This window comes from Oryctolagus cuniculus, chromosome 12 (genome assembly GCF_964237555.1).
Source record: "Oryctolagus cuniculus chromosome 12, mOryCun1.1, whole genome shotgun sequence".
Taxonomy (NCBI): Eukaryota; Metazoa; Chordata; class Mammalia; order Lagomorpha; family Leporidae; genus Oryctolagus; species Oryctolagus cuniculus.
In genome coordinates this window covers 5,839,944-5,912,032 of record NC_091443.1, presented here as the reverse complement: position 1 = coordinate 5,912,032, position 72,089 = coordinate 5,839,944, and the positions used below count along the sequence as shown (strand labels likewise).

The following is a 72,089-nucleotide window of genomic DNA, read 5'->3' as shown; positions in this document are numbered from 1 at the left end:
CCTTAAAAACATTTAATTCATTTTTTGACTAGCATCCAAAGAAGTTCTGTATCTAAATTCTACAGAAAAATATAAGCAAATAATAAACCTAACAAATTGTATTCATTTTAACTGATTAATAAGCAATTGTATTAAGCATTTCTATGCATGCATGTGCACACATGCATAATGTTTATGTCATCTTTGTCTTTGATGGGGGCTTTGAGAAACACCATTTCTTTTTTTTTTTTTTTTTTTTTTTTTTTTTTGACAGGCAGAGTGGACAGTGAGAGAGACAGAGAAAAAGACCCTCCAATGGCCGCCGCGGCCGGCGCACCGTGCTGATCCGAAGGCAAGAGCCAGGTGCTTCTCCTGGTCTCCCATGGGGTGCAGGGCCCAAACACTTGGGCCATCCTCCTCTGCACTCCCGGGCCACAGCAGAGAGCTGGCCTGGAAGAGGGGCAACCGGGACAGAATCCTGCGCCCCGACCGGGACTAGAACCTGGTGTGCCGGCGCCGCAAGGCAGAGGATTAGCCTAGTGAGCCTCAGTGCCAGCCAAGAGAATCACCATTTCTTCACTGCCATGCTATGAAGTTATGGTAGGAAAACCTTCCACATACACAGTTCGTCCAGTTTCCATGTACTAAAGTGAGGGACTTGTGCCTGTGACTCCAGTCAGGTGAATGAGTGCCAAATTTCTTATCATCTCAATTCTGTCTCCTACATAGTCAGTGCCCAGTACCACAGTCCCTTAAATGTTTATAATGGTATTTAGAAGGATATTTTAGAAGTGTTGCATAGAATTCTAAATGATGCAAGAAAACCCAATTATGATCATAAGCAGCTCACTGTAATATACAAAACATGCCCATACATTTAAGGAAAATTTTTTCAATAATAAGTTGAAACAAAAAGGCTTTTCTGTTTAAAAAATGTAATTAACTGGAATCTCAATCCCCTGAGGATCTTAATTAATTTAGGTTTGATTGCAGAAATATTCAAGCATTTTGCTTGAAAACAAAATTAATAAAATTTGTCTAATGAAATGTATCCAATGAAAGAAGTCACAAAATAGTATTCTAAAAATATACTGTTAGCCTTCAAATGATAGCTAAGTAGAAGATATAGGGTCTTTCAACTTTTATTTTATTTTTTTTTTTCAACTTTTAAATTTTATACTGCTAATAAATAAATAAATTAAACAACCATCTTTAAAACGGCTTTTCATGGTTGGCACTGTGGTTTAGTGGGTAGGGCCCCCGCCTGCAGTGCTGGCATCCCATAAGGATGCTGGTGCGAGTCCTGGCTACTTTACTTCAGATTCAGCTCTCTGCTATGGCCTGGGAAAGCAGTGGAAGATGGCCCAAATGCTTTTGCCCCTCCACCAATGTGGGAGACCTGGAGGAAGCTCCTGGCTCCTGGCTCCATATCAGCCCAGCTCTGGCCATTGTGGCCATTTGGGGAGTGAAGCAGCAGATGGAAGAACTCTCTCTCTCTCTACCTCTGCTTCTCTGTAACTCTACTTTTCAAATAAATAAATAAATAAAGCTTAAAAAATCCTTGCTTTTCTCTAAAAGTTATTCTCATTGCATTTTTAGGCTAAACCTTTATTTTTTATGATAGTGCTTTCTAATGTAAAAAAGTAGATTACATGCTCAGATGATTTTAAAGTAGGTGCCATTATATAAACAGTTTTTGCTGCAGAACTTCTCAGGGCCTTTAATATGTGAATATGCAGACAAATAATAAACACCATAATTTGTACTGTGTGAAAAGTTTTCTAAATCTACTTGGTTTTGACCTATAATTTATAAAGCACATTTCTCAAGATTGATATTCTAAGAAAAATATTTCAGAAACCTTTGCTGTATGTCCAGCTTAGTCTAAAAATTAAAAGGGGCTTTGACCTTTTCCCTGTGCCTTGTAAATATCTGTTATGCTTTATGCAAAAAACCATATTTAAACCAAATGATTAAACCAATTGGTTATCCTTACCACAAACATGAATTGATAATATTCATTTTTGTGCAACTCACGCTACTGTGATTGGAGGAGTTTCATAACCCCAGTTTAACTCAAAGCTTAGAGATCAATGGCCTCTCTTTCCTTTCCAAGCATTGGTACAAGATATTGGCACCTCAAAACGATGATGAACCCTTAAGGACAAGGAAAATAACTAAGAAAACACTTTATTAATAACTAGTACCCTGAAAAATATAATGAGCTGCATGTATCTATATTTATTATTATTTTTTAAAAAGCTCAAGGATCTGAGAGAAAAAATGCACACTACAGCCAAAAGCATTGTAGGAGCTGTTAGGACTCCTGTTCTGACTTCTGCTTTTGATGGAAATTGCATGCCAACTCATGTGAGTGAGGCCTGGCAGGGGGGCTGCATGTCATATAATGCATCATAATGTGATCATTTCAGCATTCAAACTTCAGATTAGGAATTTGACATTTTAAAAATTCCACTGAAATTGGACTACAAAATATAATAGGTTTAGGCACCTGCTCTAATAAGATTGCATAAAAATATCCCAACAGTCTTACCATAAACATATTTTACAATATCAGAGTCAAATTTTATGACATCATTATAAGAATGTTCCACCAGGCCACATGATTGGCTGTTCAACCGAAGCAGGAGGCTGATACTGTAGCACAAACATATCATGGCACTTCCCTCATAAAAGTTTTATCGTATCCCCATGCACATTAAAAACAACACTAACTGCATTAATATGTTGTAATTTACTTTTTTGTTATAGAACAAATAATAAACCTGGTGCTAATGAGCTCATATTTTCCATTATTCCAAAGCAACCTGTTAGTATATCCATTCCTCTGAGATTTTTGGCTAAAAAGTGAAGCTCCCCTTACTGTGCAACGGTGTGCACTTGTCTAGAATGTGCTTATTCCCCACCCTACTCATGCTTATCACATCACGTTCTAAACACCTGTGTTTTTCTGAATGATACAGTTATAAGGCATATTATTTGATTTTCATGGTACTATCCTTTTCAAAAGGGAATACATAAGATTCTTTTGTTAAAATTGTCTCTTTCTGTGATAGCTTTTTTATGTTCCAATAAACAAAGGTGTATTTGTAGCTAAACTACAGACACAATGCCTTGCTTTCCCTTTGGCTGTCCTCTGAGTAGTTGTAAGTTTTTCAGTAGATATTTTCACACTGGAATGTATGAAGTACCAGAAAAGAATCAATTTTCCTTTAAGACATGGATGATTGTTTTCATAACATCTTCCGGTGTTGTCTCAATGAAGCTGTTAGATGATTAAGCTTTTTCACTTTTATAAATTAAATCACTAAGAAGGGACTTTGCGCCTTTTTTGGTTTCATTCAGCTTAGCAGAAGTTGACTTACAGTCCAGCCTCTCACCCTTGCAGTCATTGTCTTATCCAAGCTTCTGGTGTTTGTTCAGAACAGGGTGGCAGTGAGGTGGGAGGGAAGAGCTGATGTCCATTACGCTGGAGGGGAATCAGAAGAAACATAGGAGTTACCCACAGATCCTGCTTTTATCCAGAGATAGGACATTTCTCTATTGTAAACTTCAGGTTGTAGTTATCTTGGGCTGTTTTTGTTTGGGTGGGTATCTCTTTTGCCCTCTGACAGTACCGGCTGACCCCTCTGCATAGTGGGCAGTAGAGGCTCCAGGGGATAAGATAGGGAGGACCTTTCTGAATGTATGGTCTCAGTGATTCTCTAAATAAAGTCCCTTGCTGCTTGGACAAGTGGCTATCTATCACATTGCCTCTGCTGTCACTGTCTGCTCTTCCAACAGGAGGCAATTTAAGATTGTGTCTACACTGCACACACACACACATGCACATAACCCACTGACCCCTGCTAGACACTTGATTCAGAGGCTTATAATGATGTTTCATGATCAGTTTCTCAAGTTTTTACTTTCCAACAAGATGTAGACACTGTCCAAGTCTATTCAGATGGGCTCATTATAAAACTGTTCTCTTATTCAAAGTGGGACAATCCTTAGGAAGAAGTCTTGACAAGCATAAAAATCTTGACTTTTATTTGTGAACTACAGTGTGAACAGTTATTTTAGGGAATTTAAATATAACTTATATAACATTAGAATAATTTTTTGTCACCAAGATTAAGGCTAATCATAGTCCCTTTGGGAATTTCTATGTGCTTATACTTTTTCTAGGCATGCAAAGACTCACACAATGAACCAGGAAAATCCCTGGGTTTAAAAATCACATGTCTTTTTTGTAGAAGAAAATTATAAGACTATTTAATAACATCTATTGGCACTTATTGCATGTTGGGCTTTGTTGGAGGTGTTTGCACTTATTACTTAAACTGCAAAGAAAAAGCTCTCTGGGACTTTATTTTTATTCCCATTTTACAAATGATGAAACCGAGGAACAGAGAGCTTCAGTAATTTGTCCAATGCCACCTAGCGAGGAAGTTGAGATGCAAAATTAGGTCATCACATCTTGAGCCCTTGCTTTTTATCCTCTCAAAGCATCCAGTTAGAGTGCTGGCTAATGGGTTGACTTTGTTTTCATTTCATTGCATTTTATTTTTACTTATTTGAAAGGCAGAATTACAGAAAGGCAGGGAGAGAGAGAGAGAGAGAGAGAGAGAGAGAGAGAGAGAGAGAGAGAGATATTGGTTTCCCATCCACTGGTTCATTCCCCAGATGGTTGCATCGGCCAGAGCTGTACCGATCTGAAGCCAGGAGCCAGGAGCCTCTTCCAGGTCTCCCACATGGGTGCAGGGGCCAAAGGACTTGGGCCATCTTCCACTGCTTTCCCAGGCCATAGCAGAGAGCTTAATCAGAAGCAGAGCAGCCGGGACTCAAACTGGCTCCCATATGGGATGCCAGCACTGCAGGCAGTGGCATTACCTGCTACCCCACAGCACCAGACCCTGGATCGACTTTGGCATGAATGGATGGATTGTTGGTCTCAAAAATTACAGAATACCTCATCCATGCCACTTTTACTCTCCTAAGTTTGGCCAGAATGACATAGCTCATCAGGAGGGGAAAGGATTATGAAATGACTATAGCCTAAACCCGACTGATGGTCTACTAAGCAGAGAAAGACAGTTTGTCAAGCTGATAAATTGTTTTTTTAGACTATTAATTCATCCAACCTTCTGCCCATTGATCCATTTAGACAGTCTTCCAGCTTATCTTGAACTCATGCATCCCCTCACACTTCTGCCTGCCACTTCCCAGTGATGAAGACACTGGGCTATTTCATGACGTCAAGCCCCATGCCCTTCTTACTTTGATGTAAACAATCACACATGAATTTGCCCCCTTATTCAGCTTCTCAGTGTTTCTTGGGCTCCGAGTAGGTCCAGGTCTTCATCCATGAAGAGATGTTAACAGTGACCCTACTGGGCTTCCTTAAGGGGACAGAGCAGAAGTAAAAGAGATAGATAAGTTACATACATTCCAAGAACACAGCATTAGGTTCTAGGTCAGTGTTTTCCTTCAAAGGGAAGCTAAACTCAATTAGCAGTAACTACTGAAGCAAAATTGTGAAACAATTAGGAGAAAACACAGATGAATATATTCTAGCGCTTTTCTGAATGGTGAAAATGCAAAGTAAGAAAGTATAAAATAGATGCATTTAAATACATTAACATTAAAATTTCCATATGCTATGCATATATAATTAAGGAGCAATTAAAAAATCATAAAATTCCTAAAAATCAAGTAGATAAACCAACGGAATGCAGAAAAATACATAAATTGGTAGCTCCAAAAATTCACAGAACTAGCTAATGGAAATTATCAACTATACTGGCAATGAAAGAAATTTTTTTTGTTTGGAAAAGAAACTGAAGTATGAGTGAGGTTTTTTTACATATTACATATTATTGTCAGGTTTTTTATTAGCCAAAGAATGAAATTACTTCTCACTTTCTTATTAAAGTGTAAATTTGCATTTCTTTAAGAAGAGTATTTGGATATATTTACAGAAAGCTTCAGAAGTAAGCATACATTTTAGTAGTGGATATTTATAAATATTTATAAATATTTTAATATTGTTAAATATTAATATAAATATTTATAAAACATCCACTAATATTATATATTTCTGAGAAATAAAAGAAAAATAAAGAAGATGATCACTGATTCATGTGGGAGTGTTCCACTGATGCGTTACTCGAAATATCAAAATTTTGAAATTAATCGGGGGTGCAATAACAGAGTAGTTAAACTGAGTTAATTAGGGCCTGCTCAGTGGGTTAAACCACCTGTGACGTTGCCAGCATTTCATACAGGTGCTTGCTTGAGTCCTAGCTGCTCCACTTCCAGTCTAGCTCCCTTCTCCATGTGCTGGGAAAGCAGCTGAAGATGGTTCAAGTGCGTAGGCCCCTGCCACCCATGTGAGAGACCTGGATGGAGTTCAGGCTCCAGGCTTCATCCTTGCCTGTTGTGGCTATTTAGGGAGTACACCAGAGGAGGAAAATCTCTCTCTCTCTCTCTCAGTCTTCCTCCCTTTCTCTCTGCAATTCTGCCTTTCAAATAAATAAATAAATCTTTTTAAAAATTGAATTGATCATGGCAAAACTGTCAGTAAGAAAGATATACTGCTACTAAAAGAATCATAAGATACACTGGTAAGTTTTAAATGGTGTACTTTGGAATGAATGCTATTAGAGTGTCATTCAGCCATTGTAATGCATGTTTTTGTATAAGTAGCATGTGTGTATGTGTGTGATTAGTGCTCACATGCTACTGTTATGTTGTTATACTAAATTGTTTCTATACTTTTTGGGTATTAAGTGTCTTATTTTTAAATTTTAATTAAATTTTAATAGATTCAATATATTTCATAGATACAATTCTAAGAATACAATGATATTCCCTTCCTCCATCTTTCTCTCTCTCTCTCCTTCCCTCCCTCCCATCCTCCCTCCCTTCCTCTCTCCCTTCCTTCCTTTCTTCCTTCCTTCCTTCCTTCCTTCCTTCCTTCCTTCCTTCCTTCCTTCCTTCCCTTTCTTCTTTTTGCTTTGAGATAACATATCTTACATTTACATTACTATTAAAGGCTTGCTGCTTCACCAAATAAGTTTAACAAGGAAAAACCAAAGACCCTAGTTTAGTGGGAATATAGACAATGGCTATAAAGAATAATTGAAAGGAACCATTACAGGTAAAGAAAAAAAGGACAAGAGGGTAAGTTCTTATCCTAGCAAAGGATGTGATGAAACCGGAATTATGCATTTACATGTTTGATATAAAAGTTACTGGCAATACAACTTAGGGCACTAGTCTATTCTCCAATGTACTGCACATTAGAAAGAGATCCACCCCACAACACAGCCAAGAACTAACAGAGGTGACTACCACAGTTAATGTGCCATATAGGGACAAAAGCCACACCCCTGAGAGACAGATCCACATTCAAGCCTTGACTCTGTCACTTTATAATTCCATGGTCCTGGGTAAGTTACTCACACCACAGAGCTGTTGTGAAGATGTGGCATGTGCCTGCAAGGCATTAAGTTTTATAGGGGTCTTGCAAATAATAAGTGTTCAATAAATAGTCGGAAATACATGTGTATCTTTTGCCAATTTTCTTAATGAACATATTACTCATATTCAGAAGTACAATAAATATTATTGTCGAAGAATGAAGTAAACCAATGACCTGATGTAAACCTCCAAAAATTGTTAAAAAAAAAAAAAAAAGAAAGAAAAAGAAGCAATGCAGTCTTTGTGTGCAGTCATATCCCAGTCCAGGCTGCTAACCACAGGTGGGTATCGAAGCCCGGAGGGAAACCAATTACGTGCAAATCCTTTGACTTAATGAAAAATAAAATTAAGCAGACTAATACCCAGCAGGTACTTAAACACACCTAATGTTACAAAAGTGTTTCTTAAAGAGGAAAAACCTCTGGAGTAAGAAGCTCTGACCCCGGAAGAAATCCATGGGTGCAGGAAGATTTTACAGTGCACAACTGACAGACCATCAGGCAGTTCCTCCTACAACCACTCACCTGTGTCCTGGGATGAGCGTGTTTACTCTGACCTCTGTAGGAGGGTCTGATGTGTCCAGTAGGGGTGAATTAAAACTTATCAAAAACCGTTATTCTATTGCTTCTTAATGTGCTCAAAACTCTCCTCCATATTGTACCCCGTTACCTCATCTAATATTTGCAGCATCCCAGGAAGAAGATGCTACTATTTTTCCCCATTTACAGGTCACACATTGGCACCAGAGTCCATGACCCTTTCACTCAAAAATGCTGGCAGGAGGAAATTCCTGTTGGCTTCCGAAAATGGTCTGGACCAGGGAGCTTCAGAGCTGTACTCTCTACCTTGAGTCACTCCTTTGGGAACCACTCATTGAACAGAAAACCCTTCAAATGTCATCGTCCTGATTTTAAATCTAGTTAGCCAAGGACTGGGGACGCCCAGGATGGGATTCCCACTGGGAAATGGGAGAAGGGGAGAGTGCTCTGGGAATGTGGAGTGGGTGGGCTCTGCAGAGTCTGGGCAAGTCCTGGAAGAGCATCTTCTGGCCTCCGCATGGCAAGCCTGGCACCAGCAGCCCGTTCTCTCTGAATCAGTCTTAAGGGTCCAGGACCTCCTACGCAAGTCTCCATGCTGATGTCAAAACAAACACAGAGTGCAGCTCATCTGGGGCTCTGAGCTGCGGTTCACTGGTGGCCCACTTGTGACTGCTTCTTGTTCTCAGGGTAGGGTCATGTTTCCATAATTTCCGCTTCACAGCGAGAAAGGTCATTCTCAAATGCAAAGTCATACAATGATCCTCTGGAAGGGCTGGGAAAAGTGCTATCTCTCCGTGTACAGTATTGTCCCATCAGCAAAGGGTCAGCCAGTTTTCCTAACACTCTCCTGGCCCTCACTCTTCCTACTTCCTTGCCTACCTCTTTGCTCCTTTTGGGACTTTTCCTGTCTGTGGGTGTCTCTCCGGCTCTGAACGTCTCTGTTCTGTGCTGCCTCTTTGTGCCTGCAGTGGTGGTCTCCTTTCTGTAAGGGTCCCCCTCCCTGCTGGTGGCTCAAGTCCTTCTAAAAGCAGGCATTCCTCACCCAGGCCACTGACTTGCATAGTTGGGACTCTCGCAACACAACACACACTGCCTTCAAAGGTTTCTGTGGGGGCCTTCCCTGTAAGATGTGGTTATTAATTCCCCTTCAGGGTTTAAAGACCCAGCTAGCAGCAGCAAGACATGGCCTATGGCGGCCAGCTGAAGAGATGATGAAATCTTGGCTTGATCTGTTATCTCCCGGTGCTTTAAGGGTCTCGGACCAGGAGATTAGAGAACAAGGTTACAGTGACAATTTGTTTACACGCAGGGAGCAGGGAGAGATTAAGATCCTGTTGAAAAGGAATAAAAATCACGTCATCTTGAGCTGTCACAGCATGAGTCCCATTGTAATCAACACTGCTCCGATTTCAGGGATAATTTAAGACCAATTTATTATCTTAATTAAAAAAAGAGGGGGCGAATTTGATGTTTCAGATGCCAGTTAGATTGTTGGACAGAGTTGTCTCACAAAACAGCAATCCAGACAGGAATCTCCAGCTGGAGATAAACATAACTTTTTTCTTTCTCTCTTTAGTTATTTTTTAAGCACTGCATCAGTAACAGAATAAAAGGCAAAAAAAAATATGCTTGTGTGTGTTGTGGTTTTAAAAAAAAGTAAAATGGGGATGAAACTGATTCCCATCCATGTTTTCGTTGAGTCTTTGGTATTGTAAGTAAAAGTCTCCTAACATTTTTCCTTCTTGCCTGAAGGAAATCAGCTGAATGTCTTTGCTTTGGGCAGGCTCACTTTCTCATTTTCCAACTTAACAAATTCACTCTTAGTGCAGAGAAACTAAGAGCAGCCCAACCCCAAGCTAGAGTAAGGGTGGCAAGCTGAGCATAGTGTGATTTGTGATCAACACCCCATTCTGGGCTCCCCCTTTCCAAGTTCTGGAGTTCTGTGGAAGCCTCACTTCTGACTTTGTCTACAATAGTGACCAGGCGCGCCCAATGCACAGCTTGAATGGAGCTTTGAGAGTGAGGAGGAAGTGCCCCACTGGGAAACCAGGTGCAGGGACAGGGCCACCCCAGGGCACTCCCTACTCCATGGGAAAGCCAAGCCCACCAGCCCACTCATTTGAAAAGCAACCATGTTTCCTTCTGCCTCCCCCCTCCCTGTTTACAAACATGCTTACAAGTGTTTGATAGGTGACCTTATTTACTTAGGAACCTGTGGATTCATTTATCTTGAAATTAGTAGGTAATGAAGTGGAAAACCTCAGCAGCCCTCCCACTAATTAACATGATAATAAGATTGTTTTGCTACAGAGGTACAATTAGCATGTATGAGCAAAAGGGAGAGAAAGATCAATACCGTGCCTCAGGTCTCCAGAAGAGAAGAAAGGAAGAGAACCTCAGATTTTCAGGCTCTTCTGTGTGAAGGGATCCAGCTCTGAGGATAATTCGATGCCTCCTGGAGAAAGCGGTGTCCGGGTGACAGAAAGGAATTAATCACAAAGTCCGTGTTTTGGTGCAGCTGCTGTGTTTTGAGAAGAAAAGGGAGAATTGGGGAGTCAGGTGCAGATCTTTAGGGTGTGCTGATGGGAGTGGGGGTGAGGTAGCTGGGGTGAAGCACTAGGGCAGGTAATTGCTCCTATAAAGGGGCTCCATTGGCCCTTTTCTCTAACTCCAAAGTCCAGTGGCTCAGATGTAAAACAGCAGGGCGATTCCTCTTGCACATCCAGTGTCACCATACATTTTCATGAGGTGCCTTAACACACAGAGTGCACAGCTCAAATATTTATTTATTCCATGGACCGAGGTGTGTAGGGTAAATAAATATGGCTTTAAAAATTGCCTCAACATGTATTTATGTAGTAGACTCATTTCTTGGGTAAATTACATGGATTTTGGTAACCTTCCATGACATTTTCCCTTGATTTTAAACATACATAAACAAAGAATTTAAATGTCCAAAGTGTCTAAATAACCTAATTGAACTTGTGACACAAGCCAGGAAGAGCCCGGAGACTTCATTGTAGAGGGAATGGGTTTCTGGACAGATAATCCAGAGGGAGGCTCAGAAGATGGATAACAACCCACATGCAGTGAGCAGCCCCAGGACTTTGTAGGGGCTCAGGCTGCAAGTGTTCTTCACAAGCATGGGAAATATTATCGCATTTCACCATCTATCGTCCCTTGTCCTCTGCTGGAAGATCTTCCTGTGGAAGTCCACAATGATCACCCCCTAAAGCCAATGCTTTCAATTGTGGAAAGCATCTGTTTTTGCATTTGATTTTGAAATAATAATTTTAAAGCCCCCATGTTGTCTACAACTGTTAAAACTGGGTCATCTGAGTGCAACAAAAAGGATTTTCTATCTCTGACAAAGGAACATTCTTAACATCTTTCCAAATAGAAAATCTGCCCAGATCTTACTAGTCTGAAAACTCCATGGCAGGTTATTCTGCTGATCAAGTTCACAACGTTTTCACATTGAAAATAATGGAATTGTTGATTTGCTTATGACATTAAAAAGGACCTCGGAGAAAAGTTATATTCATTTTGTTTTTTGTTTTACATTTTTCAGAAACTACAGGTTTTAAAAAAGTGACCAACACCTCTCTATGTTTTACACTGGCTTTAATTTTACATAGATTATCATTGCTAAAGTTCCCATCTTTGGAATGAGGAGGTGAACACATCCTTATTTCTGGGAAGCATTTGCCTGACTTTTCTCAGTTGTCCTGGATCTCACTGGGAATATGGATGTGTTTGTGGTACTTAGGGGCAGTAAGCAGATGACGGAAAGACGACTTAAGCCTCCCTGAAAGGAGTTTGGTGATGCCGCCTGCACAGTCAGCCAATGAGATTTTAGGCAACCACTGGTACACAGGACTCAAACCCATGCACGTAGGTAGAGACCAGGAAGAGCTGTGAACCAAGGCCCCCCGGGGAAGCAGGAAAAAGGAATGAGCAATGCACACTCCCTACCGTTTGCAATGCGACAGCTGATTTAGTGAGGAGCCGAGTTAGGGCTCACTATAGGGATCATCTACCACCTGAGTGAAGACAGAGCTCCAGCTTTTAGACCGACACAGCCACAGGAGTCTCTGGCCTTTTCTGATGCTTTTTGCCCCATCATATAACTCACTGGTTGATAGGATGTGGGGAATTTTAGAACAAGAAACAGAGCCACGTGTGAAAAGGGTTCATAACCTCCTGGGATTCCGATTCCCTATTTCTGTTTTTTTAGCATTCCATAGCATTGTCACCCAACTAAATATTCAGGTCCCTACAGGGCACATACTAATTCTAAAACCCAAGTGATGTACTTAAGAGGAATTTTTTCTTGAGAATTTTCCCACATCTCTGGAGACCATTTGAGACACCCTAGGGTGTCATACAATCTCGCCTGGGTAAAGCTGCCCCAGGAAAAAAAAAACTATTTTTAATAACTAGAGCCAATTCCTCCTAGGAAGAATTCCCTTTGGGTTCCATGGCTTAGCTTTAAATCCAAATTCCTCATCTGTGAACAATTAGAAAATATGATGTAGCCCAGGAGAGTCAGAACTTGAATTCAATTCAGAGAAAAGAAACAGCACTGTGCTCGGACGGGAAATCTTCAAGGCATAAAACAACAGTCACTTGTTCAATGCCACCTACGCCTTCTAGTCTTCACAACGCTGCAAGGTGGGGGATTAATGTCCCCCTTTTGCAGATGGCAAAACTGAGATGTAGAAAGCCAGGTAACCAGCTCAAACTCCAGCAGCTAGAAAGAGAACTGAGATCCAAACCTAGATTCTTGTGGATCCAGCAAAAGCTTTGACCAGTATTTCCTCTTCTCTCTGGCGAAGGGGCACCTACAAAGCCAGTGTTGGAACTGCTTGAAAGTCTTCGTGACCTCTGTCTCCGGAAGGCACTTATTCTTTGGGGGTACATAAGATGTCAAGAAACTAGTGTGAATAATTTTTAAAAGCACGACCTGCTGTGACGTGCTTGGCAGTGCTTCTGGCTAGGGCTTCCCACAGTACACGTGAATGTTCTCACAAGTTCGCAGCAAGCCTCCTTCCCTTGAATTTAATGACTTTGTAAAATAAATACCCAAGGTTGTTACAAAAAAATAAAGTGTTTCGGTGGGAGAACACACTGGTTGGAAATTTAGCTTCACAGAATTCCCTGCCTCCTTGTTAAGGTTGAGCATGTGACGGGAAATTGTGAGAGGGGCTTGGATGAGCTGATGGTAATGAGTAGCCTTTCTGGCCTAGATTTGTATCTTCCTTGAGAATAGTAGCAATTTTCAAGTTTCATGCCAGAGTTTTTTTCTTACTTGAATATCCACTGTGCAACTGGGAGCTAGTCTCAAGGTGCAAAGCTCCTGCAAGCTGATAAAATCGTGTCCTCTTGTCTTGTGTTCTTGGGAAGAACCCGGCACGAATGAGATGGAATCTGCAGGCAGCTTTGAAGATCCCAAGTGCCTCTCGCCTCCAGGTTGTGTGAGTGGGACCATGGCTTGAAATGTGTAGAGGCCAGCAACTCTTGTGAGTCTCGTAGGCTGTGGAGGGAGGTTGGGCCCTAGAATCTGCTCACCATTGTCATCTGGGCATGGAAACATTAGACCCTGGCTGACATCTGTTCTCCAGGGCCAGCTGACTGGGCGGGAGGGTGGGGTGACAGTCCAACTTTAAGGGAGTGGGTCAGCATGAGACTCCCTTGTCTTAGAAGAGGGCAGATTCAGGCCGGCGGCACTGCAGCTCACTAGGTTAATCCTCCGCCTGCAGCGCCGGCACACTGGGTTCTAGTCTTGGTCGGGGCGCCGGATTCTGTCCCTGTTGCCCCTCTTCCTGTCCAGCTCTGCTGTGGCCCGGGAAGGCAGTGGAGGATGGCCCAGGTCCTTGGGCCCTGCACCTGCATGGGAGACTGGGAGAAGCACCTGGCTCCTGTCTTCGGATCCGCAGCAGCCACTGGGGGGTGAACCAATGGAAAAAGGAAGACCTTTCTCTCTGTCTCTCTCTCTCACTGTCCACTCTGCCTGTCAAAAAACAAAAACAAACAAACAAACAAACAAAACACAGGGCAGATTCAAAGAGGTGACTTCCAGAGGCCTCTGTGAGACAAGTTTCTTGTGAACCCGTGCTGCTCAGCCTGGTGGTCCTAGTCCTGGTGCCCCAGCTGCACATCCCCAAGCTGAGCAAGGGCCCATGGGATGTGTAAGGAAAAGGATGCTTTCTACAAATCCATTAGCATCTTACACTGGGCACCATGGGACAGGGATGACATGATTTTTGGCTATCAGTCAGCCTTTTGAAAGGAAAAATCTAAGTTCATATTTAGTTGAGTGAATGGTGAAAGTCATTGAACACATGACCGAGTCATTTATTTATGCCCAGTGTTCATAGGTTGCTTAGCAGTGTTGGTCTGCTTGTTCCATGGCAAAAGCTGTAGGAGACTGTTAAGTTGGGAGTGAGGCTGCTTCTTGCTCATCTTCATTGTGCCTCTGCTTTCTCATTTAAAGAGTGGGGATGAGCAATGTCTTCAAGGCTGGTGAGAGGCCCTGAGAAGCCTCTGTACCAATCCTGGCACATCAGGAATTAGGTCTTCCTCCTTAAGATCTTCCCCTCAGCAGGCCCTGTATCCATGGATTCGACCAACTGTAAATCAAAAAAATTTTTTTTAAAAAATTATCCCTGTACCTGAATAGATACAGCTTTTTTCTTGTTATTAAGCAATGAAGCAAAAACACTGAAATATCACTTAGATCCTATTAGGTATTCAAAGCAATCTAGAGATGTTTTAGTGTATATGGATGGATGTGTGTAGGTTCTATGCAAACACTACTCCATTTTATTTAAGAGAGTTCCACATCTGTGGATTTTGAAATTGGTGTTGGGTGGGTCCTTATCCCAATCCTCTGTGGATCCCAAAGGGCAGTTATCCTCTTGCAGCAGATTTGAATTCTCAGGATGCACCTGCCAGAACTCTTGAGTGGAGTAAATGTAACAACAGACACAACATCCTTGTAGATCTGTTTGGAGAAGAGAATGAGGTTCCCTTAATCTTGTGCAGAGCACAAATTCCAGGACTGAAGTCCTTTATGGCTTCACTAAAGGAGGTGATTTTTGTCTTCTTCCTGCTGGAGAGTGAGGCACAGAAATCTCTCAAGATGTAGTTGTTTCTTTTCCAACACCTCCATGAGCAACTGAAAAAAGATTTAGTACCCCCAAACTCCACTTGGGTCAATATGTTGCCTGAAGCCATCCCTTCTTTCCTGTTTTTACTCAGGGTGGTGCTAGGCAGTGGAAATCCAAGGGTTAGCAAGACAGACAAGAGCCCTGCACTCAGTGTGGGAGAGGGAAGACGTAAGATGTTGAAATGTTGATAGAAGGAATGCACTTTGGATTATGATGAACGCTGTAAATGAAGCCTAATGAGGTGATTGTGCTGAAGCTGGGAGAGAGAGGAACTGATGACTTTGGACAGGGGGCCTGAGAAGGATTTTCTGAAGGCACATGACATTGAGACCTGAAGGAAGCAGAGGCAGCCTCAGAGCCACATCGGATGGGGAAAAGCATTCCAGGTCCAGCGAACAGGGAGGGCAAGGTCCCTAGAGAGGAGAGAAAGTTTGACATTTAGGAACAATAGAAGGCTGGTGGTGCATGAAGCTGGAGTGTAGAAGGGGTTTTAAGGGTTTCTGGCCCCAGCTGAGCAAATAACTGCCCAGGGAGCAGTGGGAAGAAATTTCCCCTTTCTTATTTTGAGTGGTGAGTTGTACTTAAAGAATGAACGGGGAGTTTCTGGCTCATTCTGGCTTATGATTCATCTCTATACAAACTTGTTTTTTTGAAGGTTGCTTTTTGTAAAACATCTTAAGGATAGACACCACAGATGTTGCAAATTATGAAAGGAGCTCCACAGGGTGGACATGGGTTAGTCTGAAGACTAATTTACCCAGATCCTAATTCCTACCCAGCTACCTACAAGGTGAGTGCTCTTGGCTAAGACACTTAATCCACCTAAACCTCTACTTTCTCATCTTTAAAGTGGATTCAAGGCTTAAGTAACACGGCGAGGATTCCAGGGCCTCCAATCAGCTATCTGTTGGGAAGAATTAAATAGTGCATAGCTGAAGTTGCCCTGTCTACCATCTGAGTGACGATTGCTCACACTGAAGACCCTCGTGGCAAGTCCCTGAGGAGCAGGCGTGAGAAGAATGTCAGATGGGATTGGATGGGAAGTGCTTATTAAAAGAAAGGGAAAGTAATAGAAATCAGAGTAAATGATGGAACAGAAGTTTCTTTGGCTCAGGGTTGAGGTCAGGAGCTCCAGGGATATGACCTCTGAGGATCAGTTTCCAAGGTGGCCCTGGTGAAATGGTGCTGGTTCTCCACTAGAATTTACTTCTGCAATGGGTCACCTCTTCTTTGAAATATGTCATACATTGGATGCCCCCCAAACACAGATGATGGCTGGGCACCTGGCCTAGACGTTAAAATGTCCACATCCCACATCAGAGGACCTGGGTTCAATTCTCAGTCCAGGCTCCCACATCTGGTTTGTGCTAATGTACATCCCGGGAGGCAGCAGGTGATGGGGTCGTGGTTAGGCCCTTGCCACCCATGGGAGTCTGGATTGAGTTGCTAGGTGGTGGTGGTGTCAAACCCAGCCCCAGTGAGAACTCAATTTATTCCTTTTTATTTTTAAGGGCTTATTTATGTATTTGAAAGTCAGAGTTGTACAGAGAGAAGGCGAGACAAAGAAAGAAAGATTTTCTATCTGATAGTTGGCTCCTCAGATAGCCACAATGGCCAGGGGGTGCACCAGCCTGAAGTCAGGAGCCAGGAACTTCATCTAGGCCTCTCATGCAGGTTGGCAGGGGCCCAAACACTTGGGTCATTTTGGGCTGCCTTTCCCAGGCCATTAGCAGGGAGCTGGATTGGAAGCGGAGCAGCAGGGACTTGAACTGTTGCCCATATGAGATGCTGGTGTCAGAGGTAGTATATTAACCCACTGTGCCGCAACAATGACCCGGGGGAGTTCACTTTCTGTCTGCCAATTTGTCATTCTCTATTTGCAAATAAACAAAACCCAGGTGATGATTTACTGTATCCTTCTTTGGTTTTTAATATCCTCAAACTCTGAAATAATAATATGAAAGATGAACCCCTAAGCACATTAATGTAGTCACAGTCTCAGCCAAAGGTAATATTTTGGGGCCTTGGAAACACCTTCAGGCGCTGGACAAGTAAGAAGTCACTGGCTTGAGACGTGCAGTTAAAGCTGTGTTTCTGCACGTGGATATCCAGGCATATCCCTCAGAGGGGCTTGAAGTGTCCAAGGACAGCTGCCTCCTGTGTGCATGTGCAAAACTACACTGTGGCTGCAGATTCAGTTCTTCAAGTCTTTCCTACCCTCTGCCTGTACCCTATAGACTCCTGGTGAAGCTGGAAAGACACCCCAGTTCATGTGCCTAAAAAACATCCACTTTGCTTCTCTTCTCGCAAGAAGGAAATGAGTGCCTACACAAATCTTTTTTCTTCCTCTTCAGTTTGATAAACTCTTGGCTCTTTTGGCAGATCTGACCCACTCGATTCGACGTGTGACTAAAAAAACCCTTACAAATGGATTTTCAGCCACTGCTCGACAGAGCTGGTTGACAGAATTCCACTGAATCCTGGAGGGAGGTAAGCTTTTAACTTGATGGATGAAATTATATCTAAATCCAGGAGATTTGGGACTTCAAAGGCATTTTTCCCTACTTAGGGCATCCCGGATGAAGGGCGTATGCTATTTGTACCAAACTCCCAGGCTCAAGTGGTTCGCAAATTGACCCCTTTGTAATAGGTTAAAGGTTTCTTGCTAGATAACGGTGGTTCATTTTGATTAATTATGTCAGGGAATTAATGTATGATTACTAACTTTTAGCAGACCCTGCTCCTTCTGACCCCAAGCTGCTTGTTTGCGTGGCTGGTTGTAATTTTCGACCGATGGGTTAGGGGAGGTCACTGTGTGGTCAGCATATTTTAAACAAAGGAGGGAAAAAGAGAAGCTGAGACCTCCAAATGGAGTGGACATCGCATGCAGTGCACAGCCTTGACAGAGAAGATCTGTTAAGCATTTAACAGTGGGCTTTTATATATTTACTCTTGCTAATAAAAGATGGCTCGCCGGCACTAAGAGTAACCTGGGAAGATGGGGAGAATAATTTAACAGTTAAACGTTAGCCCATAAATTTCACTTCATACTGGTTTCAATGGCCTAGGACCTTGTTAAAAATTAAATGGCAAAGTGTTGAGTTTTGGATTTTGAGAGGTCAAGAGAATTAAGACAGAAGAATCTTGTTCACAATGAAGCTTCCCAGTGCATGGTGTGTGGGTCAGAAAGCTGTTCTTAAATTAAATACTAGATGCTCAGAAGAGACGTCACAGAAGCTAGTGACACTCGCTCCAAATTGTTTTTATTCCTTTTGTTTATGTCACTTACGTAACAAAACTGCTCGGGCTGGAGCGAGACCTTTCTTCAGCTTGAATTCAGTCTCTCTGGCTCCCAGTCCACTGAAGGACCCCTTGCGAGCGCCCAAGTACCTCTGAAATCAGGCCAGTTCTCCTGGTACCAACAGAGTTAGGGTCTTCAGGCTTAGACAAAACTTGAAGAGTTTGCTCCCAAAAGGAAGTTTCCTTTCCTTTTGAATTCAACTTTGAAGGTTTCTGTATACAAAATTTGGATGTTACATTGCAGTTGTTTTATGGCTGTGACCACTTGAGACACAATTATGGGGCTCAAAGGGAGAAAGGCAGGTCACAGAGGAGGAGGAAACATTTGTAGGAAGAAGAGAAGTGTCTGGGGGACCATATCAGGGAAGCCCGGGAGGCATAGTTATGAGGAGAAGTTGGGCACGGCATTGGGTTAAGGAAGGAGGACCAGGCTGCTTGGTTGTGGAATAAATGCTGGATATTAAAGGATGTGAAAGCAGAGAATTTTAGAAATCAGAGAGACAAAGTATTGCAAAGGGAAGGAGTTACTTAGGTGCTGTATTAATCTTCCAAACATTATAAAGCATCTTTTTTAGGAGGTTATTCAGAATCAAATTGCGCTAAGGGAATATCATTATGTTCTTAGAACTGTATCTACAAATCACACTGAATCTGTTAAAAACTAATTGAAACTTAAAAAAATGAAAAAAAAAGAAATAAATTGTGCTTTAGCATTCAGATTTGGTTAGTTCTGTCCAGAAGATATTGGACAGGCAATGGGCACGCTGACAACTGCTCATCGCCCATGGCCTTTTATGGACAACATAATCACAATTACTGTATTTCAAACAAGCCCCTTTCAAAAATTAGAGGTGTTGATGACTTTAATGGGGACATAGACCATTTGTCTGTTCCATTATTGCAATTACTGTCTGGCTTGGTATCTTCTCCCTGACAGTGGCTAATGCTGTACACTTCAAAGGAAGATGTAAACCCTCAATAATGCACTTATGGTCCAATTCACATCTAGCTTTTCATCTACCCACTGTGTCCGCCCTGCCTCCTCCATGCCAGTGCACACATACGCACACACACACACCCAGTTGTGACTCTAGGGGTCTGCTGAGGGAATACATGCACGCTGCACTTGCACTGCATCTGCAGAGATAGAAAGCAGCAGAGGGGAAGAGAGACCAGGACACAGGGCTATAAGTTGTTGGGCTGATGAGGCATAGACTGGTTTCCTCACCCACTCCTCTGTTACAGCAAGGCTGCTCCAGTGTAATGGGCTTTTGTTTTTAAATTGTTATGGTACACCTGTGGCACTTTATAGGAGTTTGAAACACAAATCCACTTAAATATTATCTCCTGACTTGAAAAAAAAAAGGAGATTTACATGATATATACCTACAAACACACTTCAAAAAGTTTGTGGGAAAATGGAAATAAAAGATAAGTTTGTTTTGGTTTTAAAACTTTGATATCCATGTATAATTTTATCATAATATGCATTTTATGAACTTTATGAAAGTCTGAATATCTCTTGATGGTGCTCTAATATTTCTAAAACACACACACACACACACACACACACACATATATATATATATATATATATAAAACTCTTAAACGTTTCCAAGTGATATATTTTTCTTGGCTTCAGGATAACATGATTTGACCTAAATTAACTGCTTCCCTTTGCGTGTATGCTGGAGAAATGATAACATTTTCACCATACCACTATTTTGTAAAATAGACACATACAAGCAAGCCAGAGGAAAGAGTTGTGAGAGGCGAGGACTGCAGTGTGCTGTGGCCTGTCTGCTCTCCAGGTTTCTGGAGAATAACGGATGCTTCACTGGCTGGTCAGACGTCGAGCAGCTTTTTCTACTCAGGGCCCTCACTCTTCAGACACACATAGCAAGGCTCTCTGCTGCCTAGATTTCCATGGGAACTTAGTGATGTGTCTTCCCTTGCTCCAGGAACATGTGAAGGATCAAGAGCTGTAAAATCAAAAACACACTGACCAGCCTCAAGCATTTAAATTGCTTTTACGCAGGCTCACCAATGTCATGACGCATTTAAAGGAACTTCACGTTGATGTCTGCCTCAACAGGTGAACTCGCAGCTCCATTCATTTTCCTCCTGGTGAAAAGGCTGATGAATTTATTTGGATTTTGATTGTCTGTGTCCATTAGCTCTCCAAGGCAATGTATATGCTTAATTCGTACCTCAGATCAATCTGAAGAAAAGGGGCCAAAAACTCTCTGAAAATAAGGGAGCTGCAAGGTAACACATGTTCTGTTTGCCTGGGCTGAGGTTTCAGGACATGGGTTTTTCAATTTTAAAACCAAAAGTCTCTCAGGCATCCAGGATGAAAGAGGTTCACCTTAGATATGGGAGCTCCTGTCAAGCGCCAAACTGTTAATGCTATGGAAGTTGGGTTTTTACCCTAAAAGTATGTGGAATAATTGCCACGGATTAGATGAAGTCTATGTTCAAAGTGGCTCCCCCAGATATTAATGTTGATAGAGTGCTGAGCACATGAAGGGTGATTTTCACTTCACCTGCTCAGTTACATCCTATTTAGTGTGTGTGTTTGTGTGTGTGTGCTTTAAATGAGATTGCTACACAAGCTTCAAAATTCTCAATCAAAATTAAACTACCAAAAAGTTATTGGCTATTTGGAAACATATTTATCTTGGCTTTACGGGCTCACATGAATCTTTTAGAGCTTCCACAATAGAGCAGCATTCTAAAACGCCAAGCAGAGTAATGGTCATCAATGAAATTTAATGCAGAACAATATTTAGGGGGTTTTATTTTTTAAGTTCAGAGGTGACTTTCAACAGAACTTCAAAACCAAATTGGGGAACAATGAACATAGAACTGTTCTTTTTAATCACGAGCAAAATCTATCACATATGTTCTTTTAAGTAAAGTTTATTAGAAAGAAACTGCTACTAGGGAGCCACATGTTAACTCTGACTTGGCAAGGTCAGGCTAGGGCAATAAACCCTTGAACTTTACAAATATGCAAAGCTGACATAAATAACAAATTAAACCCAGCCAGGTATAACACTTTGGCCAGTTGGATGTGAGGCAGATAACAATTCCAAGGAACAAGAGCCTGTTGATTTGTAAGGAAAACCCGGTCTTACCCTCTTTGTTCGCTGCCCATTAGTTTTGCATCTGGGGGTCACTGTGTTTCTTCCTGCTGAGGTAAAACCTAATAAAATCAATTCTGCTGTGTTCTCTACCAGTGACTCCATGTTATGGCTCATGGGTTGTTGGTGTGGAACATTGGGCTAATAATGTAGCATGTTTTTATGAAGGAACATAAGGCCTTGGGTGGAATTGACATCAGGTGTCTGGGGATTTTCAAGCCGTTGCCGAGTGAGGGAGCCAAGGACATGGGAGCTGCAGGACCATCCTGTGGAGAGATACCTGACTCCATCCCACATAGGAGAAGATTAAGCAATTGTGAGAGAGAAAACAAAGGGAGAACACACACTCTGCATTTCATGTACAATATTTAACCTATTTTTTAATATTTAGGTTATTTAATTACAAGGAAAAAAGAAGATAGGGACCTGGAAGAAGTGAAGAGGAAAAAAAAATCTCAAGGACTGTCCAATATTCCTGGTGTGTGACATACAAGTGAAGAGTGAGATTTGCATCTTTCTTTGATGAATTTTTAGTTTTCCTTAGTGTGTAACATAAAAGTTTTCAGGCTCGTTATTGAGCTTTAATGTGAAACACTTGAGCTATTTCAAAAGTTTCGACAGATGGAATCTAGAATGTATTTTATCTAAGAACAGAGTCTATGAAGCTGAACAATTGGAGGCTGGATTCAGGGCTTGCAGATTATCTGGGAGAATTTTGTTGTGGAGTGTGACCCGATGTTTCTCTCTTCATGGTTGAAGAGACAGTGGGGCATCTGGAAGGAAGGTCCTTGTGAATATTATTGATGAAAGGGAAATGCTCTTTAATGGCCACTCTACAAGAGGCCAGTCGAGGAAAGGATTCTCTTTTTATTGATTTATTTTTAAAGATTTATTTATTTATTTGAAAGGCAGAGCTACAGAGAAGCAGAGGCAGAGAGAGAAAGGGGAGGAGGGAGTGAGAGAGAGAGAGAGAGAGATCTTCCATCTGCTGGTTCACTTCCCAAATGGCCGCAACGGCTAGAGCTGAGCTTATCCCAAGCCAGGAGCCAGGAACTTCTTTCAGGTCTCAAATGTGGATGCAGCGGCCCAAGGACTAGGGCCATCTTCTACTGCTTTCCCAGGCCATAGCAGAGATCTACATTGGAAGTGGAGCAGCCTGGACCCAAACTAGCTCCCATATTTACTCTCTACGCCACAGCTCCAGCCCCAAGATTCTCTTTTTAAATCAAGTTTGTCTGTGTTGGCAGGGAATAGTAAAGACTTCTGTCCAGGTCTTTCTTTGGGGGAAAAAAAACATGTGGTGACTTGACAGAGGGAGAAGAGATGATTCCCTTGAATGTGTCAATGTAATTTCAATATGTTGGATTTCGAATTGTGAAAATTACCTACAAAGCAGCTTATGAGCCTCTAAGCCAACCATGAAATTGAAAATATTTGTTTAAATATTTTTACAATTAACATTTGCTAGATTTTATATAACTTATAATCTCTTGAATTAGGAAAATAACACCTTCCTTTTTTGAATGCAAATTTTAAATGATATTTAACAGGTCCACCAAAGTGAAATCTGATCCAATGTTTCAGACAAATTTTGAAAACTATTACTGCCAAACACAGAGGACTGCAGAGATCCTTGTGGAAACACAGGTGATCGATGGATTGAGTACTTTCTCTGCTGTGCCAACTCAGGTCTAATGAGGTGGAACAGTCACTCTTTTAACTTCAAGAGAGAGAAGAAAGATGTGTTTTTTTGCAATTGGCCCAATTTAAGGGCAAGACGTTTGGCAAAGGCCTGTGGAGGAATAAAAACAGATTGTAACATTATAAAATTGAAACACCCAATAATGAGCAAACGGGATGGGATAAAACCTATGGAGATTTTCAGAAAACTGGATGTTGAAAAATGATATTTCACTGCCATTTTTTTCTGATTTGTACTTTTCCTTTTATGTTTAAAAGTGTGTGATGTGTCCTCTGGTGGTATCAGAAGTATGTTTTTTCAGTGGAAAAGCTGCCGTTAGAGGCAGCTCAACTTTTGAACCAGACAAAAACTATTTCTGGTCTTGGTTTATTCTACTTCTGTATGCATGGACTTCAATGTTTTCTGCACCAAAATAAACATTTTTAATTCCATTTTCCACAAATTTGTTGAAACATGCTCATATGAAGTAGTCTCTTCAAACTGCAGAAAAAACAGTGAATCCACTGTGTAGAATTAAAGTTCATGGTAACCTCTGAATAACTGAGTTTTACTGTCTATTGTGTTTCTTAATTAGGCTGGGTGGGTTGCATTTTATAATCTCTGACCTCTCTAATTCACATTTTTCTTGAAGATCAGGGTATCAGACTGGTAGACTCGATTCCATCTTCTATTTTTAAATTGGGTAGCAGTTATTTATTTTAAAGTTTGAAATCCAATTTGTCATTAACCCGTCCCTTCTCTATTATCTTACACCAGTGCAAATTTACAAGTAAATAATTCTACCCTAGCCTCAGTCACTTGAGGTCCTGAGGACTTGATGCAGGCTGCAGAGCCGCCCTCCTGTCCTCAGTCTGAAGTGGACTAATTAGCTAAGCCCTCCCTCCAACCTTGACCTAGGTAGGATTCTTGCTTTGGGGATACAGGATACCTGGCAAGTGTTCACGTTTAGTGTCAAGTTAACCTCAAGCTAGTTTGGCAAAAATAGATTAGCCTTGCTCCTTGCTTCTCTGTTGATAGTTGGTGAGAGACAACTAAAGAAAGAACAGCAATTCAGACACTCTTGTACAGGAAGTTGAATCATAAAATGTATCATACCTTATTTATTTTTGGATTCCTGTGGATCCAAGGCTGTTGCCTGTACGTCTCAAGGACTAAAAGATTAGGACGTGTGGAAATACGTCTACATTACTAAGAGGAAAGCTTGTTACTCTTGTCTGTTCATCTTGGCCTCAGGGCACGTACTCTTGAATTGTATTAAATACTATATGAAAATGTTTGTTTAAAGTCCTTTCAACTGACAGGTTATTAAATGCTAGATCAAATGACAAGAAAATTCAACATCAGACTTGTTAGTGGATGAGTTAAGGGTGGAATATGTTGATTCCCATGTAAACAAACAGACAGGGAAATAATTCTCAATTCCATTTAGCTGAACAGTGGTTCTAAAGAAGAATTGAGTGAAACAACTTTTTAAGCCATTCAAGGACAATCAAAACTGGCAGAAGTTCATGTATTTGAGTTTATTGAGAAGGTATAAACTTTTTTTTTTTTTTTTACGCCACATGCTTGGTAACTAATTAGGAATACCTACAATCACCGCAGACCTCGGCAACTTCTGACTCTTTTCCTGGACATATAAAACAAAAACGTAACAACACAAATAGGTAACAGTAAGTAGAAAGCGACCTTCTTGCTTCCTTCTTTCTGCAGTGTTGGTGGTCAAATTATTTGGCTTTTTGGAAAATGTCTTTCTTTAGCCCCATGGTAGGTCACTAGAAATATATTTATTCCCACAAAGCCGTCTCCTAGCAGAAGGTCAGTGGAGAAATGGAATCAGTTTAGGACTCGATGGTGTAACTTACTTGAATGAAAGACTTTTCTTAAGGTGACATTAAGATGAAATATTTAAGATAAACTGGAAGATTTGACTGGAAATTCACAATGGCTCTCTGAAATAGTCTTCCCTGATTTACAGATCCTCAATTTTCAATTTATGAGCTGAGACCAGAGTATACCACTAGAGGATGAGAATAGAGTAGTCATATTAGAGGCAGCTCATATATCCTAAAGACAGACTTTGGAAGAATTAGAAAGTATAATAAAGTGCCTGTCCCTTTAAGACAGGGCTTGGCTCGCTGCCAATTTCCAACCTAAAGCATTAGATATTTTTAAAGCCCTTAAAACTGTCACTTTTTCCCTAGACTTTTTGTCATCTCTAAATGAAAAAACAGTACCAGCGAGATTTGCCCGTATTGTTTCCAGTCTCCTCAGGATATTTCTGAAAAGTAAATATTTATGGCCCACAATAATTTTCGGCGAAGGTTAACGAGCGCTCCAAGAACAAACGCAGCCTCCGAGAGGCAGCCGGCTGCTGGGCCAGGTGGCCGCAGGTGCAGCTCGGCGCGGCGCCCTCGCCCTTGCGCGAGGCTGACCTGCGCTGGCTGCGGCCTGTGCAGCGCCGGGTGGGGCTCAGATCGCTTCCCTCTGGGCGAGCCCGTGCGCCTGCAGCACGGGACCCGCCACGCCGCCCTCGGCCCGCGCGGGCCCGTGCTCCACGTGGACCTGAGGACTGGTCACCTCCCCAGCGCGCTCCCGGCCGCCTCCGTGGAGAAGCTTCCAGAACACGCTGGCGCGGTGACCGCTCGCCGCGTGCTTTGCTACCAGACATGCAAAATCGGCTGAGCTTCCGCCCCAAACGATTTTGCTGCTGACTTGCTCCGAGGAATGTCTTTTTTTTTTTTTTTTTTAAGGATTTTGTAATCAAATCAGAACCAGGCACAGCTGAGCTAGTTTCTGTAGCGCAGTTTTCCTCACCTTCTGTGGACCTCTCAGGTCCTCGGGGACCCCTCTGGGTTCTGAGGGCTGGTAATCAGCAGATCATACATTGTTAAATGCTGCCTTAAAGGTATCCGCAGACTACAGCTCCGGTGATCCTTGCTGTTTTTGTTATTGAGTAATTAATTAGACACCGAGACACTGAGTGGCATTACCCGTGTGCCTGGAGAAGACCGCACAATGGTGACTTTACTAGAGATATGAAAGGTGTGAGGGAGAAAGACTTCATCTTACAGATTGTCCTTCTCTCTGTCTAAATACTTATGTGCACACAGATATACTTGCACATATGTTGGCGTTAGTACCATTAGAATTTATATTTGGCTCCAAGTAACAGTGCACTTAAATGACTTGATATTTTTTCCCTAATGAAGTGGTGATTTCATAAAATCAGAAAGGACTGGACTTTGCCTTTCTGCTCCAAATCTTTGGCTCAGATCACCTCTTGATTGCAAAATGACTGCAGCAGCAGCAGTCGTCACGTGTGTATTACAAAGCATGGAAAAGGAGCAATGGAAAAAGGCACATGCCCATTGAGTCCCACTTCACCAGGAAGCCCCATGGCTTATGTTAACATTTCCTTGGCCCCATGGCTACTTCTACTTGGAAGAAGGCCTGCGAAGTATGATTTCATTACCAGGAACACATTCAGAATTCTGTTAGGAGGAAAGACGAGGAGAATGAATATTGGGTGGACAGTTAGAAGTTGGTGATATGGTATGTCTTTAATTTGCCAGTGGTGGTACAGAAGGTAGTCTCAGATATAGGTTTGGATAAGCTTATTTATTTATTTTATATGTATTTATTTATATTTGTTTGAAAGCCAAAGCGACAGAGACAGAGTCAGACAGAGAAGTCTCCCAGTTTATGGCATAGTGTCTGTGGGAGCCAACTGGACCCAGTGCTCTTAAGTGAGAATTTTGAGGATCACAGAAGTAGTTCTACAGAGTTTTTTTTCCAGATTTCTACACATGGAGAAAGCTTTGGTGTCAACTGTTGAGAAAGCTTTCAGGGAATGGGCTGAAGAGTATATAATCTCAGCAATGCTTGATTAATGGTAAAACAAAACAAAACAATAAGGATGTCACAGAAGAAAATATTTTAAGGGGCCAGAGTTGTGGCATAGTGAGAAAAGATGCTGCCTGCAACACTGGCATCCCATATGGGTGCTGGTTCAAGTCCCAGCTGCTCCACTTCTAATCCTTCTTCCTACTAATGTGTCTGGGAATACAGGGAAAGATGGCCCAAATTCATGGGCTCTAGAACCCATGTGAGAGACCTGGAAGAAGTTCCTGACTCCTGGCTTCAGCCTGGCCCTGCACTGTCCCTTTTGGCCTTCTGGGTATTGAACCAATGGATGGAAAGCCTCTCTCTCTCTCCCCAGCACCCCCCCCCCCAATTCTGCCTTTCAAATGAATAAATGAATCTTAACAAAATGTAGGGAAAGACAGAAAAAGAGATCCCCCATCTGTTGATCCACTCTCCAAACAGCTGCAACAGCTGGAGCTGGGCCAGTTTGAAACCAAGAATCAGGAGTTTCCCCCTGGTCTGTCATGTGGATGCAGGGCCCCAAGCACATGGGCCATCCTCCACCGCCCTCCCAGGCAGACCAGAGGGAGCTGGATAGGAAGCAGGGCATCCAGGACTCACACTGGTACCCATGTGGGATGCCGGTGCTGCACACAGCTGTTCAACCTGCTTTGCCACAATGCTGACCCCTAAATAAATAAATCTTTTTTAAAAAACAAAAATACTTTGGCATCTTTCTTAAATGTCAGTAAAATATTAAAATAATATTAAAAAATCCAATTGGAATATGTTTTCATTTACTGTGTTTATTTTATAAAAACTTTAATACCCCTGGTCCTTATAGTCCATAATGTTTATCAACATTTATGCTAATGCTTCAAGAAATTAATTTTATTTACAAAAGCACTCTTGACTTACAAAAGATTTTTAAGGGAAGCATCATGATTCAGTCTATAAATATCTTTTGTGCAAGTCCGCTGATAACTATGGTGCCATCTACTGGTTAGTATCCTGATATGCAGACACAAGGTCCCTGGGGTGTGGAAACAGGGGGCAACAGGTGACAAAATCAATACTAAAATTAACCAGTATTGGGGCCATGGTTGTATTCCAGCTGATAAAGCTGCCACCTATGACACCAGCATCCTATATGGTCACTGGTTTATGTCCCAGATGCTCCGCTTCAGATCCACCTCCCTGCTAAAGGCCTGGAAAAGGCAGCAGGAAATGGCCCACATTTTTTGGCCCCTGGCCAAACACATGTGCTCCTGGCTTCAACCTGGCTTAGCCCTGGTCATTGCCATCTTTCGGGGAGTGAGCCTTTGGATGGAAGATATGTCTTTCTCTCTGCCTCTCCCTTTCTCTCTCTATAACTCTGACTTACAAATAAATGAATTAATCATTAATGAAAATTAAAAAAATTAAAAATCAGCCAATGTTGATTATCACCACCCCTAGCTCTCTTAGTTTTTCTTTCCCTCAGTTTCTTTTTTTCATTTAACTCCAAAATTATGAATTAAAAAAGATTAAGTCCTTTGCTCTTCTTTTTTTCTCAATGACTCTGTCCTCTTATATTTGACCTGTCTATAAATAAAGATGTCATCATACTATTTATGATTACATTAGAATTTAAAATCCCATGCTTTTGTTATTATTGATTCCAATTATATACATCTTGGCCTGTTATTGTTACTGAGCTCTGACTAAAAATCTCCAAATTCCTAATAAATATATCTGCTTTGGGGTTCTGCTGTCATATGTCAGTTCTGATAATGCACTCAACCCCAAGACTAATGGAAAACATCTATTTTCTATTAATGATGCTCATTTCTCTCTTTTTAATGGTTTAAAACCAATATTCTTTCAATTCTGATTCCTCTTTCATATTTTTTTCTTAATGATAAGTGGAAACAACATGGGATTTGCAACTGGCTGATAAATACTTGAAACCTGGATTTGCTAATTATGGGTGGGAAATGATGAGGGAAAGATACATTGGGAATGAAATTTTCTGAGAAGGCAAACATATGAGGAAGTACAGAATCTAGGATTCCACAAAACAAAGATGCATAGGCACACAAAGACACATATTGGTCACGCACCCACTTAGGTGGTTCCTCTTGCAACTTCAGTTTAGAAATGTAGCAAGTTTAGAAAAATGGCAGAGAAGGAAGACAGTATGTCAAATAAAGGATACTACTGTGCATGAAGTGCTGGAGGTAAGACCTTTCATAATACTTTCAAAATCAAGCGAGGAGACAGTTGTACTGGGAAAAGTACTTTTGAAATATGTTTAGAAATGTGAATTTTCTGAAGTTATAACAAGCCTTGAATCCTAGGCCTATGTATTCGCATCTTGAGATTAAGTGATTTGAGGATCGTAAGAAACAGAACAATATGATCAATGCCATGTAATAATACACAATGTTTTTGGCTTAGTAAAAAAAAAATTCTGTGTGACTTAAAAGATGAAAATTTAAAATAACAGTAAGAGAATGAGAGTGAATGCAAACGAATTTGGGAATAAGAGAATAATAGACATGAATAACCAATGAAGGTAGGAAGAATTGGTAAGAACTCTAAAAATATCACAGAAAGTTGCATTGGACCAAACTAATCTGGACTGGGAGTCGTTAACTTAACCCCTATGCACCCGTACTGTGCCTTTAGAAGGGTATTTTGACTAAGTGGCTCTCAGATGTCTGGGCTGGGGTAACAAGAGGGATGGGGAAGCTCACTAACTCTTGTTAAGCAAGTGAATGGGCACAATCCAATTCAATCAGCATGCTCCCAATAAAAAAGTAATTGAAAAGGTGAGTTATTAGCAAAATAAAATGATTATGCCTGCTGTGATAAGTGGAAAGCAGCAAAAGGACAACAAATATTTTATTGGTTTTGGAAAACCATCAAGACTGGGAAAGTTTGGAAGAATGCAACTTGACACTTCTGAGATTTAGGGGGCTTTCACTGCTCCACAAATGACCAGGGAACCATCTGTTTAAGGAATCCTTTAAAAGGTTGACATTGAATGTTTAGCACTACATGGTTCGATCTTGCTTTCCCCTGAAAATCAAGAAAGAACCGAGCAACACCCAGTGTAGCACCGTGCACAATGTGATTGCTCACTGGATACTTAAAACTGTGTTTCGTATGAAGTGGAAGAGTCTGAAGGTCAGCTAGTTGCCTCATCTTTAAAAGATGAGGAAGTGGAAGTGGACAACTTGTGAGACTCAGTGCTGATCCTTGTAAACTATATACACGGGGCTGCATCTGCTCTGAAAAGACTTGTTGGACATTCATATTATATTTGCATAACTTTGACCATTTGTTAAATCTAATTGTTTTCCGAAAATATCTTCAACAAAGTCTCAGTCCTCATGGTTGTGAAAACGTTGCATACGGGAATAATAAGAAAACTGTGCTTCCAACAAGTCACTGTTGAATGAATAGAGTCTCTACTTTCTAAACAGTCTACAAGGAAGCAATAGGGATCATCATTTATAGATTAGATCACATGATATTGGCAGTTTGACAAATATTGGCATATATGCTACAACCTCTTTCTTCTCAGTGGCAAATCGCCCTTGCAAGTGATTACTTAGTGTATTTTTGTAATGACTTGATTAAGATGATTAAATGAGTTATCTTTTATTATGGGGTGTACATTCCCCAGGAATGTCAGAAGCGATACTGGTATACTTGTGGATTTTTTGTTTTTTATATGAAAAGCATTCCTTTGCTTTGGAAGTTAAATTGATCATCTTCCTTTGGTACAATTAATTCAGTTTTTAATAACCCAAGAATGACTCATATTTAGGGTTACTATGTGCCTTGGCTTTGCAGGATTTTTAAACATTTCAGAGGAATTCCCATTCTTGCCCAAACATGGGAGGAAGGTGCACATTTTCTTCTCCAGGCAGAACCAGGATTAGACATGGCTGTTTGTGTTCTTTCAGGAAAGAGCCTTCCATTCTCCTCCCAGCCAGTCGAGCCTCTTCCTGTAGATTAGGAGACATTGCATCTGGACTAACGTGCGCTCATACAGGTTTGTGGTTTATCTGAAAATCAAACCCCAGTCATCTTGTAGTCCATCTGGTTGCTCAGACATTTGGGTAAAGTTTAAACATCAACTGCAACACAGGGCTAATGACTTCCAAAACAGGGAGGAAAGGAAAGTCCCACTTCAAGCTGGGGCTGGGGCTGCCTCTGTCTCTCAGCACCCAGAGAGGGCTGCTGGCAGAAGTCTCTTCAGTGTGCTTGTTCTTTCTGTGGCCCTAGGTGCTCATTAAGCTCTTGGAAGTGTGGACAGAATGCAGAGCTAGTCTTGCTGTGGCTGAAGCAAAAAGTTCAAAGGTGCGAAAACGTGAAGCTCAAGATGGAGATTAGTCTTCCCACATTGCTCGTGTCTGTCCTGGGTGATGAGTTGACTAGTGAACAGGTAGAAGGGTAGGACAGAGCAACATGTTTGGCTGTTTGGTATTTGATTAACAGTTGTCAGAGCAGGAGAGAAGGATGCAATTCAATACTAGCTAGAGGCTGAGATGTTGAAAAACAACTGACCATGGCTCAAAGTCAGGCTAGCGAATGACTTTGAGCAGACTGTGGGTCCTGCCACATTTAATTTTTTAAAATTTTACTTAAGGAATACAAACTTAATGAGTTTGATATATACAGATTTAGGAACACAGTGATTCTTCCCACTTTCCCATCCCTCCTACCTGCACTCCCACCCTTTGTCTTCCTCTCTTTCCTATAATTGATTGTATTTATTTTGAAAGACAGGAAGAGAAAAAGAGGGAGATCACACATTCCCACCTGCTGGTTCACTACCTAAATGTCTAGATCAGCTGAGGCTTGGTCTGGCTGAAAACAGGAGCCAGGAACTCAATCCTAGTCACCCACATGGGTGGCAGGGACACAGCTACTTTTGCTCTCATCTGCTGCCTTTCAGGATGCACATTAGTGGCGATTCTGGAATTGGGAACACAGCTGGGATTTGAACTCAGTAACTCAAATGTTGGACCCAGGCATCTTAACCACTTTGCAAACACCCACCCTCTCTCATGTTTTATAACCTGTGGTGAGGACAAAATATTCCCCTGGGATTCTTACATGAGCACTGCATCAAATCAATGGACAAAATGGAATCTCCTAATGGACTATTGACCAAATAGAATTGATAGTCCATCTTGTTGAGAACATACTTCTAAAGAGTTTGTTGTTCTCTTTCTATTTCTTTTATTTTAAAGATTTATTTATTCATTTGAAAGGCAAGGCTACAGAGAGGCAGAGAGAGAAAGAGAGAGACAGAGAGAGAGAGAGAGAATCTTCTATCCACTGGTTCATCCCCCAAATGGCTGCAATGGATGGAGCTGCTCTGATCCGAAGCCAGGAGCTAAGAGCTTCTTCTGGGTCTCCCACATGGGTGCAGGAGCCCAAGGACTTAGGCCATCTTCTGCTACTTTCCTAGGCCACTGCAGAGAGATGGATTGGAAGTAGAAAAGCCAGGACTCGAACTGGCTCCTATATGGGATGCCAGCACTGCAGGTGGCAGCTTTACCCGCTATGCCACAGCACCGGCTCTGGACTCTCTGTTTCTACTGAGACTTTCAGAAGAGTCCTGTGTGGGCCAAAATGCTCTCCTAGACATGATGAGGAGAATGAGATTTGGCGCAGTGTAATGTTTCTGAAGGGTACCTTATTGATAGGAATCAAGAGCCTTAAACAAGTGCACATACTTCACATAAAAAGCCAAATTTTGTTACTTACCATGAGGAAATAATCAAAAGTATACACAAAGGGTAAATATAAAATGTTTCCTATTTTCCCTTTGTGTGCTAAGCATTATTTATAGTGATGGAACTCAAAGTCAAAACCCAACACAGTAGGATGAGATTTGTATATCTAATAGAATCATTTTACAGATACTAGAAAATGAAGTTCAGAAAATAATTTTATGAAAAAGTGCTTTTAACAAACTATTAAAAGACTCAGTCACAAGTAATTTAAAAATGCAGAAAATAGATACCAAAGTGGAACAATTCACTTGTTGGATAGATGTTAATATAGTTATGTTAAATAACTACATATTTCCTGACAGCTTGGTTACTTAGTTCAGAAATACAGTTTTTGAAATGACAAAGAAAATGATGATAATTATTATAAGGCTCTTGGACTTTCTTTTATTTGTATTAACCATCTTGAGTTTCAATTTCTACCTAATGAAGTATAAAGAGAGGTCTGTTCAATAGGATAAAATCTTAGCAATATTTTATAAATATTTTTAGAAAAGTGAATAATTAATAGCTATTCCATAGGGTAATATGAGATTGTTTTGACTCACTGTTCCACTCTGTTAATCTCAAAAAAGTGCCCTTGTAATGATTTCCTCAAGTTCATTATACGCATCCATAGCAGGCGGGAAATATTCCACAAGTTTATTTTCCAGAGTTTCTTTCAGTAAAGTTCATGAACAATTTTTGGGCATATGTGAAAATGATAATAGCTTAGTCTTTGACTAGGAGTTAGAAGTTGGATTTAGATGAATTTATGAAACATAATGGTTCAGTTCTCTTATATGCTTAGAAAATAATTATTTGGTTTTGGTATAGAATTGGAGGAGCCAAAAATTGGAAAGTTTTCAACTTTATCTCTTACCCCAATATCAGACTTAAAATGTCACTCTCTGGACTGATGTAGCACAGTGGGTTAAGCCACTGCCTGCAAAACTGGCATCCCCTAGGAGTACTGGTTCGAGGGTTCGAGTCCCAGCTGCTCCACTTCTGATCATGCTCTCTGCGATTGCACCTGTGTAAACAGTGGAAGGTAGCCTGATTGCTTGGGCCCCTGCCATGCACATGGATGAACCAGATGGAGTTCTAGACTCCTGGCTTTGACCTGGCCCAGCCCTGGCCATTGTGGCCATTTGGGGAATGAACCAGCAGATAGCAGATCTCCCCTACCCCATGAGTGTGTGTGTGTGTGTGTGTGTGTGTGTGTGAATGTATGTGTCTCCCTCTCTCCCTGTAACTGTGCCTTGCAAGAAAAACAAATCTTTAAAAAAAAGATAAAAAAATGAAATGTCCTCTCAGCCACGAATTGCAGAAAGTGACTTTGTACCTCTAATGGTTCTTTCACATATAAATTAGATTTTCATTTCACCTACAAGTTGGTTATCTAGATACAAGTGTTGAAAACGAGGTCCTAAAAAAAAATAAAAAAAATAAAAAAAAGAAAACAAGGTCCTGAAGTTTTGTCACCCTCAGAGAGGCTCAGAATTGTCTAGTTAATATGCTTTTAGGCCAATTACCAAATAATTATTTGGTGGGTGTTTCAGACAGCTTGAATTAATTTTAACTGCAGTGTGGAATTTCATGCAGCTGAAATATAAACAAATCCAAGCACTGATATTCTTTTTCTTTTATTTTTTAATTTATTTATTTGTTAGGTAGAGTTACAGTAAGTAAGAGAGAGAGAGAGAGACAGAGAGAAAGGTCTTCTTTCTGTTGGCTCACTCCCTAAATGACCACAATGGCTGGAGCTAGGCTGATCCGAAGCCAAGAACCAGGTGCCTCTTCCTGGTCTCCCATGCGGGTGCAGGGGCCCAAGGACTTGGGCCATCCTCCACTGCTATCCCAGGCCACTGCAGAGCTGGGCTGGAAGAGGAGCAACCGGGACTAGAACCCAGCACCCATGTGGGATGCCGGCACCGCAGGCGGAGGATTAACCTAGTGCACCATGTCACCGGCCTCCAAGCACTGATATTCTCTAGGTGATTTTCTTTACCATTTTCCACCAGTCATTACAAATGATGAAAGGGAATGGTTCAAGTCCAGGTGATCATCACATACAAGGATTATCTCTGTAAGAGATCACAGGGCTGGTGAATTTACACTTGTAAGCTATTACTTGATAATGGATTGGGATGATATGGCCACAGGTATATTATAACCTAGCACAATTTAGGCCATATTCTATCATTGTAGAGATTTTGTAACTTCAGATTATTTAGGTGCTTGACATCCCAGTTAGTTGTGTGCTAATTTGATGTAGGATCCACTTCTAATGCTTGAAGCTAGCCAGGCTCAAATTCTGGAGTATTATATATCCAAACGGTCTAGCCCTGCCTGGTCTGCCCTCCACGCTACTTAGTTATGCTCTTGATGACTCAACAAGACATACTGCTGTGAATTAGGACCTTCATTATGGAGGATTTCACACAAGTTCTCTCCTTATGGACCCTGTGGTTAGTGCAGAACTTGTAGTCCTGACTTGGCATTGTCTTTCTACCCTGTGTACTGACATATCACAGCAGAAGTACCTTAAATGTATTGGTGTAGACCACAGAAATCCAATTCCAACAGCAGTGCAAGTGTTGTATAACATTAGAAAATTATTTCTCAAAGTAGCTTGCACAATCAGCAAATCAGTGGGGACAGAAACAAGGATAGTCACTATTTTACAGGTGCAGGTTATAAAGGACCCTATCACTGGTATGTGCAAACAAATAGCATTCCCTGGACATCCCAAGAACACCTCCTGACCGACATTTCTGACAGGATAGCAGCATGGGAGCATCATGTACATAGACTGAGAGCGAAGCGTGTGGAGTTGGTTCCCTGGGATCATGCCGTTCAAGGAGACAAGGTGATCATCTCTCGCTCATGCAGCTTGGGCTCCGATCCATAGTCAAGCTGGCCTTTAAAAGCCTTGCAGTTCAACATCTCTGCCGTAAAGTGGGAGAGCTGACATTCTTTAGGACCTGGGGGAGTTGTTGTGTTCCACTGGAATGTGTTGAATGGCTTGTAAATTAGAGTCCCTAATGAAAACTCGCTGGTGTCCAACTGGAGCAATCATCTGGTTAAAATCAGGCAGTAATTCCACTAATTTTACTGCCCTTCTCCCAGCCCTCAACGCCTCATTTAGGAAAAAATGTTTATGTTCCCCTCAAAACACCTGCATTTTAACTTCAGTCCCCAAAGCAATTATGGTATTTCATTTTATTTTATTTTTTAGGTCTCTCTGTTGTGAATGAAGCATTCCATTCTTTTGTAAAATGTAAGTAAATAAAATCAACCCTGAAATCTTCCACTGTAGGCATTCTAAGTCGTCATGTGTTTCTGTGCACAGAGCTGTTTGGCAGCTGTTGCGCAGAACCCTTTAGAAACTTTTCACAAAACAATAGTAAAAACCTTCCAGAGACATTGACATAGTGACTAAATGAGTTCAGGTTGAAGACGCAATGGTGGGAATGCTACTCCTTTAATTTGAAACCTTCTTAGCAGACTGTGGCTTTTATCAAAATTTGGTCCTATCAAGGCCCTCCATACTTTTATTGATTTAATGTCATTTAAGGAAAAAAAAACTGTTACGATATAGTGTGGAAGTCTTTAATCAGCATGACTTAATAGAGCCTTACCTGGTGTTGATTTTTCTGGTTTCCAATTGTTTAAGTTTTCTGCAAATATGTGCAAAATTTCTCTCCAAGTTCAGTAAAAATCCATAACTTTGTTTTACATGTTGTTCCTTGATACAAAACAGAGGGAAAAGAATTTTGAGTAACATATACACAAATCTCTCTATTTGTTTCCAAAGCGTCATCTTTCCCTCACCCCCTCCACCCTGTGTCTGGGAAACATCTGTGGGCTGGGTAGGCATTGTGGGTAATGACATGCAAATGAGCCCACCAGTTAACAGAATTTCCTTGTCCAATAATGGAATTGGACCAACATGTAGCTTTTTAAATTGGAGCCAGGCTTGCCCAGGCCAGATGTGCAAACAAGAGCACGTGTTCCTGGTTTTAGGCACTGGAGCAGCAATGCCCCATGGGGAAGGGGGAAGACAAAACCAAGGGACAGGTTATTAAATAGAGAATGAGAAATGGCTAGGAAACTTCTCTTGGGTTGTTTGCATAAACATCTCATTTTGATCAAAAATACCTGCTAACTGGGGAGAGTCACCCAGGACACCAATCCTTTCTGGTGTCCGCCACGCCTGCTGGCACAGCTGGTGCAGAGTAGCTGCCCGTGTCTGGCTGTCCCATGGCTCATACCCCACTAGATTTGCCTCTTCCCAGGGAGCTGAGGAATGTGCCCAGGCAGAAGCAACCTGAGGTAGGTGGGGTGTCAGGTCCCTCGAGGTGTTCTTCTTGCCCTCATTTACCTTCCTGAAATGCAGAATGGGAAGCAGAGACTAAAGTCTGTGTCTGTGCCATCCATTGACCGATCTTAAAACTACATGACTGTCACCCCCAACAAAGAGAATTCAGAATTTCAATTTCAGCCTCCACCACAAAGGAGACAATTCAGTACCTAATGCTTTTTTGCTTAGAAAATAAAATTAATACCATTAACTCTGTAACAGTAAAAGGTGATTAATATAGCTATTGAAAATATCTCAAAGAATGAGGAAGAGGACCCTAAATGATTGAGACCGAAATTTGACTTTTTCAAAGTGGCTTGAAATAGGATTTCAAAGCTTTCTTTTTTTGAAGTGAAAAAAATACCTTACCTTTTTTCTTTTTTTTAAAAAATGAAAGCCAAGAAGGTATTGTATTATAGATGTCACGATTAATGATCGTCATGAAACGAAGGCTCATTGAGGACCAGAAAATGAGCCAACATTTGGTTATGCTTCTCAAGGATGATGGATATATTTAACTGATGGCTATTGCATTTATCAGGGTCAGTTAGCATAATGAAAACATATTTTATTAGGCTGTTAAAGGGATAAATTGTTTTCATATTTATTCATCTGTTCCCAGGGCTAATTTTGGGGTTTCTAAAACATGCTTTTCATGTTCCTAGAATGAACAGCTAAATAAATAAAGCATTAGTTTGAGAACAGAAGTAGCCACTATAGATATAACACAGTTCTTTTCATTAAAAGCCTAAGTAATGATTTTCTGACTTGATGCTCATCATCCTCTATCAAGAGTCACTAGAATTCCAAAGCTAATAAAAACAAATCAAGTTAGAAATATACATCAGTAAGAATTAAAGAAAGGTCATTTTGATGTTTACTATATAAAACACAAAACGAACATACTTTTTATACATTACCTAAGCTAAGAGCACTTTTTGCTTCAATTTGTCGTTACAGTATTTTTTCATGTTCTGAGGAATATTAAGAATTTGGAAAAATCTCCATTTTACTTTGCCTATTTAAGGCATTAATATTCTCAATTAAATGGACCTTCTTAGGTACTGAAGCACACAAGCTGTGTTCTGAGTTTAGAAACTTCTGGAGAGGAAAAATTAACCAAAGAGACCACATTCATGTGCCATTCATGTGGAGTCTATGCATTTACTGTGGTGCAACATTAGAAATTGATCCAAAAGAAGCAGAGTCCGTTCTTAGAGGGGATTGTTGGACTGGTTCCCAGGGTGACCTGAGGCCTGAATGCTGTTTGTAATCTGTCTTCTCCTCCATGGTCTTGATTCCACGAGCATAAACTACAGGCAGCACTCAATCGGGGACTCCCCCACACCCCGGCGGCTCAGCTGGCAGGTGCACTCTTTCGGTATTGCAGCAAGGATTCTTCATGTCCTCAATTCATTTATTCAATCACTAGCTCCTCCCAAAGCCTGTTCATGAAATGCTGTTTTTTTTTTTTTGATAGTTCTCTCAATCCTTTTAACTTTTCACTCAGATTAGAAGTGATTCCAATAACTTTTATGCTTTTTATGAACACCTTTTCTTCTCTCTTTTCTCCATCATGCAAAACCAGGCTTATGCACCTGATGAGCTGCAGGCATCTAGTTTTGGAGGGTCTTTCGGTATCTCAGATCCATCACAACTAAAACAAACACCATTTGTCATTTTGCAATCACCTAGCAGCCTCCTTCCTTCTTTCTACCCTCTTTTGGTTAAGGAAGTCACTATGCACTTTGACTCCTCCTCTCTCACCTGTCACATCTGTGGGATGGTGAGCATCATTGGCTTAGCCTCAGAACTGTTACCAAGTGCAGTGCCTCCTCTCCTTTCACACACTTACACAGCCTAAACAGGGTCACGTCATTGGGTGCAACAGAATTTCTCTCACCCGTTTCTCTCTTCTCCAGTTAACTATCAACACCACCACCAGATTTTGGATTTTGTTCTTCTAAAACATGAATTGTGTAAGATCTAGACAAAATGTCCGTTGATTGTTTCCTGTTGCCTCCTGGATGGAATGTGCATTCTCATTGCAGAAGTGGTATAACGATCGGAGCATCACCTTTTTCTTGGGCTCCTCTCTTGCCACTACTGTCTTGCACTATCTTTATCACAATGACCTTCTCCTTATCCATAGCCTCCAGGCACAGTGGGACTGCACTTTATTAATTTTCTCTCTTCCTCTCTCTCTCTCTCTCTCTTTCTCTCTTTTTTCTTACTTGACCATAGTCTTAGAATTCAGGTTAACTAAAGCAATTTATGGTCAGAAGGTCATATAGGGCAAGGATAGTTAGTGTATTTTCATTGTCAATTATACCATAACACTCTGGGAAGAACACAGATAGTAAGATACATTACATTATTATTGCTGGAAGAAAATGTTGACAAAATTGTCCCTGAGGATTTATAGTAAAGAAGTAGAAAAGAAGAGAATTCCAATGCAAAATAAGTTGGCTAGGAGGTGTCAGCTAAAGAGGAGTTGTCTTCTATGCTAAGGAAAAGCAAATGTAAATTAGCAAAGGAAATATGCACAATTGGTCAAAGAACAAAATTGGGTAGGAAACCCAAGAGCAATGTGATGGATACAAGAAGAGGGTGTCGAGATGCAAGGACATGGAAGTTGATCCCTGACACATCTAGGCCATTGCAAAATCTGGCATCTCTCTCCACACTCCAGCAGCAACAATCTAGGCCACAATTTACATTTTACATTTGTGTTAGCTCCTGGAATTGGGTAGTGGAAGTGTTAGGGGCGGTAGATTAGAGAGAAACAGACCGAGCAGCAGCAGTAGAGGAACAGGCAGGCATGCAAAATGTGCAACGAAGGGCAGATAGAAGTATTTGCTTCAGCTTTAAACCAATGTGTGTGTAATTAACAGCTCCAATTCATGATTTAATTTCCCCAACATATTACTTTTTATTGCAAACCCTTCATGGAACATTGTGAATTGGCTGTGAATCAGAAAGATGCTTCAAGATGCGTCTGACACAGTTTCCTTCAGTTTCTTGTGACTGAATTTGGGGCTGGTGGCAGACCAGATAGCAAAGCTCTAATCCCCACTTTACCTCAGCGGCATGCACATTGGGGAAATTAGCAGAATAACCTAGCACATTCTTGTTAGGATGACACCGTGTGGGGACCAGAAGGTCTACTTTGGGAATTGTGACTTCTTTCCTGTTCAGTTATTCGTCTCTCTACTAAGACCACCTACAATTGCCAATTAACACAAGTTGTAAAGCGATTCACGCTAAATGGATACTTTGATTCGGCTGCACTTTCTCAATCATAGTCGAAACTTTCAGATGGTAACAGCTTCCAGTCCCTTCTAAGGAAATTAGATTTGAAATAGAAGCAGAAACCAAAGTCTCCGTCTCTCAAAGAGAAAACAAGAGGCAAACACGTGCACACACACACACACACACACACACACACCACGGTGAACCTCCAATCTGCATTGCTTTAAATTCTGTCAGAGTGGTGTTACTGAATGAGGTCTAAACTGAAAGAGGACACATCTTACACAGAGAAAAGGACAAAATTAGGAACCACCACGAAATTCATTGAATGAGTGTTAAATTTTCACAGTAATGCATTGCAGGTTCAGATTCTATAATCACCTCTAGAGTACGTATGAGCAAAACATGGAAACTTGATCATAAGGAAACATGAATTATTCAAAATATGGCTCTACTCGCACAAAAATGAAATTAACATCCCGTGATTCTCTTAACAACTCAAACAAAATTCTCTACTTTCCCTTAATCAATTGTATGTTTTACATAAAGTATTTTTCTCACTGAAATAGTCAAGGGATTTCTTCAAATGCCCACTTGTGTACACACAGACAGAATGTACACATTTGAACATGTACTATAATTAATTTTGAAGTGAAAGAAGAATGTGCCAACATTTCAAGTAGTGAGTCCATTACCAGAACAATTGGAGCCTCGCTTACAAATGTGGGTAAACTACTTTTTCCTTTTCCTTAAACACACATATATTGTGTAAATAAAAAAAAGTATTTCCATTTGTAAAAAGTGCTTTTACTTTGTATCTGTAGACATGAAAGAAGCTGTATTCAATGATCCATTAGCTCAAGGAGCTGAAACAAGCTTAGATTAAAACAGGCCACAGGTCTGTGAAAAAATATTATCATATAGGGCTTCATTTTTTTAAAAATTTTGACAGGTAGAGTTATAGACAATGAGAGATAGAGACAGAGAGAAAGGTCTTCCTTCTGTTGATTCACTCCCCAAATGGCAGCTACCGCCAGCACTGCACCGGCCCGAATCCAGGAGCCAGGTGTTTCCTCCCAGTCTCCCATGTGGGTACAGGGGCCAAAGCACTTGGGCCATCCTCCACTGCCTTCCCTGGCCACAGCAGAGAGCTGGACTGGAAGAGGAACAGCTGGGACTAGAATCTGGTACCCATATGGGATGCCAGTGCCGCGGGCAGAGGATTAGCCAAGTGAGCCACGGCGCTGGCCCTAGGGCTTGATTTTTTAACAGAAAAGCAAAGGAAAAGTCATTTTATGATCAAATATGATACTAGCTATTCTTTTAAAATTATAATTTCTAATGTAGAGTAAGGGGAGAGAGAGAGAGGGAGAGAAAGGGGAAGAGAGGGAGAGAAAGAGAGAGAGAGGAGAGGGAGAAGGAGAGAGAGAGAGAGATTTATTTCATTCAGGGTGTGCTCATCAAAAGACTTACGTATGACAACCTGGGCTGGACCAGGAAGTGGCGTCATTGGGACTTGATCCAGACTTGTCATATGGAATATGGGCATTGCAAGCAGCAACTTAACCTGCTGTGCCACAACGCTTGCCCTTATACCAGCCGTTCTTACAGAAAATTTGCCTGAACACAATTTATAACCAGTTTAATTGGATAGGTCTAGAGTCCCTTGACCCTAGAATCCCTTGAATCAGTGTGTGCAGAAAGCATTATCAGGGAAGGAGGAGAAAACTAAGCAATTCTATTTTTAAGTCCTAAGCACACTTCCTATCCTTTTGGGGCGTGTGCCTTACATGTTTGGCATGCTTCTAGAAGGAATAGTCTTCTCCCCCAGGTGGATACTCAAGCCAGATGACGTCAATCTACTAAATAGGTTTGAACTGGAAATACTCGAGTCAGAAGCTTGAAATGGGAAAGCATCATCTAGCATCCTAAATATCTACCATTCTTAAATTGAGTAATTCTTTGTAAGACTGAATGAAATTACAGTATTACTTTGTAGCTCTGGTTACAGTTCTATTAATTTCTTTAAAACTCTTGTTGTAGTTATCAATATATCTTGGTCTTTTACCCAGTTGCCTTCAAAGCTTACAGAAGGATAAACAGCCATCTATGTATTACTTCTATAGTAAATCCAGTATATATCAAGAATAAAAAGACTATCTGAATAAGTAATGAGTTGATTTGATGGATGGAGAATAAAATTGTGAATATAAAGGAAACACTTTAATTCTGCCTTTTTTCTTCTAGAATTGTGTTATTATATTTAGCTTTAAAGCAAACCTTATCCTTGAAAAGCCCAAATAGAAACTTCTGCTTGCACTTTAGGTGGTTGCTCATTCATTCACACTTGTGCCTCACCTGTTTCCTGACTGGTCAGCCTACCTATTTACCAAGTTTAATTAAAAACTTCCATTTTTAAGGATCCTGGAATAATTAAAGCTGCTTGGCCCGAGGTCCTCAGGATCTGATACTGTGTGATCACTGCCAGAAGGCCACTGAACACTTGAAGAACTAGAACTCTGTGCTTCATCTCACATCCAAGCTCAAGACAGGCCAAACCAGGTGGACCACACAGTCTAGGTTGTCCTATTGCGGATGAAGCCCCTGTGCAAAAAAGGCCAAAAAGAAGTGGGAATCTCCCTTTGATGCTAGGATAATCTGCAAAGTAATGTGAATAAAGTAGATTTGAGTCATCAGGTTAGGCCTGAGTGCCGAGTACGTTAAACAAATACATATCATAGAGTTGATCATTTTCTTTTTCTTTTTTTTTAAATTTTTTTTAATTATTTTTTGACAGGCAGAGTTAGACAGTGAGAGACAGAGAGACAGAAAGAAAGGTCTTCCTTCCATTGGTTCATTCCCCAAATGGCTACTACGGCTGGCGCTGCGCCAGTCCGAAGCGGGGAGCCACTTCCTGCTTCCTCCTGGTCTCCCATGGGGTGCAGGGCCCAAGCACTTGGGCCATCCTCCACCGCACTCCCGGGCCACAGCAGAGATCTGGCCTGGAAGAGGAGCAACCGGGACAAAATCCGGTGCCCCGACCAGGACTAGAACCCGGTGTGCCGGCGCCGCAAGGCAGAGGATTAGCCTAGTGAGCCGCGGCACTGGCCTGGAGTTGATCATTTTCAACAAAGAAAGAGCAGCAGAGAGTCAAGTTAAGTATCTAAAGGATTCATTTACAAACTCAGTTAATAAAATTTTCATTCCTAATTACTCAGTTTTGCTATGGAAGTTTACCTATTTGCTGTGTAATTATATAATTCTTAATTTTCTGCTTCAGGTTGTTGAGAGGATTAAATGAAATAGTGTATTTAAAGACTTGTGCTTCTTTATGTGCTTACCTCTGGCCCAATCCATCCCATTGACCCACTATCAGGTGGTCAGGTCTCCTGCAGGAAAAACTTCCATCACATCATTATCCAATTTTGCACCATTTTTCTCAATGTGAATTTTACCACAATTTATTTGATCACAGGACGGTTACACAGACACAATTTATTTATTTATTTATTTATTTATTTATTTTTTGACAGGTAGTACACAGACACAATTACAGGCCAGGTCTATATCTGAAAACTAAGGCTAAGGAGAGAAATTCCTAAGCATGACTGAGTTAAAACGACTTGGACAGAACAGAGCAGACAAAGATTGTGTGGACACATTGTGTGCTCGTTTGATCCTCAAGAGAATTGCTCCAAGACTAAGTGACCAATTCAAAGATGCTAAGATTTGACAAGGGTCAGACACAAACTCCATGTCATGCAAAACTGTTAAGTGGTGTGAACAAGACACTAGCTCAGTTTTTCTTGCCATAAAGCCTAGATTCTCCCCAGTGCACTGTGAATCCTTCAGATGCAATGCCAATCACACGACTGCCATTCAAACTGAAATACATGCCAAGGGCATAGCACAGATTTAAACTTGATAAGATGCACACCATGGCAGGAGGAAGATATATACATGGCTGAATTGGGCTCACCAGCCAAAGACTCCATCAGTCCTGATTTTTCACACTGACCTTTCAATTAGATGATTTTCTTTTCTGTTTATAAAGAAAACATACTTCAATGAATTGAAAGCTGAAACTTCCATGGAAATGTGTGACAGCTTTAGCTAATTGTATGTTGTGCTGTCTTGTGGGATCCTGGGTTGATCCTTTGTTCCTCTTTGGGGAAGGCTCAAAGAATCCTGTGCGACTGTAGGTGTACACAGTGGGAACCCAATAAAGGAGGAAGAGAAATAAGGTGGAAAAAGGAATTTTATGCAGCTATCCCATATTTGGATATCAACAGAGAATTTGTTGGTGTGAGTCGGAAGAGTGGGTTTAATTTTCTATAATACTTCCTGTTTGCCCTTGATCAAGTCCCTCATCTCTCTTAATATTGGTTTCATCATCAGTAAAATAAAACCAGTCTGGATCTCCCATCGTTAAAACATAAAAAAAGCACTGTAGAAACATGAGGGTTGTTAGCAGCTAGTCTGTTCCATTTCTGTTGCCAGGCAAGTCCTTGGCCAATTGCCCCGACCGCAACATCCTCATGACGGGCATGGTGCATGGTAGAAACCGGAAACAGGCCACTTTCACATTATTTTAAAATTTGTTATGAAATTTTGCCAAAACTTTATAAATACCAGCTAAGGCAATGGGGTGTTGTACCACATTCTTTCCACCTCATGAACCATTGTTTTTTGTTCTGAACTCCTAAGTTAGAATGCGCAGTTGCCTAGCTGGGTCAGCTTGTGAAATGCCTGGGATGTAATGCTTGATTCTAGCCAATTATCTTTAGTTCCTCTCTTTTATTAGTGTTAAATTTGAATTACAAGGGGAAGGGTGGGAGTGGAGCAAGGACCACAGGCTAAATGTTCAAGGCAGGGATTTCATTTATATTATTTTATGATCTCTCCTTGTAAGTACCACTGGTTTTAGTCCTTTGTTGATGTTTGGACTACCCCAAACCCACCCTCTTCCCCTCTTTTGCTTTAAGTTTGTTTCCTAAAATAAAAGATGAACTTTCCTGTTGTGAAGTTTGAAAGAAAAAAAAAAAACAATCTCACAACAATCTTAAGCTTGTAGTTCACAAAATAAACTGCAGATAAAACCCCTGAAGGTCTTGGCAGTGCGTGTTCCTCACTAAAATGGAACTCTGTGCACTCATGGGTCTGGAACAAGTTAGGAAGGAGGGGAAAATCAACAGCTCTGGGGTGAAACTGGGGTTGGTGCTGCCTCATCATTTTTTAACCAAAAATAAAACAAGCAAATTTTGTTTAACTGCAGGTCAAAATAAAAAAAAAAATTAAAAAGGCCCTCATCTGTTCACTGTAATTACTAACAGAGCACACTCTTACCAGCTGCAGGGTTCATGGATAAATGGAAAGAACAATCATTTTCTCCTTCTGGGGTTAAACCTCCAAACTTTAAGTCAGCTCTTCTCTAGTATGCTTTTAATCCACCATGGGAAGCCCAGTCAGAACACTTTTAGAGTATGGCTCTATTCTTTGTTTACAGAACAACATAACTGTACGTGTTCAAGAAGAACACGTGTATTTCTTCAGTGTCCTCAATCAACACCCTCTCCCTTGTCCCTAATGGTGACTATAGGATTTTCAGTTGTTCGCTCAGCAAGAGATAGGTGAAGTTGGCTATACGTTGCTTGTAAAATGTTGCCAATTCCTTTCTAAATGTTCTTGTTTTGGAACAACCAAGGAAAGATATATTTTTTTCTAGTGCATTTCCATTCATGTTCAATCCAAGAGTATATAAAGGAAAATTTGACCCACATGTTCTTGACTCATTTATGTTTAACTTATTGAACTTTTTTATTTAAAGAGTTTTGGTGTCCAAAATACCCAATGATGTTTTTTCAGGAAACCACCTTTGAACTGTCACTTTATTTTCATAAAGACGTCAAATACGGGCTGAAAGGAAATGGAATTAGAGCTTCCCAGTCTCCCTTTTGGTTTGAGACGGAAGTTATCAGGGTCACGTGGAGGTCTGAAGCAGAAGTAGGAAAGTAATGCGTCTTCACCTCCAGCGAGGCTGTGTTTAATGGGTTATTCCTCCTTGTTGGCAGGCTCTAACGGAGAAACATAGATTAACTGCATGGAGGAAGTATTAATTTCATAGTAATGTGAATGGGGGGCTGCAATCACCAGTAACAGAAGCTGTCAAAACGCTTGCAAGGATGTTCTGGATCTGATTAACCTCCTCACTATCTTCATACTTGACCCAGAAAGAAGGAATACATGTCCAGGAGGAACGACAGAGGTGAGTTAAGTACAAGTGACTATGGGAAATGGACAGAGGATCCACACCTGGGCACACTACAGCCACATGTCTTTGAACTTGGAGAACCACTGGGGAGCACACCTGTAGGTTCTGAGCAAGTCTATCTTCTTGACGGGAGGGAAATGGCTATTGCTAACTCTCTACTTTGGGCATTATCATTGCAACAAATCTGGAAATTGTATAAATTGGAACATGTTTAAAATTCATGTGTGAAATGTAGTGGCATTTATGTACAAACATATGTATGGATTAGATCTACACAGGCCAAGTGGAAGAATCCTGACCAATAACCCCAGTCTTGGACCTAGAGTAAGCACAATCACTCAGTAGCCTTCCCTTTTGCCTTGCTACCTGTAAATTGCTTATAATGAGCTGTGCCTTTAGCTGTGTTTTACAATGCTTGAGAACTGGATTTAGTACAAGGGTTCAGAGCATGGTCTTGCACTAGAACTCATGATTTGAGCCATTATTTTCCCTCTCCCGTAAAGTGGACATAGATACATAACATATAATTGCAACTGTTCAAGGATTAAGTGAGTTAAAAGAGCTAAATTCACTATCTGACACCAGTAAGGACTCAATCAAGATGACAATCACATTTACTCAATTCCAGGATTTTCTCATATTTTAACATTTTTTTAAAAATCAAAGGGTGTCTCACAACAGAAGGTGTCTTATAATCACTGTTTTCCAGGTGGCAGAGGTGCTGTAATTGCCACTGCCTGCATGTGTGTATACATCAAAAACTCCAGCAACAAAACTTACCAGAATGGCTGTTAATGACTTGGAAAAAATTCCAGAGATTATAGTGCACACTCTTTTCATCATTAGCAACCAAATAGGTGTGAGGTGAAGATTGGGGGATGGCAAATCAGGCAAGTTTAGCAGAATTCCTGAAGTGGCAGTCAAGATCAGGACAGCTCTTTAGAATTGCAGAGCTGGCCTAAGGGTTCAGCACCCACGACTTTCAGTTATGATCAGAAAATATTTCATCATGAACTTTCCATGGCATAGAGGACAATACTGAAAATGAAAACTCAGTCATTTAAAACAATGATTTGGAGTTAAGTAGTTGTTCAGTGGAGTTATGCTCTGTAAGAAAAGTATTAGGCATTCCTTAACTCATTTATTTTGCACATATGTTTGTACCTACATATACAAATACAAGAATAATAGATGATAAAAATTGTTATAGCTAGGTTTAAAAGTGTCATTTCAATCAGCATCAAATAGACATTTCTAAATAGTAGGAAACAGCCACAGTTTTACTGGTAGTTGTTTTAGATGCTTTATTTTCTGTCGAATGATAAACTATTACAGGTTTGATTTATAGTGATTGTGTCTTAATGAAATGTGGAATGAGTTTGATGAGGACATGAGTAGAATGAATTCTATGGCACTCATTGATTGAATATTTGTTCTCTAGGGTGGAAATATTGCCTGGACCTCACATGGGGTAACTCCTAATTGTCACTCCACTTATATCCTGTCATTACTCACAATTCCTTCCTTGCTCCATCCCCACAGCACATGATGACACTTGTATATGATTGTTGACCTCTCTTCCTCCATGTTGCTTACAACAGTAGATGTTGCAGTGCCTGCTAATATGACAACTTCTCTTCTCCTCCAAGGTCATGTGAGAACATTTCCCTCAAGACACCCATGGCTGTGCCATTAGCTTTGGTCAAAGAAGTGTAAGAAGATCCAGTGTTCTTTTCTCTATTCTCTCATCACTGATGTGAAAACCGAGTTGAGATAGGGTTTTGACACATATGGAAATTTCGTGGAATTATCAGCTACCAAGGAGAGGATAGCTGCCTTCAGGATGGCCTTGAGTTCCCACAAATTGTTCCTCTTCTTTTGTGTCTTGGGGATACTTGGCAGTACGGTATAATCTAGCCTACATTGACCTAGTCCATTCAAAGTTCAGTTCTTGAGAATCTCTTACTCTCTTTATGCCTCAGCTTCTTCATCTCTCAACTGGGGATACTATCTCATGTGACTAAGAGGAAAATACATGTAAGAGCTTGGAATAGTACTTTGATCTATAGTGAGCTTTCAATAAATAGTCACTCTTAGGATTTCTCAAGAATTCTAGGCCAGCGCCGCGACTCAATAGGCTAATCCTCCGCCTGCGGCACTGGCACACCGGGTTCTAATCCTGGTTGGGGCGCCAGATTCTGTCTCCAGTGCTCCTCTTCCAGTCCTGCTCTCTGTTGTGGCCTGGGAGTGCAGTGTAGGATGGCCCAGGTGCTTGGGGCCTGCACCCGCATGGGATACCAGGGGGAAGCACCTGGCTTCGGATCAGCACGGTGTGTCGGCCGCAACGGCCATTGGAGGGTGAACCAACAGAAAAGGAAGACCTTTCTCTCTGTCTCTCTCTCACTTGTCCACTCTGCCTGTCAAAAAAAAAAAAAAAAAAAAAAAAAGAATTCTAGCATTGGCTAGGCCATATTCCCTGCTTTAGAGACTCTTAGCTCCTTTTATCTTTCCATAGCACCTGTATCAGTTAGAAATTCATGTTTTTTATATGATGATTTGATGAATGTATAGTTCCCTGACTTGATTGCAAATTCCATGAAGGCAGGCACTATGCCAGCGGCATGTCTGTAGATAGACAAGCTCACTATTTGTTGAGAGAATGACTCTGAATATTCAAACACAGTTCTCAGTTAGCAGAAGGTTTTGAATCTGAGTTATCCAGCAGATGGATCTGTTTTACCTTTCCATTATAGACACATCATATAGATATTTGAAAGGATGTGGCCCTAGAAGCATGTGCACTCATCAAAATGGCATTTATAAGGGCCAAAGCAAAGGAAGAAAGAATTAAGGGCCAGAATTGGGAATAAGATTCTTTGTATGCATTAAAAAATTTATCTTCCAGCCTCTGATTGTTCTGAGGATAAAGCTTCCTTTTTTGCCTTTTCGTTCCGTAATTCTACAACTTTCCTGGTGCAAGGAAAAGCTAATATGAAGTCCCTGTTTGTAGCATCTCAAGCAGTGACATTCTGTAAATTTGTTGACAGAACGACTTCAAAGTGAGTGAGAAGCAAAGCAACAAGAGAGGCCCTCTTGGGTTCTCCTATGTTTTCTGCTGCTGTGTTTTTGCTCTTGCCTGAACCTTGGCCACGAATAGCCTTCCTGTGTCCTTTAAACAGTAATATCTTAAACGTTTATAGTGCCTTATAGCTAAGCATCTCTAGACATTTTACAATAACATTAAAAGGAAAGCCAGTTCTTTTCCCAGAATCGCCACAGGGGCCACACTAAAAGCCAGCAGTTGCTACTTTATCCTGGAAAGGCGAGAGGCTGGTGGGCTGATGGAGTAGAGGATGACCCCCATGTCTCAGCATTCTTGGCTGGAATTCACCTTTTCCTGCATGACAGTGAGGGCAGGAGGGGAATGAGTGTTCACAGCAAAGGGAGACTTGAGATTCTTCATGGATAAGTGTGAAACACGGGGAGGTATAAAACCAGAGAATTTAATTCTCACAGTCCACGGTCACTTTCTTTTTGAAAAAAAAAAAAAAACATTAATGGTGCAATTCTATAGGATTTGTAAGTGCAGTCAAATATTTACATGATAGAAAACTAATTTTCTTATTTAAGCAATCTCACACTTTGAGCTTAGAAATATGTAAAAATATTTCTGCCATGGAACTCTATCGTTACTTTAAATAAATGATTGAATTTCTGTATAAAATATAGATGATATACATTACATGCTTTTATATTTCATGACAAGCACACCCACATACATGCACACATATCTTTCTTGGCTGTTCACAATATTGCTAATAAATGTTAGGATTCATTAGGTTATATAAACCAGTTTTTTCTTGTTTTACTTTTTCATTTTTCAATTACAATGATCTAAGGATAAAGCAGGAGATTCCAAGCCAGAGCTACATTAACAAAGTGAAGAGAGAATGAAGGCAATTAGCTAAGTAATTAACGGGACTGGCCAAACCTTTTTTGGCTGAGATGTCTAAACAAGTTACGGAAAATGTGGGCTGGGTAGAGGCAGAAATACTTACATTTTTGGAATAAAAGCCACATTTGGCCAATTCACTTTCATCATCTAAGCAAAATCATAAATTTTGATTTTTTCCTGTTCCCCACAGCAGAGGTTTTTGGCCACTAGTAACTGATCACTTGGGAAAGCCCTCCTCTGGGCAGCTGTCCAGGAGAGCAGGAGAGCTCTCTGCTTCTGCAGATCCCACCAGCCCGTCCCTGAAAGGTACGCCATTTAAAGAGGAAGGCTCACCTGTCTGGGGGCTGCAGCCAATCCTACACGGGGGTGTGTGTTAGTGCTGTCATGACACCACGCCCTGGGAAACCATCCAGTGGGATTTCTTCAATCACTTTTATGAACCCTCTTCCACCAAGGAAATTTCTGCACAAACCCAGATGCCTGTCAGCTGCTGCTCTCCTCCCGGCTAACACCACCCTGGAGAGGGCAGGCCCAGGGCACAACTGTTTTCCTTGCTCCTTTTTTTAGGGCTCAGCCCCAGTTTAGCGGTAGCTGCCTTTAAAAACGACAAATGTGTTCTAATTTTAGTGTATCACAGCCATAATTGTTTTTATTTCAGTGGTGAGGAAAAGTGAAGGAAAAACAGCTTGGGACTTAATAACCACCTTAGCCTGCAGCCTTCGACTTTATTCATGAGATTTTTTATCTTCCTTCTCCCTCTCCCTGCACTCTTAGCATCTTCTTTAAGGCACTGCTTTAAATTACCTTTGCAAAGGTTATATGTTTATTTACAAAGAGCTGGCTATCAATGGTCTTTCCAAGGATAGCTGCTGGCAATAAACATCTCAGCTCTCTTACCCACCAAGGCCTACTGAGTAAAGTGAGGTTTAGTACTTGGACATAGCACGCTTTATGACTTCATTAACCATCCAACCTGTGTTGTGTGCAAATTTCACGAAAGCACGCTGCATATCGATTCCCTGAGGTATGCTGTTTGGTGATGTTTGATTCTTACAGAGAGACTGCAATAATGATCCTCCAAGGTAAGAGTTTTTACTTTCATATGACAGATTAGAAACAATGTAACATGCACCTGTGCACTAATTGTGTCCACCACGGTGATGTTAAGAATCCCAGCTCAACAGCTCACATGTACATTCCAGCAAAATTTTATTGTTTTAAATTTTTAAAGTTTTATTTATTTATTTGAAAGTCAGATTTACACAGAGAGAGAAAGAGAGGGTCTTCCATCCGCTGGTTCACTCTGCAATTAGTTGCAATGGCTGGAGCTGTGCCGATCTGAAGTCAGGAGCCAGGAGCCTCCTTTGGGTCTCCCATGCGGGTGCAGGGCCCCAAGGACTTGGGCCATCTTCTACTGCTTTCCCAAGCCATAGCAGAGAGCTGGATCGGTAGAGGAGCAGCCGGGTCACAAACCGGGGCCCATATGGGATGTAGACGCTTCAGGCCAGGGCATTACCCGCAGCACCACAGTGCTGGTGCCTCTAGCGAAATTTTAAAATGACATGATGAGCTGACTCACACAAAATAAAGATTTCTATTGGGTCCACAAATATCTGTTTCAAAAAAATAGATACATTTTTTCAACTTTTAATAAACATAAATTTCCAAAGTACAACTTTTGAATTATAGCGACTTTTCCCCCTCTAGCCTCCTTCCCACTCCCAACCCTCCCATCTCCTACTCCCTCTTCCATCCCATTTATCAGATTCATTTTCAATTATCTTTATATACAGAAGATCAACTTGGTATATACTAAGTAGAAATTTAATAGACTGCACCCATACAGACACACAAAGTATAGAGTACTGTTTGAGTAGTACTTTTATCATTAATTTACATAGTACAACACATTAAGGACAGAGGTCCTACATGGGGAGCAGATGCACAATGACTCCCATTGTTAATTTAACAATTGACACTCTTATTTATGACAATCAAAGGATAGGATAAAGTGTCAAAGGGATTACATAAATAAAACCAGTGTCTGCAAATAATAATTGATAGAATTAAAAGGAGAGAATGATCCTAGATACATATTTTTAATCCAAGATTCTGAGGTAAGTGGGGGAATTTGGTAAAAAATAAGGGGCAAATAGACAACAGTCTGATTCATTTTATCTTTATAAATAACCAAATGTGGAAACAAAAATCCTTGCTACTCTATGTGCAACAAAATTGGTCACTATGCCAGTGCAGAGAGATTTTACATGCTGAATTTGTGTGTGAACAAAATGGGAAACATGAAAAGCTGAATGTTGTGGTGTAGTCTGTGCAGATAAGGGCACGTGAAATTGAGCATCATCATGACATCTACTGGTGTTTCCTGTGTGCTCAGGGCCTTCCAGAGCTGTCTCCACCTCTGGGGGAAGCACAGTTCCCCTGGCTGAGTGCCCACCTCATGTTGGTGTTTTTGGGAAGCTCTCAAAGGTGGAAGGTTGGATGTGCTTGTTAGCCTGCTCATTCCTGTTTCTTTGCAGTCACCTGCCAATCACGATCACTGGTACTTTTCCCCATATGTATAGTCACACCCCTACTTCTCCAGCTGTGTAGACAAACTTCGGGAGAGCTGAAAATTGTTTCTTGTACTCCTTGTAGCATCTACCTCACCCACAGTGGGATCTCAGTAAATATTGTTTGATTGGCTGATATTAAGTCCTGTGATGGATTCCGAGTGCTTAGTGTAGGGTCTGGCACTTAGTGTTTAATAAATGTCAGCAATAGAGTCAGGTAGTTAATATAGTAGAGGAAAACGAAATATTTCACTGTCTTTCTTGCTTATCACAGTTAAATGGGAACTTAACACAAAGCCTTTCTCATCATAGTCAAATAAAATGATCTCTCAGCATCTCTCACTAGTTATTTTTTTTCCTTTGTTACTAACCACTGAGCATTTCCAAACCTTGTGGAAACCTTGGTGATCTATTCAGTTATCTCTAGTTATCTCCGAGAACAGAGATTACACTTTCCACATTGCTGCCACGAAATCTGTCACTTTTCCAGTCCCCTGCAGCTGTGCAGGGTGCTGAGGAGTTTCTATGGGAGCTGCTGTTCCCCGATGCTTCCCAGCAGCAGGAGGCTCCGCCTGACGATGCTTCCTGAGATTTTATGGCTCATACTCTCACTGAGTGAGGTTCTGTTTAACTACACCTTCCTAATCAGTGCAATTACAGAGACCATTAGAACCTCTCAACTTACACTAGAATGTGTCAAGCCTGTGTCTAACCTGTGTTATGTGCAAATTTCATGAAAGCACAATGCATATTGATTCCCTGAGGTATGCTGTTTGTTTATATGTGCTATCCCTAAAATAAAATGCTAAGCTGGCAGAATTTGTTTATTTATTTTTCTATGTGGTGGATTGTCCCCCTTAACTGAATTCATGTAGGAGAAGTTTGCAATGGAGTATGGCTGTTATGCCCTGAGGATAATTATCACCAATGTGAACATTTCCAAAAATTTTGTAGTTGGCTGAGTCTGTACAAAAAAAAAAACCGGGAAGCGGTTATCATGGAAGGTGATGTTGCACAAATACATCAGGCCTTGATTTTTCCTCTCTTTCATTATTTTTCATACTTTAAGAGACACAAGTGTGCTTTAAAGACATTTGTTGTACTATCCTTTTTCTTGGTCCATAGCCATTATCTGACAGTTCTTTATTAGGTAATGTTTGAATTATTAACAAACCTCATAATGAAATTTTGTGTTAGGGAAATGGAAAATAAGATTTTTGGCTGGAAAACTGTGAACCTCCATTTTGTCAGTTCATTATAGACTCTTTAAATGGCCTGGAAGAGCTGACCAAGCAGCACAGTAGCCAGTAGATCTTGCAGTGGGAAGAATGTTGTGGCACAAAGCCTCATAATGGAATTGGAAAATCCTGAGGAGTGAGGGACTCCAGAAAGGAAAAAGCAGGGAAAGGTTTCCAGGAATTGATATAGAAAAGGGGTCACAGATGATTCCAAGATGACAGAATGGGGAACCCCGTAATACTCTATGCTATGGGTAAGTAGTGAAAAAATTAAAGTGTAGAAAGTACATTCTCAGGGGAAAGTTTGAGAGAAAACCACAGTGGAAATTCTACAGAAGAGGAATGCCATGGATTCGTGTGGAAGGTGCAGACATGCAGCATGAACATGGACACAACACCACCCCAGTGGCTGAGAGCTGAAGAAAACACTAGATTTGGAGACTGAGGTGAGATCAGACTGCAGCAATTTGTGCCACTGGTGATGAGGGAGAGTGTGGCATACGTTTGACCAGGAGCCCTAGGGGCAAAGGATACATGCTGATACAGTTAAATACAAAAGAGGGGCACATTTCTCTCACCCCATCCTGCCCACAATGATGCCCAGAAACCAACTGAGAGAGAACGGGCACCATTTTGGCCATAAGCGGAAGCCCTGGAAGCCCTTGTTGGTGTGCATAGCAATGGCTGAGACAAGACTGAATCTTCTGAGCAGTACTGGAAGCAGCAGCTCTGGCGCATGCACCTCGCAACTAGCTGGTGGGGAGAAAGCAGCATCTGGCCAGCATCTTTTGCGCATGAGTGTGATCTGGAGATTCTAGCAGAGCAAAAAATTAGCACTAACCACTGACTTTGAGTCTGGCTGGGGGGATTACATGAGGCTAGGTACCCACATAGGAATGTGAGGTGCTCCCTACCTCTCAAAATACCACAGGCTGCAGGGCTCAAGCCACCTGGGCAGAGCATCCACAGGAAGCTGTCTCTGGGTATGTCTCTGCCTTTCTGTGGTTGGGACAGGTGAGCAGACCAGAGAAGACCCTTTGTACGCTGGGACTTTGGGAGCCTTGAGTGCTGAGACAGTTGGGACTCTGTGACTGCACAAGAGGGCTCAAGGTCTTGGGCAATTGCTGTGCACAGCTCTACATGCTCAGAGCTCTATGATGGTCTGGGGTAGCTTATTGCAGCGGGATCAGTGTTCACACTGAGGATTACACAGATCCTTTGAGCAGTTCATGGGGAAGTATAGTTGAGTATTGCACTCACTGAGGGCTAACACTTGGCACTGATATCCTTGGAAGAGAGAAGGTAAGGTTGTGAATATGCCCACAGTCACCATACCCCTCTTTTGTTAACAGGAGATCTACCACACCCAACTTGGGTGTCACCCTGGATACTCACCCACCTGGAGCTCTGACCAGAGCTCCCTGGCCACATCCAACACACACCTCTGGGTATTCACTGAAAGAGCAGACATTCCACTAAGCCATGGAGGCACAGTCCAAAGATAAAAGCCATCAGAGGAAAAAAAATATCTTCACAAAAGCCTAAAAATTAACAGAAATTCAAGAAACAAGAATAAGGAAGACAACATGACGCCTCTCCTGCAAAAGGAACACAACAACACCTCAATATTAAAATGTGAAGAAGATATTGAAGAAATTGCTGAAACGGAATTCAAAAGATTAACCATAGGGTTACTCAGAAGCAATGAGAAGCAAATTCATGAATTAAAGAAAACCATACAACACATCAAAGAAAAATTCTCAAATAAAATTGAGATTTTGAAGAGAAATAAAAATGAAATTTTAGAAATGAAGAATATAATATGTCAAATAAAAAAGAGAGTAGAGAGCATTAATTACAGATTTTGTGAAGCAGAATAAAGAATATCTGTGTTAGAAGACAAATCTTTGGAAATTTTTCGATCATACCGAAATAAAAAAGAAATTTGAAAAAATTAAAAGCAATGCTTGGAGATTTATGGCTTACAATCAAATGACCCAACATATTGGTCTAAGGTGTTCATTAAAGTATAGAAAGAGAATGAATTAGAAGGCCTAAAATGTATGTGAGAGAAATGCCAGATTACTTTCAGAAGATCTTCAATTAGATTTACAGGTGACTTCTCATCAGAAACCCTAAAGGGTAGGAGAGAATGGAAAGACATAGTCCAAATCTTAAGAAAAAACAAAAACCAAAAAATTTTAACCCAAAATACTGTACCCTGCACAGCTCTCATTTATGGGTGAAGCAGAAATAAAGACCTTCCATAACAAACAGAAGTCAAAAGAATTTGTCACTATCCATTCAGCCTACAAAAGATGCTTAAGAATGTGCTACACACAAAAGCAGAGAAAGTCATCGTTATGAAAGAATATGAAGTTAGAAAATCTCCCAGTAAAAATACAAAGGAAATTCAAAGTACACAATGGAAAAAGATGGAAAAAGATATTCCATGCTAACAGAAAGCAACAATGAACAGATGTAGGCATCCTAATCTCAGACAAAATAGACTTCAACATAAAAACTGTTAAAAGAGACAAAGAAGGGCACTATGTAATGATTAAGGGATCAATGCAACAAGAAGATGTTACTATAATAAATGTGTATGCGCCCAAATGCAGGGTGTCTGGCTATTTAAAAGAAATGTTAATAGATGTAAAGGGAGAAATAGACTACAATACTTTAATAATGGAGGACTTCAACACCCACCCACTTTCATCAATGGACAGGTCAACAAGACAGAGCGATCTATATTGTAGACAAAATGGGCCTACCTGATATATTCAGAACGTTTCATCCCACAGTTGCAGAATACCCATTCTTTTCATCCATGCATGGAACTTTCTCTAATATAGACCAGATGCTAGGCCATAAAGTAAGTCAAAACAGATTCAAAAAAAATCAAAATCATACTATGTATCTTTTCTGATTGCAAGAGAATGAAACTGGAAATTAACTCAAGAATCTCACTAACATATGCAAACACATGGAGACTGAACAACATGCTCCTGAATGAACAGTGTGTCATAGAGGAAACCAAAAGTGAAATAAAAAAAATCCTGGAAAAGAATAAGGATGACAATGCAACATATCAAAACATATGGGATACAGCAAAAATAGTATTAAGAAGGAAGTTTATAGCAGTTGATGCCTACATCAAGAAATTGGAAAGGTACCAAATAAATGAGCTCTCAATGCATCTCAGTGATGTATACAAACAATAACAAGCAAACCCCAACTTAGGAGAAAACAAATAAGTAAAATTAGAGAAGAAATAAACAAAATTAAAATCAACTCCACAAATGCAGAAAAATGAGTTGAATTTCAAGAAACAGGAATAAGGAAGTCACCACAACCCTCCCCCAGAGGAACACAACAACATTTCAATATTAGAATACAAAGAAGAAGGGATCAAGGAAATGCCAGAAATGGAATTTAGAAAGTTAATCAGAAGCAAATCCACAAACTAAAGAAAAGCATACATGACATGGATGAAAATTTTTTTCCAGGAAATTGAGAATAAAAAGAGAAATCAAAATGAAATTTTATAATTAAAGGATTCAATAGACCAAATAAAAAATGCAGTGGAAAATTTTAACAGCAGACTTCATGATGCAGAAGAAAGAATATCTGAACTAGAAGATAAATCTTGGGAATTCTTACAGTCTGACCAAAAAAAAAAAAAAAAAAAAGAAAATAGAAACTTAAAAACAGTGTTGGCAATCTATGGGATACTATCAAATGACCCAACATACGAGTCTTAGGAGTTCCTGAAGGAGTGGAAAAAAGAAGTGAATAGAAAGCCTACTTAGTGAAATAATTACAGAACACTTCCCCAATTAGAAAGAAAGGGATGTTCAAGTAGAGGAAGCACATAGAACTCCTAACAGACATGTCCAGAAAAGACCCTCACCACAACACATTCTAATCAAACTTTCCATAGTAAAATGTAAAGAAAAGATTCTAAAATGGGCATGAGAAAATGCCACATTACTTTCGGAGGATCACCAATTAGATTCACAGCTGACTTCTCATTAGAAACCCTACAGGCCAGCAGGGAGTGGCAAGATATAGTCCAAGTCTTAGCAGCAAAAAACTCAACATAGAATACTGTACCAGACAAAGCTTGCATTTACTAATGAAGGTGAAATAAAGACCTCATAGCAAACAGAGATTGAAAGATTCTGTCACCACTTGTCCAGCCTTACAGAAGAATCTTAAGGATGTGCTACACATGGAAACATGGAAAGATAGCCATCATTAGGAAAGAATGTGAAGGCAGAAAAACCACCAGTAGAAATACAAAATAAATCCAAAGTAAACAATAGGAATATTTGGGGCCAGTGCTGTGGGGCAACGAGTTAAAGCCCTGGCCTGAAGCTCTGGCATCCCATATGGGTGCCAGATCTAGTCCCGGCTGTTTCTCTTCCTATTGAGCTGTCTGCTATGGACTGGGAAAGCAGTGGAAGATGGCCCAAGTCCTTGGGCCCCTGCTCCCACATGGGAGACCTGTAAAGAAGCTCCTGGCTCTTGGCTCCTGGCTCCTGGCTTCGGATTGGCGTAGCTCCAGCTGTTACAGCCATCTGGGGAGTCAATCAGTGGATGCAAGACCTCTCTCTCTGTCTTTACCTCTCTCTGTAACTCTGTCTTTCAAATAAATAAAATGAATCTTTAAAAAAAAAACCCAAAACCCAATAGGAATATTTATGGAAAAATGGCAGGACCAAGTTATTATTTATCTATAGTCACCTTGAATGTAAATGGCCTTGATTCTCCAGTTAAACAATACAGACTGGATGAATGAATTAAAGAACAAGACCCATCTTTTTGTTGCTTACAAGAAACACATCTCGCCATCAAAAATACATGCATACTGAAAGCAAAAGCATAGAAAAATATAGTTCATGTTAACTGAAACAAAAAAGAACTGGTGTTGTTTTCCTAATATCAGACAAAATAACTTTAACATAACAACTGTTACAAGAGACAAAGAAGGGCACTATGTAATGATTAAAGGATCAATCCAACAGGAAGATTTGACTATGATAAATGTATATGCACCCAATTACAGGGCACCTGGCTACTTAAAAAATGTTAATAGATCTAAATGGAGACATAGATTCTAATACAATAGTAATGGGGGACTTCAATACCCCACTTTCAGCAATAGGCAGACCAACCAGACTGGAAATCAGCAAGGAAACAAAACAGTTAATCAAAACTATAGACCAAATGGCTCTAATGGATATCTAGGGAACCTTTCACTTCACAATGGCAGAATACACATTCTTCTCATAAGTGCATGGAACATTCTCTAGGATAGACCATATGTTAGGTCACAAAGCAAGTCTCAGCAAATTAAAAAAAAAAATTGAAATTATTTCATTCATTTTGGACCACAATGGAATAAAGCTAGAAATCAACAATTCAAGAATCTCTAGAACATATATAAATATATGGAGACTGAACAACATGTTCCTGAATGAACAGTGGGTCATAGAAGAAATCAAAGATAATTTCAAAATTTCTGGAAACAAATGAAGATGACAATACATCATATCAAAACTTATGAGATACAGCAAAGCGGTGTTAACAGGGAAATTCAGAGCAATTGGTGTGTAAATGAATAAACTGTATAGGTACCAAATAAAGGAGCTATCAGTGCATCTCAAGGACCTGGAATATCAACAACAAGCCAAACCCAAAACTAGTAGGAGGAAAGAAATAATTAAAATTAGAGAAGAAATAAACAAAATTGAAACCAAATAAATTAAAAGCTGCTTCTTTAAAAAAAATAAACAAAATTGATATGCCATTGGCACAACAAAAAAAAGAGAAGACCAAAAGCAACAGAATCAGATATTAAAAAAGGAAATGTAACATTAGATACCACAGAAATAAAAATAATCATCAGAAATTACTACAAAGAGCTGTATGACAACGAAATGAGAAACCTAGAAGAAATAGATTCCTGGACACCTACAACCTACCTAAATTGAGCCATGAAGACATAGAAAACCTAAACAGACCCATAAACAAGACAGAAATTGAATCAATAATAAAGACCTTCCCAACAGAGAAAACCCCAGAACTGGACAGCTTCTCTGCTGAATTTTACCAGACATTTAAAGAATTAATTATAATTCTTCTAAACTCTATTAAAAACAATTGAAGAGGAGAGAATCCTCCCAAACTCTTTCTATGAAGCCTGCTTCACCTTAATACCCAAACCTGAAAAAGATGCAACATATAAAGAGAACTGTAGACCAATATCCCTGATGAACATAAATGCAAAAATCCTCAACAAAATATTAGCTGATTGAATCCAACAACACATCAGAAAGATCATCCACCCTGACCATGTAGGATTTATTCCCAGAAGGCAGGGATGGTTCAACATTCATAAATCAACCAGTGTGATACACCACATTAACAAACTGAAGAAAAAAATCATGTGATTATCTCAATAGAAGCAGAGAAAGCACTTGATAAAATACAACATCCTTTCATGATAAACACCTTAAGGAAAATGAGTATAGAAGGAACATTCCTCAACACAATAAAGGCAATTTATGCCAAATCTATAGGAAACATACTGTTGAATGGAGAAAAGCTGGCAGAATTCCCCCTAAGATCTGGAACCAGACAAGGATGCCCACTCTCACCATTGCTATTTAATATAGTCCTGGAAGTTTTATCTAGATACATTCAACAAGAAAAAGAAATCAAAAGGGTACAAATTAGAAAAGAGGAACTCAAACTATCCTTATATGCAAATGACATGATCCTATACACAGGAGTACTACTCAGCTATAAAAACAAACAAAAAAAAAACCCTGAAATCCTTTTGCAACAAGATGATTGCAACTGGAAGCCATTATACTTAGTGAAATAAGCTGGTCCCAAAAAGACAAGTATTACATGTTTTCCCTGATCCAGTGAAACTAATAGAATATCTGAAATGTAATCTATTTGATCAAAATAGTCATTTGGAGAGTGGATGATTGTTTATAGCCCTTGTCCCTTCCCTAGAGGAACAATTTTTTGTTCAGTTTAGTTTTGTTTTCTTTCTCTTCATACTATTTGCTGAACTCCTCTACTTAGAGTAGGGCTAACTATAATATCACTAAAATAAACTGATAATATATCATGGTAAATTTAAGAATGGGAATCCAATGTGGGGCGGGGGAATGGTTGTAAAGTAGACAGGAGGGTGGGGAATCCCCGCTTTGTTCCTAAATCTATATGTATGAAATATATGAAACTTGTATAACTTATTTAAATAAAAGATTTACTATTGTTGAAATACATTAAATTTTAAACTAAAAAAAAGAAATTAAGGAATAATTCCCAGGCAATGTGGACTAAATAATCAAAATTAAAATCATATAATTTTTAACAGACACAAAAATTATATATATTTAGGGGATACCACGTGATTTTTTTTTTTGGTAATTTTGGTTTGCATTTCTTTTTTTTTAAAACTTTTGTTTAATGAACATAAATTTCCAAAGTACAGCTTATGGATTACAATGGCTCCCCCCCATAACATCCCTCCCACCCGCAACCCTCCTCTTTCCCACTCCCTCTCCCCTTCCATTCACATCAAGATACATTTTCGATTCTCTTTATATACAGAAGATCAGTTTAACATACATTAAGTAAAGATTTCAACAGTTTGCTCCCACACAGAAACATAAAGTGAAAAATACTGCTTGAGTACCAGTTATAGCATTAAATCTCAATGTACAGCACACTAAGGACAGAGATCCTACATGAGGAGTAAGCGCACAGTGACTCCTATTGTTGACTTAACAAATTGACACTCTTGTTTATGGCATCAGTAATCACCCTAGGCTCTTGTCATGGGCTGCCAAGGCTATGGAAGCCCCCTGAGTTCACTGACTCTGATCATATTTAGACAAGGCCATGGTCAAAGTGGAAGCTCTCTCCTCCCTTCAGAGAAAGGTACCTCCTTCTTTGATGACCCGTTCTTTCCACTGGGATCTCACTCGCAGAGATCTTTCATTTAGTTTTTTTTTTCCCCCAGAGTGTCTTGGCTTTCCATGCCTGAAATAGTCTCATGGACTTTTCAGCCAGATCCGCATGCCTTAAGGGCTGATTCTGAGGCCAGAGTGCTGTTTAGAACATCTGCCATTCTATGGGTCTGCTGTGTATCTCACTTCCCATGTTGGATCATTCTCTCCCTTTTTGATTCTATCAGCTAGTATTTGCAGACACTAGTCTTGTTTATGTGATCCCTTTGGTTCTTAGTCCCATCATTATGATCAATTGTGAACAGAAATTGATCACTGGGACTAGTGAGATGGCATTGGTACATGCCACCTTGATGGGATTGAATTCGAATCCCCTGGTATGTTTCTAACTCTACCGTTTGAGATAAGTCAGCTTGAGCATGTCCCGAATTGCACATCTCTTCCCTCTCTTATTCCCACTCTTATATTTAACAGTGATCACTTTTCAGTTAAGTTTCAGCACTTAAGAAGAATTGTGTATTGATTACAGTATTCAACCAAAAGTATTAAGTAGAACAAACAAAAAAAATACTAAGAGGGATAACATATCTAGTTGCTCATCAACAGTCAGGGTGAGGGCTGATCAAGTCACCGTTTCTCATAGTGTTCATTTCATTTTAACAGGTTTCCTTTTTGGTGCTCAGTTAGTTGTCACCTATCAAGGAGAACAAGTGGTATTTGTCCCTTTGGGATTGGCTTATTTCACTCAGCATAATGTTTTCCAAATTCCTAACAAGGGATCACTTTTCAGTTAAAATTTAAACACCTAAGAATAATTGTGTGTTAATTACAGAGTTCAACCAATGGTACTAGACCAAAAAAAATACTAAAATGGATAAAGTATTACATTGTACATCAACCGTCAGGACAAGAGCTGATCAAGTCACTGTTTCTCAGAGTGTCCATTTCATTTCAACAAGTTTCCCCTTTGGTGCTCAGATAGTTGTCACCGATCAGGGAGAACATATATTTGTCCCTTTGGGACTGGCTTAATTCACTCAGCATGATGTTTTCCAAATTCCTTCATCTTGTTGCAAATGACGGGGTTTCATAGTTTTTGACTGCTGTATAGTATTCTATAGAGTACATGTCCCATAATTTCTTTATCCAGTCTACTGTTGATGGGCATTTGGGTTGCTTCCAGGTCTTAGCTGTTGTGAATTGAGCTGCAATAAACATTAATGTGCAGACAGCTTGTTTGTTTGCCAATTTCATTTCCTTTGGGTAAATTCCAAGGAGTGGGATGGCTGGGTTGAATGGTAGGGTTATATTCAGGTTTCTGAGGAATCTCCAGACTGACTTCCATAGTGGCTTAACCAGTTTGCATTCCCACCAACAGTGGGTTAGTGTCCCTTTTTCCCCACATCCTCGCCAGCATCTGGTGTTGGTAGATTTCTGGATGTGAGCCATTCTAACTGGGGTGAGGTGAAAACTCATTGTGGTTTTGATTTGCATTTCCCTGATTGCTAGTATCTGGAACATTTTTTCATGTGTCTGTTGGCCATTTGGATTTCCTCTTTTGAAAAATGTCTATTGAGGTCCTTGGCCCATCTCTTAAGTGGGTTGTTTGTTTTGATATTGTAGAGTTTCTTGATATCTTTGTAGATTCTGGTTATCAACCCATTATCAGTTGCATAGTTTGCAAATATATTTTCCCATTCTGTCCATTGTCTCTTCACTTTCCTGACTGTTTCTTTTGCAGTACAGAAACTTCTCAAGTTGATGCAATCCCAAATGTTAATTTTGGCTTTGACTGCCTGTGCTTCTGGGGTGTTTTCCAAGAAGTCATTGCCGGTACCTATATCTTGCAGGGTTTTTCCAACGCTCTCTAATAATTTATGATGTCAGTTCGTAGATTTAATCTTTAATCCATGTTGAGTGAATTTTTGTGTAAGGTGAAAAGGAGGGGTCTTGCTTCATGATTCTGCACGTGGAAATCCAATTTTCCCAGCACCATTTATTGAATAGACTGTCCTTACTTCAGGGATTGGTTTTGGATCCTTGATCAAATATGAGTTGGCTGTAGATATTTGGATTGATTTCTGGTGTTTCAATTCTGTTCCATTGGTCTATCCATCTGTTTCGGTACCAGTACCATGCTGTTTTCATTACAACTGCCCTGTAGTATATCCTGAAATCTGGTATTGTGATGCCTCTGGCTTTGTTTTTGTTGTACAAGATTGCTTTAGCTATTCGAGGTCTCCTGTGTCTCCATATGAATTTCAGCATCATTTTTTCCAGATCTGAGAAGGTCTTCAGTATCTTGATTGGTATCGCATTGAATCTATAAAATGCTTTTGGTAGAATGGACATTTTGATGATATTGATTCTTCCAATCCATGAGCTTGGAAAATTTTTCCATTTCTTAGTATCCTCTTCTATTTCTTTCTGTAAGGTTTTGTAATTTTCATCATAGAGATCTTTAACGTCCTTGGTTAAGTTTATTCCAAGGTATTTGATTGTTTTTGTAGCTATTGTGAATGGGATTGATCTTAGAAGTTCTTCCTCAGCCGTGGCATTGCCTGTGTATACAAAGGCTGTTGATTTTTGTGCATTGATTTTATATCCTGCTACTTTGCCAAACTCTTCTATGAGTTCCAATAGTCTCTTAGTAGAGTTCTTTGGGTCCCCTAAATAAAGAATCATATCATTTGCAAAGAGGGATAGTTTGAGTTCTTCCTTCCCAATTTGTATCCCTTTAATTTCTTTTTCTTGCCTAATAGCTCTGGCTAGAACCTCCAGAACTATATTGCATAGCAGTGGTGAGAGTGGGCATCCCTGTCTGGTACCAGATCTCAGTGGAAATGCTTCCAACTTTTCCCCATTCAATAGGATGTTGGCTGTGGGTTTTTCATAGATTGCTTTGATTGTATTGAGGAATGTTCCTTCCAAACCCAGTTTGCTTAGAGTTTTCATCATGAAAGGGTGTTGTATTTTATCAAATGCTTTCTCTGCATCTATTGAGATAATCATATGGTTTTTCTTCTGCAGTCTGTTAATGTGGTGTATCACGTTGATTGTTTTGTGCACATTGAACCATCCCTGCATACCAGGGATAAATCCCACTTGGTCTGGGTGGATGATCTTTCTGATGTGTTGTTGCATTTTATTGGCCATAATTTTATTGAGGATTTTTGCGTCTATGTTCATCAGGGATATTGGTCTGTAATTCTCTTTCTTTTTTTTTTTTTTTTTTTTTTTTTTTTTTTTTTTTTTTAGTTTTGTTCTTTTTATTCTAAACACAATGCAGCACAAATAAAAATGCGCCTGTAAGACTTCCTCAGGCAAAAACTCTTTTACAATAGCCCAAAGACTGCTTCTTCCATCAAGGTTGGTGAAAATTTTTCTTTACTATTTGCTTCTTATTAACATTCAATGAAGTTAAAAGGAAGAAAAGGAATACAAGCAAAAAACCCACAAAAGCTGAAAACTTAGAAAATTGAGTGTAAATTAGTTAAAAAAAAACATACTGAGATGTAAGAAACATCTTCCATGTAACTGTTCCTAAAAGACAACACCTCACATTCCTTATAAAAAGAAAATAACATTTTAAACACAAAAACACAGACTTACTACAGCTCTTGAATATATATGATCAGTACTAACACTTCAACAATATTTTTCTATCATAGTATACCCACTCTTAAAACTTACCTAGACAGTGACTTTAAAAATCAATCTATATTTTAAAATCCAATGGTTTATTGCACATCGTGAACACACATGAGATTTGTGTGATAAATCAGTAAATGCATTTTAGATCTTTAAAAAAAACCAGAATGGTATCCAGGTCAAAGATCCAAGGAAATGTAATTAGCTGTATCATCAAGAAAACCTCTTTGGAGATACATTATTCTCAACATTTAAGTTTGATAGACTACTTTCTTTCTTAGGTACTAAAGATCATTTCTTTACATTCTTTGTTAGAGATTTCATCAAAAGAAAAAACACAAGAGAACATTTACCACAGTACGGGTCTTTAAAATACTCTCTATGAAAGTAACATTCTCTGAGAGAAAATGAGTATTCATGCTTCAGAATGTTTGCACAAACAGAAAATCCAGCTTTACTTTTATTAAGAGTCTGAACATCACTACACCAACAGACTACAAACTTGAATGTAATTCTCTTTCAATGCTGCATCTCTTTCTGGCTTAGGAATTAAGGTGATGCTGGCTTCATAGAAAGAATTTGGGAGGACTCCCTCTTCTTCGATTGTTCTGAATAGTTTGAGAAGAACTGGAGTCAGTTCTTCTTTAAATGTCTGGTAGAATTCAGCAGTGAATCCATCTGGTCCTGGGCTTTTCTTTGTTGGGAGGGCCTTTATTACTGTTTCAATTTCTATCTCAGTTATGGGTCTGTTTAGGTTTTCTGTGTCTTCCTGGTTCAATTTAGGTAGGTTGCATGTGTCCAGGAATCTATGCATTTCTGATAGGTTTCCCTGTTTGCTGGCATACAAGTCCTTGTAGTAATTTCTGATGATTCTTTTTATTTCTGTGGTGTCTGTTGTTACATTTCCTTTTTCATCTCTGATTTTATTGATTTGGGTCTTTTCTCTTCTTTTTTTAGTTAGTTGGGCCAATGGGGTGTCCATTTTGTTTATTTTTTCAAAAAACCAGCTCCTCGTTTGGCTGATTTTTTGTAATTTTTTTTTTTGGATTCAATCCTGTTGATTTCTTCTCTGATTTTAATTATTTCTCTTCTCCTACTAGATTTGATTCTGGTTTGGTGTAGATTTTCTAGATCCTTGAGGTGAATTAAAAGCTCATCTATTTGGTGCCTTTCCAATTTCTTGATGTACGCACCTATTGATATAAACTTTCCTCTTAACACTGCTTTTGCTGTGTCCCATAAGTTTTGGTATGTTGTGCTGTTATCCTCATTTACTTCCAGAAAAATTTTGATTTCTATTTTAATTTCTTCTATGACCCATTGTTCATTCAGGAGCATGTTGTTCAATCTCCATGTGTTTGTGTATGCTCTAGGCATTCCTGAATAGCTAATTTCCAACTTCATTCCTTTATAGTCTGAGAAGCTGCATGGTATGATTCTAATTCTTTTGAATTTGCTGAGACTTGCTTTATGGCCTAGTATAAAGAAGGTTCCATGTACTGCTGAGAAGAATGTAAAATCTTTAGCTGTAGGATTGAAAGTTCTGTAGATATCTGTTAGATCCATTTGGTTTATAGTGTCATTTAAATCTACTGTATCCTTGTTGATCTTCTGTCCTGTTGATCTATTTCTGAGAGTGGAGTATTGAAGTCCCCCAGTACTATTGTATTGGGGTCTAAGTCTCCCTTTAAGTCCCTTAACAAATCTTTTAGATAAACCGGTGCCCTGTAGTTATGTGCATATACATTGATAATTGTTGTATCTTCCTGTTGAATTGATCCCTTAATCATTATATAGTGTCCCTCTTTGTCTCTCTTAACAGTTTTTGTGTTAAAGTTTATGTTGTCTGATATTAAGATGGCTATGCCCGCTCTTTTTTCATTTCTGTTGGCATGGTATATCTTTTTCCAGCGTTTCACTTTCAGTCTGTATGGATCTTTGTTGGAAAGATGTGTTTCTTGTAAGCAGCAAATAGATGGGTTTTGTTCCTTAAGCCAATCAGCCAATCGGTGTCTTTTAACTGGACAGTTCAGGCCATTCACGTTCAATGTGACTAATGATAAGTGGTAACTTCGCCCTGCCATTTGCCAAAGATAAGTTCTAATATATGCTTTGAATTCCCTGTGATCTTTTGCTGTGAGCTTTCCTTCCTTTACCTTCTTTCATATTGATGACTGTGTTTCTGTGTGCAACACATCTTTAAGCATCTTTTGCAGGGCTAGATGAGTGGCAACAAATTCTTTCAATTTCTGTTTGCTATGAAGTCTTTATTTCACCTTCATTCACAAATGATAGCTTTGCAGGATATAATATTCTGGGCTGGCAATTTTTCTCTCTTAGTACCTGGGCTATATCTCGCCATTCCCTCCTAGCTTCTAGGGTTCCTGATGAGAAGTCAGCTGTGAGTCTGATTGGAGATCTTCTGAGAGTAATCTAACTTTTCTCTCTTGCACATTTTAGGATCTTTTCTTTATGTTTCACTGTGGAGAGTTTAATTACAATATGTTGTGGTGAGGATCTCTTTTGGTCGTGTTTATTAGGGGTTCTATGAGCTTCCTGTACTAGGATTTCTCTGTCCTTCTCCAAACCTGGGAATTTTTCTGTTAATATCTCACTAAAAAGACCTTCTAATCCTTTCTCCCTCTCCATGCCTTCAGGAATTCCTAGAACCTGAATGTTGGGTTTTTTAATAGTATCCTGAAGATTCCCGACAATATGTTTTAGATTTCTAATTTCCTCGTCTTTTCTTTGGTCTGACTGTATCCTTTCCTGTTCTCTGTCTTCTAAGTGCGATATTCTCTCTTCTGCTTCACCCATTCTGTTTGTAAGGCTCTCTAATGTGTTTTTCATTTGATCTATTGAATTCTTCATTATGATTTCTTGTCACTATCACAGTTTCATATTCTACTAGTTGTTTCATTTCATTTTGATTCCTCCTTAATATTTCATTTTCACACGAGAGATTTTCTATCTTGTCCATTAAGGATTTCTGTAGTTCAAGAATTTGTTTTTGAGAAATTCTTAATGTTCTTATCAATTTTTTGAGATCTGCTTCTTGCATTTCTTCTATCTCATCATCTTCATAATCTTGAATTGGGGTGTCTTTTTCATTTGGGGGCGTCATAGTGACTTCCTTGTTTTTATTACCTCAGTTTTTGTGTTTGTTATTTGGCATATTGGAGATATTCGGTTTCTTCACTGTGGTGCTTTTTCTTGTTATACTATGACTCTAGATTAAGTGGACTGTCTGTTTTTGATGGAGCCTTAGAGGCTTGAGATGGGTGTGGCCTGAGAGCTCTGTTTGGTGTGCCAAAGGTGACACTCCCAGGTTAGGCATGGTAGATCTCTCTCTCTCTCTCTCTTTCTTTCTTTTTTTTTTTTTGATTCAAAAGGGAAGTAATTCCACACAGCTGAATGAAGTTGGAGGTGGTTAGCAGGCAAATGATATACCCACAGGAGCCAGAGATCAGAAGCTCTTTCCCAAGGACCACACAGGGAATCGTTCTGCCCTCAGAGTGGGCGCAAATTCTCCTTCAGTCTCCCACTGGGTTGCCAAGGTTACTGAATTGTAGCGTCTGGAGAGTAGTCACGTGAATTCCATGAGTTCTCTCCCCCACCATCTCTTTTTTCACAGTCTCAGTTCAGTAGCGCCACAAATTTACTAGGTCCTAATCTCCTGTTAATTCGCCCCGCCCAGAGTCAGGTTTTTCTGCTAGGCTCAGGGCCGGTGCAGACCTGAGGTCACTCTGCTTATGATGTATGTCCAAGATGGCACCTGCTCTTTGTCTTGCTCGCCTTTGAGAGGTGAGCGGAGAGAGAGAAACCCGTGTCCGTATCAGTCACTTTTTTTTTTCTCTCTCTCTCTCTTCTAGTTAGCCTGGTGAACTTTTCCCCCCGGGGTCGTTCCCTCTAGTCTCCCCTTTCCGCTTGCCTGCCAGTGTCTCGGGCTATTTAGGTTCGGCTCACCTCGTGTTCCAGCGCTGGTGTGTTGAGTCTGCCACTGGTGTCCCGAACTGTGGGCTCCCACACTCTCCACGCAGGTCCACTGTGGATCACTCATTCCGGAAGAGTTTCTTCTGCTGTTTCTTCCCCTACTCTTCCTTGAACCTGCAGTATCTCCACTTTTATTAAACTGTCTCTCCCCGGACTATCAGTGTGCTCCCTTCCTATTCTGCCATCTTGCCTGCCCCCCACATGATGTTTTGATGATAAATGTGTACATTGTGTAATGTCCAATTGGGTTTCAAATATCAATCTGCTCAAATATTTAATATTTGCATAGCAACATACCCCAAACCATATCTTTTAGTTTTTTGCTTGTTATAGAGGAGTATAGAGTACATTAATCTTTTCCATCGTCACCCTAGTGCTGAATAGACAACAGATTTCTTTTTAAAAAAATATTTATTTTCTTTATTTGAAAGACAGAGTTACAGAGAGGGAAAGAGACAGAAAGAAAGAAAGAGGTATTGCATTGCTAGTTCACTCCCCAAATGCCTGCAATGGCTGGAGCTGAGCTGATGTGAAACCAGGAGCCAGGAGCTTCTTCCAGGTCTCCCATGTAGGTGCAGGAGCCTAAGGACTTGGGCCATCTTCCACTGAGTTCCTAGGTGCATTAGCAGGAAGCTGGATCTGATGTGGAGCAGCCAGGTCTCAAATTGGTGCCCATATGGGATGCTGCTGTGTGCAGGCCAGGGCTATAACCTACTGCACCATAGCACCTGCCCCACAACCAGAACTTCTTATTCTTATCTCACCTTAATTTAGTGCCTATTAATCAACCTTCTGCATTCCCACTTTTAACTCTAGCCTCTGGTAACCACCATTATATTTTAACCTCTACGAGATCATTGTGTTTTAGACTTCACAGGTGAGTGTGATCAGGCAATAAATGTCTTCCTGTGCTTGTCCTCTTTCACTTAACATAATGATCTCACCTTTCAACTATGTTGTTGCAAATGATAAGATTTCATAAATTTTAAGGCTTAATAGTATTCCATTGGACATATGTATCACAGTTTCTTTATTAATTTGTCAGTGTATGGATCCTTTGGGATGTGTCCAATTTTTGGCTAGTGTGAATAGTCCCACAATACACATGGGTGTGCTTATTTTTCAATTGGGTAATTTGGTTTTTTTCTTTTTAGTTCCTTCTATATTCTGAATATTAATCTTTGTCAGATATGGTGCTTGCAAAATTTCTTCCATTTAATACGTGATCTCTTCACTCTATTGATTGTTTCCTTTGCGTGCAGAAGCTCTTTAGTTTGATGAAATTCCATTTCTCAATTTTTGCTTTTGCTTCTTTTACTTTTTGCTTTGGGTTAAAAAAATCATTGCCATTCTCAATATCCTGAAGTGATTGTCCTATTTTCTTCTAGTAGTTTGACAGTTTCATATCTTACACTTGTGTGTTCAATCCATTTTGAATTGATTTTTGTACATGGTAAGCAATAGGAGTTTAATTTCATTCTTCCTGATGTGAATATTGAATTTCTAGCATTGTTTATTGAAAAGATGTTTGGTGTTTTTCTGAAGGTTGTAGATGTCTGGATTTACTTCTAGAGTATATATTGGATCTATTTTTATGAAAAAAACCATGATGATTTAATTATTGTAGATTTAAAAATATTTTATGTCAAGTATAGTAAAGCTTCCTGCTTTGATATACTTGCTGAAGATTATTTTGTAATTAGGGTTTTTTGCGATTCGATTTTAGTAGTTTTTTTTTCTAGTTCTGAGTAAAATATCATTGGAAATTTGATAGGATGGCTTTGAATCTGAAACTGGAAATAACTTTGGGTAGCACACACTTTTTAATGCTA

At 40.1% G+C, this 72,089-nt stretch overlaps 1 long non-coding RNA gene across 1 annotated transcript; it reads left to right on the top strand.

Moving 5' to 3' along the window:
• The first annotated feature begins 13,176 nt into the window (after nucleotides 1-13,176).
• On the top strand, nucleotides 13,177-47,070 carry LOC127483841 (uncharacterized). Its single transcript, XR_007910630.2, has 7 exons — nucleotides 13,177-13,528; nucleotides 15,834-15,968; nucleotides 17,561-17,668; nucleotides 31,147-31,235; nucleotides 35,749-35,836; nucleotides 36,206-36,247; nucleotides 46,654-47,070. It is a non-coding gene; the product is annotated as an uncharacterized lncRNA (long non-coding RNA).
• Nucleotides 47,071-72,089: the final 25,019 nt, after the last annotated feature.